Source organism: Juglans microcarpa x Juglans regia, chromosome 5D (assembly GCF_004785595.1).
Source record: "Juglans microcarpa x Juglans regia isolate MS1-56 chromosome 5D, Jm3101_v1.0, whole genome shotgun sequence".
Classification (NCBI taxonomy): domain Eukaryota; kingdom Viridiplantae; phylum Streptophyta; class Magnoliopsida; order Fagales; family Juglandaceae; genus Juglans; species Juglans microcarpa x Juglans regia.
Genome location: NC_054602.1, coordinates 31762936 through 31835024, shown reverse-complemented (window position 1 = coordinate 31835024; position 72089 = coordinate 31762936). Strand labels below are relative to the sequence as shown.

The window sequence follows — 72089 nt, the reverse complement described above, 5'->3', positions numbered from 1 at the left end:
ATTTTTTAATAATATTGTATTTTTTTAAAATGTTGAAGAGTATAAAAAATATATATAAAAAATATATATAAAAAATCAAAATAAAAGAAAAAAGCCAAATGGCCTTGTCGGTAGCATCCATCAGTGGATTCCACCGATGGTTGTAGTATCACTCATTAATTATTTAATAGTGGATTTCACCATATTTTAAAACGATTGCACGACGTTAGAGCTGTATGTAGTATTACTCTAACAAGAATTTGGAATAATAGCTAGCGCTAGTACTACTTAATTTGGTGAGGGTGGAGGAGGGGTGGCGCGTGGAACTTGACTATGGTTGGCAATGAAGAAGTATGAAGAGATCAGAAAATAAAGAGAAAAAAAAAAAAAATCAGATCTCCTACATGCAGCATGTAAGGAGGAAAACTAGCTGGAAAAGAGGAGAAATCAGGAGATGATCTACTACAATTCCCCATCCCCAGAGCGCTGGGTTTGATGTCAAATTAACTCTAAGAAACGGATTAGCACTACAATTTAAAAGCTCATGCTGAATTGAGTTTCACATTGAAATCGCGAGCGAGGACTCATCAATTGCACCGCCAGAGAACAAAATTCCGTGTAATTAGAGTGAGAGAAGGTTCCATGCAGGCATGTTTTCGGGGATTCCGACTTTCTTCTGTCGTGTGGTTGATCGATGAATTAAGGATATATAAATGAGACCAAAGAAGTTCTCTTCATATAAGGCCAATGTTTTAGGCTCTTTCTTCAATGGCCTAATTAATTAGAGTAAAATTTTTTGCAAAAAAATTTACCTGAACATGAACAATGTGGAGCTAGCTAGCAAAATGCATAAATATCCGCGCCCATTCCACATTGATTTCTGCCTCGTATGCAAAGCAGAACTCAAGAGGAATTTGTCCCAATGAATGCCCCGTGTACTATTAATTCGACGTGTTGTGGTTCATGTGACTAGCTACGTACCTAGGGTACTGTAAATTGTCCAAAAGTAAGTACTCCTAGCATTATGAGTAATCTTTCTGGGGTCAAAGACAAGATCAAGTGAGTTAATATGTATAGCGGGAAGACATGTTTTGTAGTACCAAATGCTTTATTAATCTCTGAATACGTACAGTAATGTCGAACTCATGGATTAACTTATTATATCCTTCAAAATAAACTTTGTTTAATTATTTGCATAGATAAGTTATGATAGTACCATATATATATATATATTAACTCTTACAACGTCGTGACATGTGATCATGCAAAATGGTAATTCCATCTATATATGCTTTCTGCATGCCACTTATTTTGCAGGATTTGCCCGGGGCCGAGCAGATTTCAGTCAGATTAGTTTGTCTTTAATCACTCCTAATCACACAAGTTGACAGACTCGCCAGGACCCACTCCAGCGATTTTCTAAACCGTTTGCTGCCCCGTCTCAAAGAAAATTTCTAGAAAAAAAATAAAAATAAAGAAGAATTTGAACTACCCAATTCAGTGACTGATTGACTGCGTTGGAAGCCAACCACAAAATCCCAAAAGGTAGCTACACTGAGACAGCCAAAAGGAAGAGTACCCACCACTTCACCTTCCAAACAACTCCCTAAGCAACCCATCTAAGTCCTAGTCCTCTTCCTCCTAGACTACTTCATGTAGCTTTCAATCTCCAATTTACTTCAATATAGACTGACTTCCTTAGGTCTGTATTCATCTTTTCCTCCTGCTCATCGATCTCTACGGGCTGGTACATACCACCGTTGTCATATTCCTTGAAGCTTGGCTGCAGATTATAGAAAAATGGATCAAGCGCAATATCGGATGTGGGCGGCGAAGAGGAAGCACTGTTGGAATTCTCACATTCAGGCATCGACGAGCCCTTTTTACAATAATAATTCATGGGAAGAGCAAGCTTTTGCGGAAGATGCAGCGGGTCCTTTAGGAGGTTGCATATGGCCTCCGCGTTCTTATTCTTGCAGTTTTTGCAGAAGAGAATTTCGGTCAGCTCAAGCTTTAGGGGGTCACATGAATGTTCACAGGAGGGACAGAGCTAGACTAAAGCAGTCTCCAAGTTCTTACAATGAAACTCTCAATCAAAACCATCATCACAATTCCATCCAGAATTCCATTACATACCCATCCCAAGTTTGTACCCTGGTTTATAACCCTAACCCTAATTTTGCTGATCCTGGTATTATGGTACCCCCATCTTCACCTTCTCGGGTTTCAGCTCCACCAACTCACGAAAATTGTAGTGCACAAGCCTTCATCCGCCCTCATGCTTCTGCTGCTGTCCAGGAACACCAAAAGAGGCCCCGTATTTCTTCCCCTCCTTCATGGTCAAATTTGGTTGCTGACAAATATAGCTATTGTATTTCCGATCTGAAAACTGAAGAAGATAAAAGTTCAAGATTTCTAGAATCAGGGTATAGGCCGGCTAAGGGGGATTATGTCCCAACTGATTTGTCTGTGAGCATGAATTTGTTTGTCTGTCGAGCTCACCCGACAGTGCCTGGGGGTCTGGAGGAGATCAGTACTGTCGGTTGTAAGAGAAAGAGAACTGATCAGGCGTCGATGTTGCCTTTCTTCCTAAAGCCAAGATCAGTTGATAGACAATATCTACACTCGAAGGAGCTCGGAGTAAGCCCTAACTCCATAGAAGACTTAGATCTTGAGCTCAGGCTTGGTGACCCGCCTCAGGTAAAGTAGAATTTCTGAACCCGAGTGCTAAGAGGGACGAGTTTCTGTTGTTTGATTGCCTCCCCATTTTCTTTTCTGTTCTCCCTTTGATCTAAAGGCCAAGGCCAGCCACTATGCTTGGAGTTTGATCAACGGACTCTCTTTATATTTTATGAATTTGCAGGGTGTAAAAATAACAAGATGTATATCTCATAAAGCGTGAAAACTTCATCAAGAGATCAAGGATGATAACCATTATACCTATATATCAGCTTGTGCTTAATCATACAAATGATAACATCATGCATGTTGTTTATTCGATCTTTGAAAGGTATTTTGGAAAGTCTGAAGTATGGATCCATAATCTTTACGCAATATTCTCACACTTAATTCAGTACCGTACTCGTTTACGATTTTGTTGATAGTATTATACTTGGGAAGGTTTTAATTATATTTTCATGAATTGGCAAGCAAGCGCTACTATGCGATCTTATTTTTAGGGTTTCACATGTAATATATGATCTCTCCGTTCCAATCAATTAATGGTTCTTTCTGTTGTTAAGTTCTATTAATCCGATTGAGAACTAATTCGTAGAAAAGTTATACTTTCACTGTGAAACGAGAATCTTGGGTTTAAAAAGGATCGTATGACTCCTTTCTGAGCAAATCTACCGTGTTGTGTGCAGTGGTACAACTGTCGCAGATGCGAGCATGTCCAAAAATTAGGTTAAAATGGAATGTCTGAGCGGTGTCTGCGTGCTTGCTGTATGCAAGAGAAGAGGAGAGACAGGGATTGAGGCAGAGCTAGCTAGTTAATTAGTTAATTTGGAAGTTTAGGTAGGGTAAGATTAGGCTGTGTGCATGTGGTGTTGAAGGGGTGAGGAACTGACTAAAAACTGCATGGAATCTCGTGAGCTCCTTTTCCCATTCACTACCTCACTGACATTCCATCAGACACACAAAATTAATACTAAACCCACCCAGCCACAATTCACAGATTATGATTTTCAAAGTCGCATAGAGCCAGATATATGCCAACATCGATTCCCTTTTCTCTTGTATTATTATCATCACCATATGACCCTGTTAATTACAGTTTCAGTATCCAGCTCCCTCCATATAAATCCACTTGCTAGTGTTGTCTCTCTAACTTTTCTTTGTCAATCTCTTCTCAATCCCCCCAAAATTGCCACCAACTCCGGGAATCAATCCAATTAAAGTATTGGTATATGATATTATAACCCAACTTTTTTAATCATACACAGAATATTATCGCGTCACGACTGTTTAGCGCTATCTACGCACCTTTTGTTTCTCTCTGTATGCATAATTAAATTCTGCTTTCCCTCGATGGCAAATCCTATAGTACTGCTAAAATTAAAGAAGAAAGTAGCAAGTTCCAAATATCCTCCCTATAAATCCTAACCCTAGGTCCTCTACCTAAAATTATGCAGGACGCAAGGTAGGCGATCATTCAGGTCGTTTTTCCCCTTTCTTTTAATAGAAATTTGATGGAATATCTCCTAGGCGCATTTAATGGGTTATCTGCAGGGAAACTGAGAAAAGGGCTTGTAAAATGATACGTGGGAGGATTTATGCCATACCCACGAAATATTAATTTCCATCGAAATCTACGATCGAGCTGCTAGCTAGACTACATGCATTAAATGATTTGAGGGATTTTTCGATGTGGCTATGTGTTTTCTACGATGCATGTGAAAGTGTGAGAAAATAGAATGGTATATATTAGGGAAGGTGAGGTTTTTTGCATTGGTTTCTACGAAGTGCTAAATCCGTGTAAGAGGATGTAATGGTGATTGGTTGAGCTTTGTCTTGTATAAGGTTGTGAGTTGGATAGGTCTGTTGCATACAGAGGTTTAAATGTAGTTTTTTTGGGAGGCAGTGGTAGAGGCGCACATGGCCATCAGATGTCGCTTCCTTTATTTCTTTTTGAGAGAGTTTATATATATATAGAATTGAGAGAGGGAATGGATATTATTCTGATCAGCTTGGTATATGGAGTTTCCCTGTTTAGAGCATTTTGTTAATTCCAAATTATTGTTTAAAGAATAAGAATTTTGAACGAGTCCAAGAGACATAAGATTGGCTGTTTCGGGTGTAATTGTTTATGATTGTTTTGACAACTAAGGGTATATTTGCATGGGGGCCAGTGTCCTCGATCCCTCACGAGCTCACTTCAACCTGTTTAGTTAATATTATAACACTACTCTCTCTCTCTCTCTCTCTCTCTCTCTCAGAGTGTGTGTATGTGGGTTTACATATATATATATATATGTGTGTGTATATATATATCCCCATTGGAGCATCAAATCAGACTGCAACTTGATTAAAGCTAATACATGGATATATGTGACATCATTAATTAATTATTCTCGAGCGATCTATATAGTTAATACGGGCAACAAAAAAAAAGAACAAGGCATTGTCCTTTTTTAACACAACTAATACGTACCTATCAATCCATTTTCAAATTTTGAATTTTGATGTTCCACGTCCGACCAGCTAGCTTAAATTAGACCAAATATGCGTACTTTATATGCACACTAGTTTAAGCCATTTGAATTGATGAAACCGAAATGTTTAATTAATCATAAGTACTTCTAGTTACAATTTGATGTGTAAATACATCGCTTGTTGTGAAACCCATTAAAATTATATTAATATTTATAATCTTTTTAATGCTGTTTTAATGTGTCAAGTTACTACATTAGTGGTGTAGATTGCAAATACTCTCTCTCTCATAGCTAGGCTTCATGTACACACTGTGTTTCTTAAAACAGACAATAACAATGAAGTGTACGTTTCTGGTATGCCACAAACGCACCTACGTACGTAAACAGAACCTAGAGTACTACACGTCCTCATTCTTAGCAACTTTTGCTTAAGAACAAGTTTGGTTGCTACTGAATATATGTAATGGTCAACAGATTTCTCAAATTATAATTTCCTAGATCTTTGTTGGTTAATCTACTTCTAGAATTACATACGTATATAATACGCGCGCGCACACATACATATATATATATATATATATATATGTAAATCTCGAGTGTCGATTTTGTTACCATGGTATAATTCCTCCACTATAAGTTAGGACTATTAATAAAATTGGGACGGGGTCACTATTAGACATGTGGCTTCCGACTCTTCTATAAAAAAAAAATATATAGAATAGAAATTGAGCAGAAAATAGAAAGAAAGATATAATCAGAGTGACAAAGAGTGATGCAGGGGATTTGGGTCTGATGATTTTGTGTTTACAAATTCTACGTTGATAGTGCTAGACTACCTCAAGTAGGAAGATCAATGTAAATATGGCAGGAAAATGTGAAGATTGCTTGGATTGGGGCGATATTGCGCACATGTCAGTATTTTGGCACTTCTCTCTCAATTTTGCATCATTTATCAATCTGAATCTCTCATTTCTGTTTATTAACTGACCGTAAGAATAATTTTTATTTTGTCCAGTGTTAGAGAGAGAGAACTTTCAGGATTAATCTTTATAGTACTTTTGAATTGAATGTTCCGTATGCATGCTATTCCCATTCATAGGAGATCAACTGGGAATTATAATTTAAAGATGGAGATAATTTATAGTTAGTCTAAGAGATATATAATAATTTGATGTAATTAAATCATTTCTAATGAAAAGGATAATAACAAATTAATTCTAATATTTAAAAATATTAATATCTCTTTAATTAGTATAACATTCCCCATCAAATTCAAGATAAAACTTGAGTAAAAAATGATGGTCCATAAATAGCTCTAGGTAAAAAAAGGGGAAATAACAAGCCAAAAATTAGGCTAACAATGGCCGGTTGATGAAATGGGCCTTAGTCAACAAAAAAGATCAATTAAACTTCAGGTTATTTAGACTCGATCGGGTAGAAGATAAAATTAGTCATCAACGTGTGGAGATAGCGCGCTCGGTGCAGGAGCGCGCTGTCATGTGGCAACTGGTGGAGGTGCGTTCAGGCATACTGACAGAGACTTTCTGCAGTGCTTGTGGAGCAATTATTGGATTGTTTTGCCTTTTAGGTCAATGAATGAGCTTTTGATTGCTATTATAAGTAAGAAGAACTGTGATACGATGCTCGACATGGACTTGAGACAAAATATAATTGAGCAACCGTAAGGATTCCATGCATGCATGAGGGAAATGATATCAAAGGATCAGGAAATTAGAATTCGAAGAAAAATATTTCAAAGAACTAATTGGGATATATAGATTAATCTGATGTTAGTTATGGGTTCTGATAACATATAAATATAATTTACATTAATGAAATATAAATTGAAAGCGAAAATGGGAGGAGAGAGATCAGAGAATGGGAGTGGGAAGAACTTTAAATTTTACATAGCATGCATTTAACTCAGTAAAAGAAAGGATTGATAATAACTTAAAGAGAAAGGATTGATAATATTAACATGAGTGTTCCATCATAAAATACGACCTCCAACTACTAAAAGCTGCAGATGTCATTTTGCCTGAAAGCCAACGATCGAGTGCATGATGCTAATTTACCACCTACCTGGCTACCTCTTAATTAAGTGCCGAACACATCGATCCAACGCATTATTAAACAGAGTACTGAACGATATATATATATAGAGAGAGAGAGAGAGAGAGAGAGAGAGAGAGAGAGAGAGAGAGAATTATGACGCTATGACATGCACAAGTAGTTTGGGCTTGACTTGGAGAAACTTTGTAGAGAGAGACAAAGTAGTAACGCCTATATGGCTCGCGTGTACTCCAAGTAAAGTCACGTGTACTCTCGACCAAAGTCAAGCCCTCGTGTACTCCAAGTTTACCATATAGCTAGCATGTCGCGCGCATAGGTGGTACAGCTTGTCTCTCTCTACAAAGTTTCTTCAAGTTTCTCCAAGTTGAAGAAAAGCTGTTACTTCTCCAAAAATAACGCAATCAAGCACAGTAGATCAAACCTCTAAATCTCAAAAATTTGATTCAATATTTTCAAATTCTTGATGTGTAATCTGTACAGCTCATATGTGTTAATGTATACTTATCAAGTAGTTATAGGATAGCCTTATTTCAGGCTTAACTCAAGCCTCTCAACCTGCATTGTAAATGAGATTAGTGTGAGTCATTACATTCAAAAACACTTCCTCTGATTCTCTATATGGTATCAGAAAGCCCTCTCTCCAACGAGTAAAATTCTGATCTTTTTTCTCCACCTTCCGCACATGGCAAACTCTACTACCTCTCTCGTGACCATCAACGCCAATCAACAGATTATGACTAGACTCACCCCAACAAATTATCCCTCTTGGTATGTGCAATTTGAGTCCCTTCTTTTTGGCTATAATCTATATGGCTATGTTGATGGAATAATCCCATGCCCACCACGACCCTTAATGTAGCAATCACTACTGCGTATAATCAGTGGTTTAGACAAGATAAACTAATCCTGAATGCTATTTTCACTTCAGTGACAGATGCTATGATACCCTTCATAGCAACCTTAAAAACATCCTCTCAAGCCTGGAGGAAACTGACCAAGCTATATGCAGTCGATCCAGAACACGAGTCATGCAACTTAAGGAGGATCTCACTCTCATTTAGCGTGGTTCATGCAAGTTACAAAATTCCTACATTCTGTCAAAACTATTGCAGATGAATTGGCTCTCATTGATGCCTCTCTCTCTACCGATGATATCACATTATATGTTCTCAATGGTCTAGGCCATGAGTACAAAGAAATTGTAGCACCAATACGTGCCCGAGAATCATGGTTATCCTTGACGAACTCCATGATCTTCTCATAGGACATGAGTTCTATCTCAAGAGGCTTGACAACAATAATCAATCCATAGTGATTACTATTAACAACACTCAACATAAGGATTTCATGTCCTCAAGAAAACAACAGTCATTCTCCTCTTCAAACCAAAAAAATGATCCTATGTCAAAGCCCTGCAACTCCAAACAACAGAGATACACACCAAAGTGCCGATACTGTGAGCAACTTGGCCATGTTGCAAAATACTATCCACAACTGCAACCTCATAAAGCCTCAGCTAATTGCACAACTACAAATTCCAGTCCAGATCAAAGGTGGCTAATCGACTCTGCAGTTTCTCATAACATCACCTCTCAAGTTTCCAATTTGCAGTTGCACTCGGAGTATGATGGAACATATGAGGTGCTTATCGAAGATGGTTCAGGTTTGAAAATCACTCATTCAGGTTCTCTCACTTTGCCTTTTCCCAAACGAAATTTTCAAGTTCAAGACATACTTTGTGTTCTGAGTATTAACAAAAATCTAATCTCAGTTAATCATTTTACAAAACACAATAACGTGTTTCTTGAGTTTCATCCTACTATTTTTTTTGTCAAGGACTAGAGGACGAAGGAGACTCTTCTTCAAGGCAAGTGTGAAAATGGCATCTACCCCCTACCACAAACCAGTGCTTTCAAACCAATTGCTATGGTCCATCTCCAACGTAGTTAGAAGACTAATCAAGTCTTTTTCACTTCCCGTTGACAGAAATTCTTCTACTTCTCATGCTTGTATTTCCTGTTCAATGAATAAATCTCATAGATTACCTTTTCATAAACATGGACTCACAAGCTCGTCTCCTTTTGATTTAGTATACACGGATGTTTGGGGTCCATCCCCACAAACATGCATACAAGGTCACAAATACTATGCAATCCTCATTGATCACTTCACCAAATATGCTTGGTTTTTCCCCCTAAAAACTAAATTTGATGTTAGAATCATTTTCTCACAATTTCATAAAATAATTTAAACTCGATTCAATACAAAAATCGAGAGCTTATACTCTGATAATGGAGGAGAATTCATTGCCCTTCAACCCTTTCTCACACTTCACGGCATCAGCCATTATACTATAGTGCCACACACTCCACAACAAAATGGAGTTTTAGAGCGCGGCCATAGACACATTGTCGAAATAGGAAAAACACTCCTTACTCAAGTAGGTCTTCCTTCAAAATTTTGGTCCTATGCGTTTGCTACTGCAACGTATCTAACAAAGAGGCTGCCATCACCCATTCTTGAACAGAAATCCCCTTTTCAAAGCTTGCTTAATGAAGCATCAAATTTTCTTAAACTTAAATCCTTTGATCGCTTATGTATCCCTTGGCTTAAGCCTTACAACAACAACAACAATCTTCAACCAAAGTTTGTCCCCTGTGTGTTTTTAGGCTAATCAACAACCCAAAGTCCATACCTTTCCTATCACATACCTACTCAGTGCCTATATGTGTCTTGGCATGTCACGTTTGATGAGACCATATATCCTGAAACTCATACATAGTAAGCTCAAGAGCCCAAAGCACTCGAGACACCTCCCTGCTTCTCTGGAACTCTATTGCAAATTCCACCTACAGACAACCAGCTTCCACTTGTGCCAAGCATCACACAAGCACAAGAAGAGAGTCCTCTCCATCCTTTGGTTCGAGACAACACAACAATCACCTCAACAACTCAGGTAAACTCTCCACCTCCAATTGTTTCTCAAAGGACTCATAGTATGACTACCAGGTCCATGAACAACATTTTCTGTCCAAAGCAATTTCATACTACCACCAAACACCCTTTACCTGTATCGGCTGAACCCACATGTGTTGGTTAATCTACTAAAGGACGCATTGTGGTGCAAAGTAATGTCTGAGGAAATTACAACCTTGATTAATCATGGAACTTGGGAACTTGTTCCACCTGCTTCTGGACAAAACCTCATTGGCTGCAAGTTTGTTTTTAGATTCAAAAGAAATCCTGATGGAACCATCATTAATAGGCACAAAGCACGCCTAGTTGCTAAAGGGTTTCACCAAAGACCAGGAATCAATTACTCCCAGACATTCAGTCCAGTTGTAAAACCAGTAACAATAAGGCTAATTATCTCTATTACTGTCATGAATGGGTGGTTACTAAGGCAACTTGACATCAATAATGCTTTTCGTCACTTTTTGTTTGCAAATTGAAGATAAGCATCTATTGGTTGAAACAAACCCCACGACAATGGTACAAGGCACCACGAGATGCATTAATTAGCCTTGGTTTTGTGCACTCAGCTGCGGATACATCCCTCTTCATTTATTCATCTAACAATGTCCTATGGTATTGTCTTGTATATGTCGATGACATAATTATAACAGGGAATACATCGAGTTTTGTTACAGGCATCATTAAACAAGTCAGCAACAAACTCTCTATAAAAGACATGGGAGATCTACATTTTTTCCTGGGTATTGAAGTTGTCCTTATACCCAAAGGTGTCTTTATCTTGCAACACAAATACATCTGAGACCTGCAAAAAAAAAACTTCAATGGATGGAGCAAAAGAAATACTAACACCCATGTCGACAAGCAAGCATCTCACTTTGAATGATGGATCCGAACCTTCAGACAACATTGAATATCGAAGAATAATTGGAGCCATGCAATATCTATGCCTCACAAGACCTGACATTGCCTTCACAGTTAATAGGCTCTCACAATTCATGCACAAACTGACATCTTCTTATTGGACTGCAGTCAAAAGACTATTAAGATATCTCAAGAACACAATGTTTCACGGCCGGCATACTCATCCAGAAGAATAGTCCACTAAAATTAGTCACATATGTCGATGTAGACTGGGCTGCCAATACTGATACAAGAGTCTCAAAAATGATATCCATCAAATTCCTTGGATCAAACCCAATTTCATGGTCTGCTCGCAAACAAAAAGCTGTCTCAAGGTCGTCCACAGAAGCTAAATTTCGTGCCTTAGCTGTAGCAACCTCATAAATAGTTTGGCTTCATTCCCTCCTCAATGAACTTAGAATAAAACTCATGCAAACACCACAAGTCTTCTACAACAATATTGGAGCCACTCAATTCAGCCTAAATCCAGTTCAACATACACGAATGAAGCATACTGAAATTGATCTCTTATTTGTTCGTGTTCTTGTGAAGAAGGGATGTATAAGTGTCAATCATGTTCACATATTAGACCAACAGGCAGATCTACTCACAAAGCCTCTATCACGACAAAAATTCTAAAATGACATATAAGGAAAGCTGTTACTTTTCCAAAAATAACACAATCAAGCACAACAGATCAAGTCTCTAAAGCTCAAAAATCTAATTCTGCATTTTTAAATTCTTGATGTGTAATCTATACAGCTCATAGGTGTTAATATATACTTATTAGGCAGTTATAAGATAGTCTTATTTCGATCTTAACTCAAGCCTCTTATATATACATGCATTGTAAATGAAATTAGTGTGAGTCATTACATTAAAAAATAGTTCATTTGCTTCTTTATAATCAGCAACAAACTCAACATCTTACTCTGACAGGCCACTCATAAAAATCAATCACAAAACTCATAGGGAATACAGTAGTACGGTATCAAGCCAACCAAATGATCTGTATATGATAAGAAGTGTTACAGTTACAAAAATATTTCATAAAAATAAATCTACACTTTGACATGATTTCATATAATACGTTAGATATCATATAAATGTAGTTTTACAATCTAACATACTACATGACGCCACCTTACTTTGTGAGTTTACTATCATAAAATCTTTAATTAATTGTGACTAAACCATTTCTCCTTTCATATATATATATATAATATATATATTTATATATATATATATAGACCTAGACTGCATGCATTACTCCATAACAACCATCCCACCAACCAATATCTGCCACAACCAATGCATCAAGACAACATGAACCTATACATTTGATCAAACGTGCACTAATCATCATAGATACCCAAATGCAAGTATGCCAACCAGAGGGGCTCGGTCTCGAGTGTGATATCACACATATATGCATCCTCAAAAGTCTCAAACTCAGTTTTCATTTTTTTCATTCCAAAATATACAATTTCATGCTTAATATTAAGCATGATTAATACATTACTAATGAATCATAATATATAATGATTGCATTTTCAAGTTGGACTGATTAAATTCCTTCCTAGTGTCAGATTTTGAATATAAAGAAGTGCTATAGCTACAAAAGGATATTACAAAAGTAAATTTACAAATTGACATATCATTATTTGATTTGTTAGATTTACTTTACAAGATAAATAGTTTTATAATCTAACATACCACATTAAATTCTGTCAATTTGTACGTTTATTTTGCTAAAGCATTTCATATATATATATATATGTATATATATATATAATATGCACACGGACTCTTGGGACATGGATGGTTATAATGTAATGGACTTCAATAGAAAAAATCCAGTACATGAATATGCATTTAGTAACGACACATCTATACTATGTATTCATTGTTCAGCATTGGTAATGAACAGAACTCGTCTTCAGCCTGTTTAAAATTAGAAGGCAATGCTCCACAAAGAGCAAGCAATGGCTTATGCCCGTGCTTTAATTGCTGGATTTGATCTGAATTATGTCCTTTTGTTGATGCTTTTGGAACATGTCAATCTTTAACTTGTTTCAATTTTTCCTTTTTCTTTTCTTTGTAGGGAGTTGGTCTTTAAAATCTTGGTAAAAGAATATAATGTATTTTTTTTTCATTCAGGGAAGCATGCATCAATTTCACTGATCTATGCAAGAGAAAAAAATCAAGATAGGCTTTGGGTAGATGAAATTACTACAATGCAGACTAGCTCTCATTTAGAGTTGCCATATTTAGGAACATCTGGGATCACACTTGCCGTGATGAGAGATGATAGTCAGAATCTTATGATTAATGTTCACCAAATAGTCTCTTCGGTTGGAAACATAATGGCTCTGTAGATGCATTAGTGTCTAATTCAAAAGGAAGTCATGGAAGTTTGGACGTTAGCCAAGGTATTGTCCTATTTTTCATTACATCTTAAAACATGTATTGACTTGTGACACAATCATTAGAAGCTTCTTGACAAATGAGAAGTTTATATGTAAATGGAATATGGAGGGTTGATTATGGCAATCCACACTAATCCTCAAATTCATAGAGTTTTGGCTCTTCCAAATATATGTATATATTATTTGTAATTTCTTCGTGTATTAGATACTAATTATGCTGGTTTGTCTTCTATATTCCTCACATATATATACATACAGACATGTGTGTATATTCCAGACATGCTAAATATAATACTGAAAGAAGTTCCAAATTGCATGTTAATCCAAACTTGTTTGAACTTTGACTATAGACAAACTTGATGTCGGAAAAAATATTTCAAAATCGCTATGTTATTTCTAGATTAATTTAGGGAAGAGCTGAACTAGAATTTATGGTTTGTGGAACATGGAAGTATGAATTGCACTTTTGATGACATGAAATTTTGCACAAAAAAATTTTCATTTTAACCAAGTGCATGGCAAAATTCAAAACTTTAGATTTCCCAAGGCCAAGCAATTGTAAATTTATGTACACTTTATTTAATATTTTAGGATTTTAAGTGGATGATAGGGCTACTAAAAATTTTATTTTCTACGTAAGAATTTTATATTCTAGTAGAACTTTTATATTCTTCCAATTGGGCGTAAGTGCCTTACACGTAACATTTTTACTAGTTTATATATGTACACACACTTCTAGTTGGATAATTATATAGATCGTTTGAGCTACACTGCTTCATTTACAAAAGCAATGTCAAACTACTTGGTGAAAAACCTCACGCACCAAAATCATAAAATGTTCAGACTTCATAATTTTAATTTATAAAAGAGAGTGATATGTGGTGGGATTGTATTCTAGACTTTTTTTTCTCAAGTTATTTGGCTTGATAAATGTCTTTTTTTATCAATGAAAGTATGTTTTCTTATAAAAAAAAATTGTAAAAAGACATTGAAGACAACTTCTAATATCTGTAGCGTTTCGATTAACGAATTGAAGCTTATCATAGAGGGATTGCCATTGATCATGCATGGATATATAATATAAGCTAGACTAGACTATTGAAAGAATAATTTGCACAAGTCGTGTTTGATGAAAGTTCACTACTGGAATTGTAGGAAACAGAGTCGATTCGACTTGCCACTACCTTTCATGCCTTTTACATTGCACAATACAGAGTATATATAGAAAAGTAAATCATAATAGAATTGTGCCACATCATTGTTTCTGTTTATAGACCGAATAGTTCTGAATATTCTCATTTATTCTAGAAGGTTGTTGTGAGTGGTATTTCGATAAGGTAGAGGGTATGGTTGTCTTAACATGCCCCCGCGATCCATGCATCACTGGAACAATGGTGAGGCTTGATCGAAGCTGTGTGAACCAAGGAGAAGAAAGTGGTTTAGTCATGATATCAGCAATCTGATCTTTGCTTGAAATGAAAGACGCTTGTAAGGATTTGGTCGCGACTCTTTCCTGAACAAAATGATAGTCTAACTCCACATGCTTTGACCTTGAATGCAGAATCGGATTGAGAGAAAGATAGGTGGCACCAAGATTGTCACACCAAAGTGTTGGTGGATTAAAGGGCTGAATTCCAAGTTCTTTTAATAATGACTGCAACCAAATAACTTCACATGCAGTATTAGTAATAGATTTATACTCAGTTTCAGTAGGAGACCGAGCAACAGTAGGTTATTTCTTAGAACCCTAAGAAATTAAATGAGTGCCAAAGTAAATACAAAAACCTCCTATGGAGCGACGATCATCAGGACAACCGGCTTAGTCGGCATTAGATAAGGCAACAATAGTATAAGTAGAAGATGGCGAAAAGCATAAACCAAAATTGCGAGTGTTATTAAGATACCTGAGAATATGTTTAACAGACATCCAGTGGGGAAGGCATTGACTATGCATAAATTGACAAACACGATTTACAGTAAAGGAGATGTCAGGTCTAGTGAGGGCAAGGTATTGAAGACTTCCTACAACACTACGATACCAATGAGGATCCTTAAAGGTTTATCCATTTAAGGCAGTTAACTTTTTAGAAACTGACATAGGTGTGGCCATCACATTGGAGTTTATCATACCAGTACGTAGTAACAAACCAATAACATACTTAGTTTGCCTGATTTCGGCAAACCTCTATACCAAGGAAATAATGAAGCAACCCTAAATCTTTAACAGGAAAGTATTGCTTTAAGGAAGTGATAAAATCTGAAATAAGTATAGAGTTTAAACCAATGACCAAAATGTCATCTACATATATCAAAATGTATACACAACCAAAGGCAGTACACATAATGAAAAGAGAGGAATCAGGGATGGAACAAGTAAAACCAAGATGTAATAGTCTATCACTAAGCTTAGCAAACCAGGCTCTAGGAGCCTGTTTCAAATTGTAAATAGACTTTCTTAACTTACAGACATGAGCTGGGAAGTCTGGATTCACGAAACTGGAAGGTTGCTTCATGTAAATCTCCTCCTCAAGATCACCGTGTAAAAATACATTTTGTACGTCGAGTTGATGCAAAAGCCAATTAGAAGTGACAAAAAGTGAGAGCAAAAGGCGAATGGTAACAGGTTTAACAACCAGACTGAAAGTTTCATGGTAGTCCAAACTGGGTTGCTAATGAAACCCTTGAGCAACTAGACGCGTCTTGTGACGCTCAAGTGATCCATTAGATTTTGGTTTGGTTTTCAGAAGCCATTTGGAACCAAGAAGATTATAAGTAGGAGAGGAAGAGACAAGATCCCAAGTTTTGCTGCTGAGAAGAGCATCAATCTCAGTTGCCATGACAGTATTCCATTCAACAAATTTAGAGGCCTTTGTAAATGAAGTGGGCTCTTCAGGAATGATGGGGGAGGAAGAAATATAGGAGGTGGTTTGAGAAGTAGTCGACTTCTGTGATGTCCTGACTCCCACATATGGAAAAGTGAGAATCGTGACGTCGGGATGATGACAACACGGGTCATGCATCCCAACGAAATGTGATCAAGTGTGTGCAACATGTAAAAGTGCACAACAAAAGTCGCAGCAGATAATATAAATAAGTCAACTAAGTACCAAAAATTTAAATACAAATATTCAAAATAAATTACCTTTAAAAAGATCCCAAAATATATTACAAAAGGTAAATACATAAACAAGTGATAAAACGAATTTCGACACACGAGAGCAACCCCAGGTTACTCCTCCAACAGAACCAAAGCCTAAGGGTCGTCATCCTCTTCTGCATCAAAATATGCGATACCATAAAATGGTACCGCAGGTAAGTAATAATCCAAACAACTCTCGAGATAAAAAGCATTAATGCAACCAACAAACAGATTCCAAAACCTTATTTTTTCCGAAAATGATTATTTTCTAATATACGCCAAAAATCTCATTTGACCATAAACACGCCATGAATAATATCTATCATTTTTCCAGAAAATGTGCTCGTAACCATTAAATCATAAACCGACAACAAAATCATTTATCGGACATTGTAGGCAGGAATCATAGGCGGGAATCGCAGGCTGGACTATACCACCATCCCTACTTACTACCATTCCTACAGTCTCTTTTCCTTTCTCTCAAACCAGTCAATCCAATCATTTCAAACATACTAAAAATTATTTCTCATATGAAAACTCAGTTTTCAAATAAATACATGAACATGTATGCAATCATGAGAAAAACCAGTTTTCAGTTGCAAACATGAACATGTGTGCAAATGCAATGAACAAGACACGACACCAATATCCAACAACCAACAAATGTCAACACAATGCAATCACACAAGCAACTTCGTTCTCCAATTCATCCGACCCCTATTCCTTGAATTCAGTCCGGCATAACAAACAAGATTGCTAGGGAAGGGATTAGGGATGTCAGTGAAGCTAATGGTGGTGGTGGTTGGCCGTGGGTGGCGGCGTAGAGGGCGGTTGAAGTCCAAAAGCCCAAAACGAAAATGGAGTTGGATGGACTTCACCGGTGGTGGATCAGAGCTAAGGATGGATGGGTTAGGTTGTTGGGAGGTCAAGGAAGATGTGGTGAAGAGATGGTGGCCGGAGGTGGCTCGACGGCCGCGCAAAGACTCAAGGAATGCCACGGCTTGAGGCCGTGCCGGGGAGCTAATGGCAGCGCGAGAGGAGTTGGGAATAGAAGGGGTGATCGCTGGCTGGTGGGGAAGGGAAGGAGAGGGGTGGTGTCAGTCACGGGGGCGCGCGACGGTGGGCTGGGTGGAAGAAGAAAAATGCACGGGGAGAGAGGGGAGGGGTGCAGCACGCGTGAGAGGAGAGAAAGAGGAGAAAAGAAATGGGGGAAAGAAAAGAGAAAGAAAAGAAAAAGAGGAAAAGAAAAATAGAGGGAAATAAATGAGGTCCAATCCTCACATCTTGGGTCACAAAAATGATCCAATGAAAAAAAATTTCAAAACAGCAAGTCAATTAAAATAATTTAAACGTAGTGCTTAAATGAAAATAAAATAATTAAATTCAACAATAAACTAATGTAAAATAAAAAGCAATTTAAATAATGAACAATTTTTAATAACAAGAAAACACATTGAATTTACAATTAAAAAATCTTAAAATAATATAACATAAATCATCTAAAATTTAAAATAAGAAAGCTCATAATCTTAATAAATGCAATAATTTACTTAGTTAAAATACACGTAAATACGGGGTATCACAACTTGCAAGGAGGCCAAGATATAGTGCCATCATTTCGACAACGAGGACAAAAGGTATTCCTTTTTTTATCTAGTAAGCATCGGGTGAGTCAAAGAAGGCAAGATTTGATTTTGAGGTGAAGAGATGCATTCGGTGGAAGGAACCGAATCAGAGTCGTGAGGAGGAAATGTAGAGGAAACGATGGATGATGAGCCTAAAGAGAAGGCAGAAGTGATAGAATTAGAAGGAACCCTAAGAGATGAAAGTGGGTTGGATCGTAGGCACCTGAGTGAGTGGGCTGAGAGAAGTTGTGGGGCTGGTTTGAGGAAAAATGATAGGAAGTTGTAACATGGGCTGAGAAGAAATAATGGTCCTAAAATTAGAGTCATGCATTGAGGAAGAAGGATTGGGCTGAGAGGCAAAAGGAAAGTAGGTCTCATCAAAGATTACATCCCTGGAGATGTAAGTTTGGCCCATAGGTAAATGAAGACAAATGTACCCCTTATGATCAGGGTTATAGCCAATGAACACAAGGCTTGGATCGATAGTCCAATTTATGTTGATTAAAGGGCCTAAGGTTGGGCCAACAGGAAGACCCAAACACTTTAAAAATTTTCTAATCGGGGGTTTGCCCCATTAATACTTCAAATGGAGATTTATTTTGTGGTAGAGAAGTTGGCATGTAATTTATTAAGAAAGTAGAAGTTGGAAATGCTTGAGCCCAATAAATATGAGGAATAGATGCATGAGACAAAAAAGATAAACCAGTCTCAACAATATGACGGTGTCGACGTTCCACACTCCCATTTTATTGATGAGAGTGGGGACATGTGACCCAATGAGTTATACTGCAAGTTTGAAAAATATTTTTAAGGGGACGAATTTCCCCTCCCCAATTAGTTTGAACCGAAATAACTGTTGTATTAAAAGTATTACTCACATAACCAAGAAAGGCCACGACTATGGCAGTTACATTAGATTTAACTTGCATCGGAAAATACCAGACAAACTTAAAAAAATCATCAGCTAAAGAAAGATAATAACGCATGCCATGCATAGAAGGCACTGGAGTAGGGCCCCAAACTTCTAAAAAAAAGCTGGAAAGGTCGAGTTGAACGTTAGGGAGAAGACGGATGTGGCAGAGCAACAAGTAGGACAGTGACTTATTGAAGTAGTAGTAGAGAGAGGAAGATTAAACCGATGCAATATAAGTGAGGTGGTGTGTAGAGAGGGATGACCTAGCCTCAAATGCCACAATTGAGCAGAAGTCTGAACACCTAAGAAAGCTTGAGGGGAGGAAGTGGAAGTTTTAGCAGTTCGTGGCAAGACGTACAGACCATCTTCAACGTGACCCTGAAGGAGTACTTCTCAAGAGCGTGAATCCTTCACAAAAAACAAATTAGAGTGAAATTAAAAAAATACACTACTATCACTACAAAACTGATGCACATACAGAAGATTGCTTGAAATGGAGGGGACATGAAGAGGATTATTTAAGAGAAATTTTCCAAAATAGGTCAGCAATTGAACAGTGCCAAGATGTTGGATGGGCAGTGTTGAGCCATCCCTAATACAAACTTGGTCAGGTCTCTGATACGATGTTGACTCCAAGTTGAGGTTATTGAACTCAGATGTAAAGTGATGTGAAACAGTAGTATCTAGGAACCAGGTAGTGGCAGGTGAAGGGGAATGAGAAAGAGAGGTATAGTTGGTTGTGTGAGATGGTGATGGAGAAGCTGGGAAAGGAGTTGTGAGCCGAAGATAGTAAGACAAATCTGTGTGACCAAATTTTTGGCACACTTGACACTGAGGACGAGTGTTAGTTTGAGGAGAAGACATATTATTCTGAGAGAAAGGAGGTCTAGAATATGTCTTGGTCCCGAGTGGAAACCACGAGGTAAAAAACGACCTCGTCTTCCTCCACGAGACTGGAATCGACCACGAGTGGGTGTTTGAGTTTGAGAAACCGAGTGGTATTATGCGTAGCAATTGTGGTATTAGAAAGAAGATTTTGAGTTGGGTGAGACACATGAGATTCATGATTCAGAAGATAACTATAGAGTTGATGAGGGGAAATGTCATCGGGATAGATGGTAAGTGAGGTTACCAACGATTCAAATTCAGAACCCAGTCCCACAAGAAGAGAAATAGAAAACTCAGAATCACTCAACAGATGTCCGGTAGCACTCAACGAGGCAGCAAGATTTTTTGCTCGATTATAGTAATCGAACGCTGATTTAGGGCCTTTCTTTAAAGATGCTAACTGAAATTTAGTGTGGACGACATGGGCAGAAGACTTAGTAGCAAAAAGACTTTGAAGTGTGTTCCAAATTGCAAAGGATGTAGTGCAATCAAGAACTTGTGCTAAAACTGACTCAGAAAGGGAAGCATTAAGAGTGGACATAATCAATTTATCTTGAAGAACCCACTTAATATGCTCTGGATTGGAAGTATCAGTGGAAGATGGGGTAGGCATAGGAAACAAGTCATCAACATGCCTGAATAATTGATGACCCTATAAAAATGATAAAATCTAAGCTTTCCATATAAGATAGTTATCTATGGTAAGCTTGATTGTGATGAAATGAGAGGCTGTGTTGAGGATGTTTGTGGGGGTTGATTTATTAGATGATGCCATGTGAGGGAAGAAAGGAAGCAAATGGAAGAAAGAAAAAAAAGAAAAAGAAAATTGGACGCGAGTCCTATTTAGGCTCATGATATCATGTTGAAAGAATAATTTGCACAATACGTGTTTGATGAAAGTTCACTACTGGAATTGTAGGAAAACAGAGTCTATTCAACTAGCCACTACCTTTCATGCCTTTTACATTGCACAGTACATAGTATATATAGAAAACTAAATCATAACATAATTGTGCCACATCATTGTTTCTGTTTACAGATCGAATCTTCTTGAATATTCTCATCTATTCTAGAAGGTTGTTGTGAGTGGTATTTCGGTAAGGCAAAGGGTAAAGTTGTCTCAACATAGACTAGTTATAATTTTCTCATCCAAAAACTTTTTACAATTCGAAGATTTATAGATATAACATGCAGGTGGATTCTACTATATATATATATATATATATATATATATATATTGGTGGAACTAAACCGGGGAAGGATATATTAATATTGCTTAGTAGTAGCGATGGTTGATTTTCAATAGCAAGTGCATGGGATAGGATTCGTATTTTGGTTCCTAAGCATCAATGGAAGGCTATGGATTTGGCACTTAGCTTTGCCAAATAAATTATTAGTTGTTCTATGAAAGGCTATGACCAATAGCCTGAGTGTGGATGAGCGGATTAGGTACATTGGAATCCTAGTAGTATCTAAATGTAAATGTTGTCCTCAGGGCAGTTTTGAAGATCCGAATCATGTTCTATACAGTGGAAAGGTTGCTGATAGACTTTGGCAAATGTGCTCTAGTTTTCTTGGGAGTTCCCTATGTGGCGAATCGGTCTTGGTTGGCAACTGTTGAAGCTTGGTTTCAAAGAACAAAGAAGTCTTCAAAGGTTGGTAATTTGATTGGTGTGGTTCCATGTATTTTAATATGGAATATTTGGATGTGGAGGTGTTCGGCACGTATGGAGGAACACAAAGATTATTTTAATGTTTTGTAGAGAAAGGTTAAATACTGGCTCCATTGGGTTGGTTTGAGGCTTAGGCAGCCAGGTAATATGACCATGCAATTTTAGAGGATTTAAATTTCCAAACAGTAATTCATTTGAAAAGAAATTTTATTGCAGTATCTTGGGAGAAGCCGGAGTTGGGTTGGTTCAAATTAAATACGGATGGTAGTAGCTTGGAGAATCTGGGAGAGTCAAGTGCTAAGGGCTGCTTCGAAATCATGAGGGAAATCTTGTCTTTGCCTATTCTGAATATATTGGCCTTGGCTCAAATAATAAAGCTGAGTTGTTGGGGGTTCTAATTGGATTGCGTAGATGCAAGGCTATGGGATTGGTGAATATTGTTGTTGAATTAGATTCATCTTTGGTTGTGAATTGGCTGGAGAAAGGGAGATGTTAGGTTTGGTACCTGGAGGACTTTTGGGAGGAGATACTCTTGCTTATCAGAGGCCTTAATATTCGGTTTAAACATGTGTTTAGAGAGGGAAATAAAGCTGCAGACTGACTTGCTAAGGGTGGTAATACTGGGATTACGCAGGAGTATACGTCGGCTAACATTCCAAGGGATCTCAAAGGGATTTTATGCTTGGATAAATGTGGATTGCCATGCTTAAGAAGGAGGTAAATTGTGGTCATCTAGGTTGGAGGCATTTACGTAAAAGGCAAGGTTCCATTTTGGAGGCAGTAAGCATATTTAGTTTACGTTTACGTTGGAGTCATCTGGATTTTTTACATTTACGTTAGAGCGGGCAGCGTATACTGTTTTCGTTTTGGCTTGGTCATTTGTTATTCTTTGTATAGACCTCTTTAATAATTGTCCTGGTTGACTAGTGTTGGGTTTCAGTTTTCAGTTTTCCTTTAAGTTCTGGTCATTGACACTTGGGATGGTTTTCTTTGCATATATGTAAATTCTGTGGATCTAGAATGTTGTCACACTGCAAGAAATGAGGCCTTTTGCGATGATTTTATGTCCGTTGGAAATAAAATCGCCGCATAAAGCTTTTAATTGCGGCGATTTTTACATCGCCGTAATTTTTTTACATAAAATTTTGAAACTGGTTTTTTGCGGCAATTTTTTTTACTTTTTGCAACAAATATATTCGCCACAAATACTAAATTGATCTTTTGCAGCGATTTTTCATTTTTTGCGACGAAAAAATTTGTTGGCGTATTAAAAAAACTTGTTTGGACAGTTTGTTAATTGCTGCAACTGCAAAAGTGACATTTTGCAGTGATTTTTTAACTTTAAAAATCGTCAAAAATAAGAATCAGACCTTTTGCAGCGATTTAAAAATCGTTACAAAAAAGTAGACCTTATTTCTGGCAAATTCCAAGTCACCGCTTAGTATTCAGCGCGAAGTGGGAAATCACGTGGGAGCTGATTAATGTACATTTTTTTTTGCGGCGACTTTTTGTTTTTTTGCGGCAATATTTGTCGTTGTAATAAAGTCTTCAACTGTACCAGCACTAATCTAATCGAACATTGTCGCCGTAATAAGATATGCTGCCATTTAAACATTATTAGCGGCGAATAAAAAGCGCCGAAAAAGACAATAAAATTTAAACCCCGCGCCTAACGTTATCCCCTCATTTCTTTCCCTCCAGCGCCGTCCCCCCCCCCCCCTCTCTCCCTAATCCATCTTCTCCCTCAAGCCTCCGCCGCGCCCCTCGCTAGCGACCCCACCGACACCTCATCTCGACGGCCACCCCCTCCTTCTCCCCCAGCCCCCACGGCGGAAATATTAGGTTTTCCCGAATCTGGCCTCACCTCTCTCTCTCTCTCTCTTAGATTTCTCCATGATCGTTGCCGCTAGGGTTGCCGTTCGCCACCAATCACACCTCGACGCCATCGCTAGTCCGCCATCGGAGCCCCTTCTCCTCCATGCCTAGCCCAGCAGCCCGAGGCCCTCCCTCTCTCCCTTGCTCTATTCGCAACCCACGGCCCCCACGTGGTTTACTTCTCTGCCACTCCCTTGTGAGTTTCGATTCTTCCCTTTGTCAATCTTTGTACTCAGGTTTTGGTTTGGGGGTTCTTGCATTTGACTGTTGTTTTTGGTATGACATAATTCTATATATGCATCTGATTATGTAGCCTCAGACTCAGTTATCTCCTAGGAAACCAAAGGCTCAAGCACTACACAGTGGTGCTTCTTAAGATGCAGAGTTGTAGGCCGAGTTTCAACAAGTCTTTTTCTTGGTTCTCTGCAGTAATGTAAGAACATTTTTGTGTGTTTTACTTGATAGAAGTGTCATGAACTCAGAGCTTGTCTTCCTTGAGATAATTTTACTGTTTTTTTGGCATTTTGATGTGAAAACCATTTTAACTTTGCCATGCGTCATGCATTTAACATTCTTACTCAAAACTGCTTTTGGTTACTACCATGTCAAAAGTGGGACAATTTTAGTTTGCTTGCTTGCAATTTTAGTTTGCTGCCTCTGTTTCTTTGCTGCCTCTTGTATCCACGTTGATTGAAGACAATTTTAGTAAATTTAAGCTTGATGTTGAGTGAAACTTCCCTTTCTCTTGCACATTGATTGAAGACAATTCTAGAGATTAAACATCTTTTATACATTTCTAGCGACAAAGTCTTAAGTGAACTGTAATTTCTGAATTCTAGAGTACTAATTCAGAAATTACTTATGAAAAAAATATTGATTTACTTATGCTGGTTCTGAGATTTACTTATGAAAAAAATATTGATTCATAGAATAAGGTTATGTAGAAAATATTAATGAATACGTTAATCAATGATAGAATCAGTGAAATTTAGAATTTGTTTCTATCCTGCTTCCTGCTATATATGATAATTACTCAATGTTTTTTCTTTCATATTCTTTCCAGATATATTCCATCGTTGCTGGCAACATTTATGTTCCCACAGAGCCTTGGCGTCATAGGTGGGAAGCCTGGGGCTTCAACTTACATTGTTGGTGTGCAAGATGAAAAAGCTTTCTTCCTTGATCCACATGACGTTCAGCTGGTATATAGCCTGACTTGAATAAATTGCTTCCTGTTTAAATACTTGTAATTGCATATATTAGATGGATAGAACTATATTTGTAGAAATTGATGAATCTGAAAATATTTTTTTTAAAAAAAGAGTAGATTTATTTTAACTTTTGAGAGACTAGAGGAATGAGAGGAAGGGAGATGGTGGAAGCATGGCCTGTGATTTTGTGGAGAATATAGTCCTGGAAAGAGCTCAAAGGAGAAAACTGATCGTGTTTTATCTAGTAGTCAGGATTTACTGTTTCCTTGGATTGGAAATTCCACATATATGCATGACCTGCAACTTTGTTGGGACTCGTTGAATTTCCCCACGAAATAAATCCTGACTACTTGTTTCTCCAGTGAGAAGCTGCAAAATAAGAAATGTGAATCGACCAAAAAGCGAAGGTGGATGATTGAAATTATCTCCAGCATCCCGGCATCTTGCTTTGCCATTGGTGCATTCCTTTTTTTATCATTGTAAACATCATTTCATCTCAACTTCTTCTTGTCTACAGGTCTTAAAGATGCTTATCATTTGATTGGTCTTATGTTCTAGGCTGTATATTGAGCATAATTCAGACGTCTTTCCTAATCACAGCTTGATCATTATATGATTTTTTTTATTTAATTTTATTTTAGATTAATATGATTAGAAGTTGAATTGGAAGATGGAAGTGATCCTGGTTTCTTTGTTGGGTGACACTTCAGATCAGAAGCTAGCTAGTGGGTCGATGCTGATTACTGCAGTTCATGCTGCAAACAGCCGTGGTAAAAAGTCAACAAATTAATTAACCAACTTTGGGGGGATTATATAATAATAAAATCTGTTTGATGTTAGACCTAATTAACTAGTAGTAATCATGTCTACATTATATATTTGTATTAATCTCGGATGACTATATTAATTAATGAAATTATGGTTTCACTCTTGGATGACTATAATACTTTAATGCTATTTGTTGTCAGGTGGTTAGTGTCAGTAGGGACAATCAAGAGCCTGATACTTCATCTTACCACTGCAAGTAAGCGTATTGCTGAGACTGAATCACTTTCAGTATTTACAGTTTTTGGTTTCTTTTTTCTACTTAAGCATATACTATAGTCCTTTCATTTGAGTTAAGGAGATCATAATATGGTCATATTAGGGGCAGGGATCTTTTTTGAGAATGTCAAACGAGTTTTACCTTACAGATCTGTAAGGTAAAATTCTGCTGCGTGCATTTTTTTTTTATTTATTTTTTAAAACATCATTTCTGGTAAGTAAATTTCGCAATAAATAATTTTTTCGTCATATAAGACTATTTGCGGCGATATATAACTTTTGTAGCGATGCTCACTCACTACAAAAGAGACACTCTTATTTGCGGCGATTTTAACCGCTACATAAAATATTATTCACGGCGATTTTTGAACACGTTGCAAATAATATGAAGATATTTGCGGCGATATTTTGTGTATTCGCGACGATATAAAACTTTGCAAAAACTTTTTCACAGCGATAAAGAGCTGAAATATGAACGTTATTTGCGGCATAATTTGCAATATTAGCTGTGAAAAAAATCGTTGCAAATAAAAAATATTTGCGACGATTTTTGGATTTCGCTAGCTAAAATTTTAAGGGAGTCAACAATTGCGACGAAGCTCCGGCACGGCATAAATCGCTACAAAAGGTTATATGTAGCGATTTATGGGATTATTTGCGGCGAATTTAAGCGCTGCAAAAGACCGTTTTTCTTGTAGTGTCATGGTATTCCTCTGCCATAAGTGAGGTTTGTTTTTGTTTTTTTTAGTCTCATTATAATATATATATATATATATATATATATATGTCTTTAATGTATAGGTTCATACTATTAACGGACATGCAGTACTATATAGCATTTAATGTTGTAGGCCATCTATAAACCTTGTTTATCTCTCTCAAAATTATAAAATATGTTTGGGTTATATTAATATTGATCGAGGATTAGTATAAAGAGGCTTCCAAGACTTTAATTTTTTATGCATGGGTACAGTGTTGATGATCTGATATATTTAGTTACGAGATCAAATAAAAATTTTTGTGGAAAATTAAACAGGCGAGCTGCCAAGTTTGAACATAGTATAATGTTAAACATAGACAAAATTCAGAAACATTGAACTCTATGCATGAAAGTGCTTGATCAGTTGGTCCATATGCATGCATATTCTTTCTATCCCACCTGCTGCCCTGCCTCTCTCGATCTTCTCTTTCTTTGATATAATGACCTTCCAATCTAAGTTATCTGACTATCATTATCAGTTAAATATTGATGATGACGAAATAGTCGGTTAATTAAACCTCCATTTCGTCATATTGTCTAGCTGATCAAGATCAAAAGTTATATATATGGTCAAAGCCTCACACACACGATAATTTACCTAATTCTTATAATTATGGACGGCGGTGCTATAGATGCATGCATTTGGCAGAAAGTAGCTAGCTATGCTCTTGAGTCTTAATTATATATATATATATATATATATATATATATATATCAGTGCCACCAAAACACTAAGAAGTACACACCACTCTTACCATTATTGTCGCGCGTCATACATCATCCGAAACGATTAAGTACTTCATTTTTAATCTGCGCCCTGTATTATTAATTATTTATAATTAGTTCATCATTTTCTTTTAAACCAAATATTCATATTCAGTTTTGCTATTTACAAGTTAACTAATATGTAAATTGACAGATCGATTACCGTGCGTGCAAATTAGTGCACGTTAGCAGGCTTTCCATACACATATCAATGATGTTTTTCGAGTCTCAAAAAGCGGATCGGAGTTGCAAGTAATGTTTTTCATTGATATAATTTGCAGGCACCGTCTCTAGGGGTGACAATATGTGATACGACTCATTAACCTAACACAAACACGACACGATAAAAACGGATTAATATTTAGTCTTAACGAGTTCGGGTCAAAATGGATTGACCCGTTAAGACACAATAGCTTAATGAGTTGATAATGGGTCAAAACGGTTTGACTCATTAAGAAAGTTAAAATTACAATTATACTCTTATACTTAAAAAAGAAAATTGTTGAGATTTTAATTTCGATATTTTTATTGTTTGGATTGTAATTTTGGAATTGTAGTTAGTTTTATATTTTTTTTTATAGATATTTTGATTTTAATATTTATATAAAACTATGATAAACTTAATTAAATCAAATGGGTTAATTTTAGGTCTGTTCAATCTATTGACATAAACGGGTCAAAACCGGTTGACACGACACAACCCGTTATGTTAATGGGTCATATTAGGGTTTGAGATTTTGACACGAGAAGTTTAACGGGTCGGATTATGGTTGATCTATATAGTATAATATATATGTCTTGACATAATATGAACACGACCCGTTAATACGATTTGATACCCATAACCATCCCCACGGTCCAAGTGCAAACTGATCAAGAGCTTTCTGGCAACGTCTGGTCAAGCTAGAGAAATAAATGTCAAACACAATTTCGATGCATCTCAAATCCATGATATGTGTCATTATTAATAATTCAATTTAGTGGAGACATCACCGATACAACTCGACACAATGAATTATATATATGTGTGTCGGTCCACGGTCCATGTACAGTATTATTAACATAATTCACTTAATAATTACATGCTACTGTACTACTATATGTGTAGAGTGCTAATATTATGCCATCGATCTGCTTTGTCACAAAAAAAATAAAGAAAAGAAATGTTAGTAGTTGGATTTCAAAGGTAATGTGCCTCATGTACTATCATCTCGGAAAAAATCAAGTTCATAAATATTCACGTAGTTGACTCAAAGTGAGAGTCATAGCATTATTTAATTATCAACACATAAACAATTTGCGCAAACGTTTAGGTTGGTACGTATATAGGAAGATCTCGCATGCCTTCTTTTTTTCTATGATAATATTGTTGCGAAAAACGATGATAATAAAATAAAAGTAAACAAGAAATAATTAATAATTAATCACATGATACAAATTTACATGGTTCGGAAAAATGATTACGTCCACAAAACTGCATATGATTTTATTATGTTGAGGTATCACAAGATACATTTTGGGTTGCTTTTTCACTGTTTAGAACAACCATACTATTCAAAATAAGCATATTTATAGGGTTACATAACGGAAATCCTAACTTTTACTTTTCTGCGATATTCACTCGAGCAGAGTGTCGAGTGCGCTCCAACGAGCTCTCTATCTGGTTTTTGCTAGAGCTCCGAGTCGAGTGACTATCAAGCGAACTCTCAACCTAGGCTTCAATCGAGGTCACTGTCAAGCGAGATTTGAGCGAACTTTCTGTTTGATCTTTGCTCAAGCTGAAAGTCGAGCGAACGTCAAATGAACTTTCTATCTTGGCGATTCTTGAGTAAAAAACAGTGCTAAAATTTTTCCTTAGCTACCAAAAGGTGCCACTATCAATTTATTTTTCTTAAAAAATTAAAGAAATGACTATTAAGAAAATAATTATTTTTTCCTAGAAAAAATTAAATTAACTAAATGTTTGTTTCTATCTATAGGGCGATGCGCTATACATATTGTTGAGTTTGGCTTGATTTCCTACTAAAAATGCATTTTTGGAGGCTTGGCTTGAATGTTGCTTGATCATGGCTCGACCCTGGCTCGAGCAACCTTAGCTCGTCACTTCGGTTGAGCGAAGCTTCATATAGAGAGTTCGCTTGACAGTCAGCTTGAGCGGTATGCAACCCGAGAGTTCTCTCTACACCCACTTGACAGTTAGCTAAAGCGGATTTCCAAATCCTAGCGTTTGCTCGAGCACTGCTCGACACTCTTTCAAGCGAATATTCAAAATCTAGGGTCTGCTGTTTAAGTATAAATAAAAAATAGCGTTTTATTTCATAATAGAGTTTTGCATTTTGTGAGGCAGTAGCATACGAGAGAAAGGGAAGAGAGAGAGGGAAATTCTTTTGTAAAGAATTGTTTGTAATTAATCTCTTGTACTCCATTTTTGTTAATAGTGAATTCATTGAGACCGACCTAACCAGTGAACATAGGCTCACATTGAGCCGAACCACTTAAATCTTGGTATTATGTGTGTGATTGTCGTTATTTTTCTTTTATTTATTTCCACTACGAGACTTCAAATTAGCCTTTGATAAATGATTTATCCCAAGAAATTGGTATCAGAGCATGGTTTTGTGGGAAATCTGGACAGATGGCTATGGCAAAGCTTGAAGTGGAGAAATTCGATGGTTAGAACAATTTTAGTTTGTGGCGCATCAAGATGAAGGCTTTACTCCGAAAATAAGGTTTGTCAAAGGTATTAGATGGGAAGGTGACTGATGATTCTCCTGCACTGTCAAAAGAAGAAGATGAGAAAGCACATAGTGCTATCTTGTTGTCACTATTAGACAGAGTTTTGAGAGAGGTTGCTGATGAGGAGACCACTGCTGGTCTTTGGAAGAAACTTGAGAGCTTGTATATGAAGAATTCGCTCACCAACCATTTTTATTTGGAGCAATGATTTTACACTCTCAAGATGAGGGAATGTACTCCTATTCCTATCATCTAGATCAATTTAATAAAATCATTTTGGATTTAAGGAATATTGATATTAAGCTTGATAATGAGGATCAAGCCTTAATTGTGTTGTGTTCATTGCCAGTCTCATTTGATAATTTTGTGAACTCGATGTTGTATGGTAGAGATACTATCTCCTTAGTAGATGTAAAATCTGCTTTGAATTCTAAAAAGTTGAGAACAAAGTTGGGTGTACAAAACCAGGATAATCAAGCAAATGGCTTGTTTATGAAATGTTCTTTTGGTGATAGATCTAGGGAAAGAAGTTCAGAAAAGAGTAGGGGTAATTTCAGGGGTAGCTCTAAATTTAATAAGAAAAATGTCAAATGACACTGCTGTCATATGTTTGGTCATTACAAGAATAAGTGCTCCTGATTGAAAAATAATGAGGAAGGTAAAAGTTCATCTAATGTTGTTAGCGTCAAAGAATACTTTAACAACTTTGATATTGTCCTTGCAGTCAGTGACTCTAGTGGTCGTTTTGGTGACAAGGGGGTCATGGATTCAGCTTGTATGTTCCATATGTGTTCCAGGCCAGATTGGTTCACTACATATGAATCAGTCAACGGTGATTTCTTTTTGGTTGGGAATGATATGGCTTGTGATATTGTTGGGATCGATTCAGTTGAGATTGAGATGTATGATGAAATCGTCAGAATCTTGTCTAACGTTCGGCATATTCCGTCTTTGAGGAAAAATCTTATATCTTTGGACATTCTTGATTCCTTTGGTTACCAGTATTCAACTGCAAGTGGAGTCATTTGAGTCTACAAGGGATCTTCGGTGGTAATGAAAGGGAAGAAGACAGATGATCTTTATTTTCTTTAGGACAGTACGTTGATTGGTGGAGCTGCATCTTCAGATGTTCCAGATTCATGTATTACTCGTTCATGGTACATGTAATTGTGCCATATGGGTGAATGAGTGTGGTCATTTGTGAGTAGGCAATTTCTTGCTTTGTGTGATTAGAAGATAGAAAAGCTTGATTATTATTATTATTATTTTTTTTGCATTGTATTCTTGTGAAGCAATGCAAAATCACGTTTACTACAATTTATTTCTTTCTAATTTTTTGGGGTACATCTAGTGTGATGTGGTGCCCTGTTTGTACTCATATTTGTTTATGACCATTTGAGAAAAATTCTGGATTTGTTTATTTTTTAAACTATTCAGTTTGTGATGTGTTTAATATGTTCAAGCACTTGAGAAGGCTAATGATCTATAGATAAAGAAGGTAGAGCATCCTTTAGACCAAACAGTTGGGTCCATTCCACAGAGATGGGGTAGCTGAATGGAATGAATCGGACTCTTATGTGAGAGTCTATAGTATGCTTTTGGGTTTGCTAGGCTTGTCTACAGATTTGGGTGAAATGGTCAACACAACTTGCTATTGGGTGAACCTTCTCCTTTTTATAATTTTTTTTTCATTTGTTATTTTCACAGGAAAGGAGAGCAGGGGTTATAACAAGAAGGTGGAGTTGCTGAGAGAGCTTCACAATAAAGTGCAGGTGGTACTCTAGATCATGCTATTGAAATTAAGCATGATTCTGATTTTGGCATTGGCGCACAGTGAGAGCAGTCTATAGTTTCATCTAATAGATAGAGGAGGCATTTTGGCCACCTTTGTGTTATGCTCATGTAGTTTTGTTGGTGTTCTTACTTTGGTAGAGAATATTTGTTATTTGCATTTGTGTGTATTCAAAAGTTGTTGTTCAAGTAAGCAGTTTGTTTAGTAGTGTGTTGTCTTGGTGTGAGAGGTTGAATAGTTTCATTTGGACCAAGCTTGTGATTTGGTCAAGTCATCTATGGAATTGAGGACTTTTGGGTGGAACTTGAGTTCTTCAAAGAAAAATGTTGTGTTCAGGATTTGTAATTCCCTTTGGAGATTTGTTGGAGGGGGTCGGTTCTATGGTTAATAGATTTTATTCAGGGTTGATGGAATTCAAGCCAAGGTGGAGATATGTTGAGTTTGGCTCGATTTCCTACTAAAAATGTTTTTTTTGAGACTTGGCTTGATTGTTGCTTCATTCTGGCTTGACCTTCGCTCGACCTTGGTTCAAGCAATCTTAGCTTAATAGTCTGCTCGAGAGAAGTTTCATACAAAGAGTTCGCTCGACATTCGCTCAATAGTCAGTTCGAGCGGGTGACCAACCCGAGAGTTCGCTCGATATTTGCTCGACAATCTAACGTTCGCTCGAGCATTGCTCAACACTCACCCGAGAGAATGTTCAAAATCTTGGATCCACTGTTTCAATATAAATAGAAAACGATGTTTCATTTCATAACAGAGTTTTTCATTTTGTGAGGCAGCAACATACGAGAGAGAGAAGAGAGAGAGAAATTTTTTGTAAAGAATTGTTTGAAATTAATCTCCTATACTTCATTTTTATTGATAGTGAATTTATTGAGACTGATCCCACCAGTAGACATAAGCTCACATTGAGGCGAATCACTTAAATCTTGATATTTTATGTGTGATTGTTGTTATTTTTCTTTTATTTATTCCGTTGTGATACTTTAAATTAGCCTTTGATAATCGATTTATCCCAGTACATACATATATACATATATATATATGATGGATGAAAATTATAATACAAGAGACTTTTACTAAAAATTACAAATCATAAGAGAGCTATTGCTAAAAAAAAATGAACAGAGCGGTCGACCTCCGTCCAAATATATAAATATATATATATATATATATATATATATATTTGATATGACAACATGGCTGATCAGATATATCCCATCAAATTTTCTTTAATTTTAATTTAAAATAAACTACTCTGTAGATGGAAATTAAAGTAGCATGCACAACACAAACATATGCACGCATAACGTTTTACAATACAGACGATAATTATGCTGTTGTTGAAGATAACTCCTCTCGTTTTTCTTGATAAAATTTGAAAGTTGAATTAAATATTATTAAAATATAATTTTTAATTTTTAAATTTAAAGAAATAAATTATTTATTAAATTTTATATAAAAGTTTTAAAAAAAATAATTATATGAGATGGTTTGGTCCGTAACCAAACCAGGCACTACGTACGGTTCATCGTTGACAATTAATATATTAAATATATATATATAAACCGACCACTGCTAGCCGACCACATCTGATGATCTTATTATGTACTGTAATCCTTGCCCAACCAACTTTCAATCGTTTTTCGCTGTGAATTACTCTCTCTCGGAGCCGGGGAAATGGCGATTAATCCCCTAAAGTTCGAAAAACCTGATCACCAGAAGATGAAATGGAGCTCAGATCATGACCAGAACTCCATGGAAGCGAGGTCGTATGTATGTGGTTTCTGCGAGAAAGGCTTCTCAAATGCACAGGCTCTTGGGGGGCACATGAATATCCATCGAAAGTATAGGGCCAGACTCAAACAAGCCGAGGATGAAAACTTGCTGCCTATGGACATAACAACGTCTGGTCCCACTGTCGATCCAGCTTTGGAGGAGAAAATTCTATTTCAACTCGGATCTGGGGATCAGGATAAAAAAAGTTGCAGTCCTAAAAAGCCATGCTCTCGCTCTGTGGATTATATGGGAAAAGCCATTAACAAAAAATCTCATCAGCTTCCCAGTTTGTTTGGAGGCGGGAATTATGAAGAGAAGGAGATGATGCAGTACAACTTGAGCACTCATGCTTCGCAGCATAGTAATATTGCAGAAGTGGACCTTGAACTTCGGTTAGGGCCTGAGCCTCATGCAGAGATATCCATAGCGAGTACAAAAGAATTCTTTTAAGTTGGAAATGAGCATGAATATACGCACGCCGCCAGTTGAGGTTTTTTTTTTTTTTTTTTTTTTTTTTTTTTTTTTTTTTTTTTCTTCCCTCTCTCTCCACCTCTTCACGATCATCTCCAGTATTCTTATCAATCAATTAGTAATTCAGAAAAATAAATTTTTGTGACCATTTAATTGCAGTTAAAATATTATTTGTGATCAAAACAAATTTATTTTAACTGTAAATAATCATTTTACTGAAATTAACAGGTCATAAATAAATAATTTTCTTGCGGTGATTAGAAAAAACAGCTATATATATATATATATATATATTGAAGTACTGCCTTGGTCTTGATATTTGCTCCCAAAATTAATACTTATATTCGCACCCAAAATCTGTTAAAGAAGAAAAGAGAAACAAATTCTACGTGTTCTATTAGCATTGTGTTAATAATGGTCCAAGAAAAATATGTCAGTGTTGCATCATGTCTACCTTCGTTATTTGCAGTTGGCTTTGATGTTTTTATTATTGCATGTTCATGTAAAATTACTTATATTGCGTACAGAGTTTTAATCTTTTGGTGTACCCTGTGTATGAATTCGAATAAAGGGTGTATTTTGTTGCGTCGACTACTATTAATTTCATTCAAGAGATCATTCACAGATGCATTTATATATCTCTTTTCTCTTTATATATATAAAGAGGCTATAAAACGGAATTTTCTTGTTTTAACGGAATTTTCTTATTCCATTAACTCTCCAAAAATACAAACCGACGCAAACAACTCTCCAAAAACCAAAATCCTATCCTTCTTTGTCTCTTCATCTTCCCTTTTTCTCTTCATCTTCGTGAATCGTATCTGCAATCCCCTGATCTGCTGAACGGTCCATGAACCTCACAAAAAACGCAATCTTGATTATAAGGTCTTACAGCACGATAAGGCATGATAGTAGCAGAAGAAACCTCTTTTCAAGAATTAGTCCTTTGGGCGACCCTTCACTCAGCGTAGCGCCAATTCTTGATCAGTGGGTGGAAGAAGGCAACAAGGTCAAGGAGCTCGAGTTCCAGCGCATCGTCCGTGATCTCCGAGCTCGCAGGCGGTACAAGCAAGCTCTCGAGGTGAGTTCTTTTGTTTTTTTCAATGCTCTGTTTGGTTGAGAGAAAATGTAAGAAATAGATTCTGGGTCTGTGCCATTTCCCGATGGTAAATTCTCAGGATTTTCTCTGGCCGATGAGAAATTGTTGCAAAAGGAAAGAGAATCTGGGTGTTCTGTGATATGCTGGGTTGATTTCATTAAATGATGAAATGCTATTTTAATTAAGGCAAAGACTTGCATTACTCACAGTTGAGAAGGCTCTCTATTTGGTTGTTGAGCAAAGGTGGGAAAAGAAAGGAATAGAAAAGGAACAAATGGGTTTCATATATTATGTGGGTTGGGTTTTGGCCTTTTGGGGCAACTGGGGAACTCCCCTATTGAGCTAATCAGTGGGTCTAGGTCAGACTAATTGACAAATATTGTTTTCTATGATATTTCTTTAAGCCAGCGGACTGCTTTTTGGATGATGGGTTCATGAGTTGTAGTTGGGTTTTTAACTTGATAATTTGTGTTTGGGATTTAGAGAAGCAAGTGTTCATGAGCTTGTTAAAAGGCAAGGCATAAAAAAATTGCATGGTGTTGGCTTGAACATCATTGAAAAGCCATTCTTGTGATTGGCATATCAGAATATAGTTCCTTCTGAAGTGAAATTAAGGCAAGAAATAACTTTCGCCCTTTCTAAGGTCTATTAGGGAAAGCTCATTTCTCTTTTTTTATCCCCATTCATGTCTGATTAGGAAATTCACTCACGACAGTATGATTTGCTATATAAACATCTTTATTTAAGCTTGATATTGGTTTGTCAGAATTTATAAATTAAAATTAAAATAATATAGTTTAAACACTCATAGTAAAAAGAACTGTAGTTGATGATATTGTACAATTTTTGTGATGAAATTAGAAAAGTAGGAAAAAAAACCAACAAAATAGATGTTTTTCAAATTCCCCGAGTACCCGCATACGACAGCTCTGCAGAGCTTTACGAGTCGATAACCTGTTCGACGTCAGTGTGTGCAAGGCGCTGTAAGCAATGTTGCTTCAGGGGAAAAAGAGACAGTATAAAAATAAACACCTATCATCAAATAAATCAGAAAATGTTACGAGATTTAGATTAACCGCATTTAGTATAAGCTCAAGATGCAAAAGTGCTCTAGCATCATTTACCAAACATCTCTCTTGCAGTTCGAAAGTTTCCTTAAAGTCACTGTAATTCTCCCACAGTTGCTCTATCATTGGTATGTTTGAAAATTTAACGTTCTTTTTATATCTTTGGATGTCCATTATCATTGGAGATTCAAATGGAAGGTGACTGCCTTAAGTCTTTTAAAGCCTCTGTGGTGGTTGAAGGTTATAATCCCCCAGCATTTCAGCTTGGTGGAAGCCTTGAAAGTAGATGTAGGGATACTTTTTCTTGTGATGAATTCAATGATGTTGAATACACAATGGTACATTACAGTAAGCTACAGAAGAACACATTATGTAGGACTTATCTCTCTGCTTGAGATGCTCTTTTCAGAAACTTCCATTTTATGCAGTGAGTGATTATCATACAAATGTTGCTGAATTTTAGTTTTGTGTGTTTGCTGGAACTTATACGAAAAGAACTGAAAAAAGCTCTTAAAAAAAGCAGCTATAGACTTGCCATTACCAGGAAGTTAACAGTTAATGGTCTACATCACAGACTTCTATTAGATTCTAAAGCCTATAATTACTGTAGATTACCGTATGTATAATATACACCCCATAAATATATATAACATATTTCTTTTTTATTCTCAAGGTCATATGCACCAGCTGCGGAGTTTTGAAAGGTATCCTAACTTACACAGCATCATTCAAACTGCCAAATGGAAAAATGAAACCTTATAATGAAAGCTTACAGTGTTTTATGCAGCATAAGTATGTCAAAAGCAACGGCTCAAAAAATACAAGTATCTCAAAGCGTATGCTTCAAAGATACAAACCATTCGCACCCAGGCCTCTTCATTTATTTACCATTTCTCACTGCCAACAATGAGCATTACCAAACAGTTTCATACAAGGCCAGCTTCATAATCAGTACCCTTAAATTTCACCATCTATGAGTCCTATCGTAATCTAGACTTGTATATATGATCTGATAACAATTATCTACAAAACTATTTATTCCTCAGTACTATTTTTTGATAAGTTATTCCCCAATACTATCTAGGGGCAACTAAGCCAGAAGAAGGTGGCCATTGGCTTGGTTTCATTTGATTTTCAAGTAAAAACAAGCAAAAGTAAAACATTAGAAGGATGTGCAAACAATCAAAACTCTCTAATTGGCCCAGATGAATAGCACTTTTGAATAAGCAAGGACGGGAGAAAAATTAAAAATAAAGACGGCAAAAAAAAAATCTGCCACATAAAAATTATTCAAAAGAATACAAAAGAGGAAATTACTCAACCCAAGTCTCCAAACCCCACCCCCCCCCCCCCCCCCCCCAACAACAAGGGATGTATTTACTAAAATGGCCTCTTCATTACCACCATTGGTTTTTTATGATCGCAGAGTCCAAGATTCAAATAATCTTGACTTAGTTGTATATCTCACAACCTAATCTCCATATACACTCATTGTTTTTGATCTTTTATTTATTTTATTTTTTCCCTTTACAATTCAGTCATGCTATATCAGACCTGAACATTAAACCGCAATAGCCGAAGGCCCAAAAGAACTACATAAATTTCTTCAAGCAACCAAAATAATTTTATCAGTGAAAGCTAGCTAGCTCAAGGTACGCCTGGTGTTGTGTGAGCAGTGCGAGTTTGAGACAGCGGCAAAGAAATAGTTTGTTTCAGACTATGGGGCTCGGTTGTCGAACCTGAGGTACGATCATGAGCAGTTTCATTTTGCTCCAGACCTTTGATTATCTCTCTCGGACTTGTTCCTGAACCTCAGTTTGTGTTTGGTTCTCTTACACTTCCAAATCTGTCGGAGAGACTTTGGAATGAACAACATAATTTGATAGCTCCACTTGGGGCTAATTGGCCATTTGCAAGATTAGAAACTTGGTAACTGCAGCAACAGATTATTCTATGGCACCTTTGTGGTCAATGATTTGTAATTGGCAGAAGAGAATCAATTAAACTTTAGTCATTGGAAATTTGAGGGAACTGCATTTATCATTCCTTTTCATGGATCTTTGTTTTTCTTTTCTATAATGCTTTCAAATAACACTTCTAATTTGTTTAGAAGTGTGCACCCATAAATGTAGGACCCTGACAACTCCGGTGGAACTTAGTGATTGCCTGAAATCCATTAGAGAGCATGCATTTTCTTCATCACCATACCCTGTCATAATAACTCTTGAGGACCACCTTACAGCAGATCTTCAGGCTAAAGTAGCCCAGGTATTTTTCAGTTCCTTCTTTTAGTTAGGACCACCTTTCTTTTTTGGAGTTATAGTCTAACGGTTGCATTGTTATTTCTTAGTTGATCACTCAAACATTTGAAGATATGTTGTTTTATCTCGAATCTGAATGTTTAAAAGAGCTCCCTTCACCAGAAGAATTGAAGTATTGGTTTATTATCTCAAACAAACCTCCAAAGGAGTTTCTTCAAGCTAAGAGTAGCAAGGAAAAGATGGAGAAGTCACTCAAGGGAAAGGATTCTGATGAACAAGATGATGATACGGTGTGCCGAGAAAGAAAATTCACCACATAAGAACTTCATTCCTATCTGGTTTCCTGCCTATTAGGTTTTTAGTTATATAAATCTTGCTCAATTCAATTGCAGAGTGATAGTGATTCAAGTCAGCACAATCAGGATGATGAGGATCATAAATATCTCTGATCATGAGTCACGTTCACCAGGTCCATGTTCATACAACTGTCTAATTGCTATTAACGCTGGAAAACCAAAGGGTGGTCCAAAGGAGGCATTAAAAGTTGAACTCAACATGTATTGGATTGAATGATATTTTATTTTAAATTAATGTTCTTATATTCTGCACTATGCCTTAAATTACTATGTGAAATCAATCATTTTTATAAAATATATATTATTTTCTACAAATAACCATTTCATAAAACTAGGCAAACGTGCTTTGCACGTTGCTCCCGCCTAATATATATATATATATATATATATATATATATATATTCATGATCTTTCATCCTTGATCTTCTCTATCGATCATTTTCGAATAATCAGTAATGGATAATTGATCACCAGTATTACTAATTTTGCTGTAAGAAGCTGCCTAATTAATTAGTAGTTTGGGAGAAGCTAATTCAAACTAGAAACATATATATGTTCACCTGTAAGCTTATAACTCATTGTGCCTGGTGGGAAAGAATATGTATACACTACAAAACAATTACTTTTTAGTGATGGTTGGAAAATTGTAACAGTCCCCAAACCGTCACTAAAAACCTTTTTCTATGACGATTTCTAGAAACCGTCACTAAAGACAGATGAGATTTTATTTTACATTCCAACGTATGAAAATTTTACGTTCGAACGTCACATATACGTTCGAACATTGTGGCTACTTACGTGCGAACGTGAAATGTTTTGGCGCCAATATTCGAACGTTAGTAATTAACATTCGAATGTAAAATGTTTTGCGCCAATATGTGAACATTAATTACTAACGTTCGAACGTTGGCGCCAATTTTAATTAAATATTACTCTAATTTAAAAATTATATAGTTTTTATAGTGCATAATTTGTGAACAAGTCTATATAATTGACTTGTATATATTTATATATACACAATTTGTAATATATTTATTTATGTTTATACATATTTGAAGTGCAGTGATTTAGAATTAAAGATGGAAAATATAACATTATATAAGATTGAGAATTGAATGGTGAAAAACCATAGAAATATTAAATAATATTTTTCTTTACAAATAATAAAAGTAAAATACAAAATATGATCGAATTTCTTAAACAACACTCAGATGATAGTGTTGTTCGCGAAATTTGAACTTTGTACATCATCAGTCAAGGTATCAACCTTGTCGTTGATGATACCTACACGATGGGCGATCTCAGATACAGATGCCTCTATAGTCGCGAGCGATTGATCGATCTTATGATCGATATGCGCAGTCAACTGTGAGATCACTGCATCAATCCAAGCAGGCTGCGCATCTCCTGCAGATGTACTCGACGGCTGTTGACTACTACTCCCCACATGACCTGACTTAGGCTGTGTCGGAAGAACTAGATCCTCTACAGGGGTGACTAACGTCACCTAGCCTGTCCAATGCTACATCGATGTGTGGTCATGTCGAGGGGGCTCATCTGATCTTTCACCCTCTCCTCTGGCGGAGTTGGCACTCCTCGTGCAAGTAATAGCCGGCTGATCAAGACACCGTATCAGAGATTATCTGTGGAGACGATGCTCGCCTCATAACGGATCCTCTCAAAGATGTGAAGTGGCAAATCTATGGGATCTCCACGTGCCACTCGTATCAAAAACTGTGTCCGAAGTCGACTAAATGTGGTTTTATGTGCCACAGGATCTACGTTTGTTGCAACAATAAGGTGCAACATCCAGAAGAAAGGTAACAGATGGTTCTCGTTGAATGCATTCTTCCTCTCGATCTGCATGCGGTCCCTCCCGGTGAGGATGTAGAAATCCTCGTCTCGGTCATCATCTCGAGCCTCGAGGCCAGTATCCTCGGCCTCTGATTGGTCTGCATCTCTTGTTGATGCTGGCTCAAATGGGCGGCCAGTAGATGATGCAGAAGTGGCTACATCCTTACGGGATGTAGCGTGTGCAGATGTCTCAACTCCTCAACAAATCCCGAGGTGCTCGGCGATGACATTTTGTGAAATCTCAATAGAAACACCGCATACAGTCACGGTGTGAGAGGATGTGTCCTGAGGCATGGCACACATCCCCATATAGAACTCCTGAACCATTGAGGGGTATACCTTCCCCCTTAATGTGCAGATATTTTCCCGGCCTCTACTGATGAAAACATCTCTCAGAATCGTCTGCTCCCATATGAGTTCGTCGAACTCATTAATCAGGACCTCTCGCTCTACCATAACAGTATGAGCCCCGATACGAGCAGTGTCCTAAGTGGCTCCTTCCCTCCCTCGTTTCCTAGTATGCAGAGGATGAGTCATATCCTGAAAAAAGAAAAGGAAAAAAATTATTTACATTGATGCATTTTTTATGTTAATTTTAAGCTAGTCTGCATTAACGTTCGAACATATCAAAATAACGTTCGAACATTCAGATAAAACCTTCGGACGTGTGTCCTTTACGTTCGCACGTAAAACAGTGTTAATAAATTTACGTTCAGACGTTCATCCTATACATTCGCACGTTAAACACATACGTGCGAAGATATAACATACACGTTTGAATGTAAGCAATATTTAACTAACATACGTTCGGATGTTTATGTTATATGTTCGAACGTATTAGTTTTATGTGCAAACGTAAAGGATGCACGTCCAAACGTTGAGACATAAATAATTTAAAAAATAGTACGTTCAGACGTTATATGTAAAGTCCGTACGTAAATTTTACGAAAAACTAACGTCCGAATGTAAAACAATACACATTCAAACGTAAAAGCCTTAACGGCTATGTAATTGAAAAGTCATATGTTCGAACGCCTTGGTGAAACGTTCGAACGTTACCATGCAGAATGGCTGAGTCAACTCAGCCATTATTGAAATCTCCAAGATCAATCTACAAGGTTCTAAATGCCAAAATGTCACCGTATATACTTCAAGAAACTTTTCTACGGTAACTATTTGGCCAATGGCAAGCCATGGTGGCCGAAAAATTGAATTAAACATTCGGCCAACACTTGACCCGTTTTAAACAAAACCAAACCTAAATCTCAAATAAAATACATATTATTTAATTAAAAGATGAATGCCTACCTTTTAGTGACGGTTGTGGCGGAGTTTGACGGCGGGAGCGACGGAGAAGTGGCGGCGTGCAAACGGGAACGAAGTTAGTAACGATTGAAATGACATTTCGCCGTTCTATTTTGGGCTTATATATACACGTTACGCTCGAATGTAATTCTTAGTACATTCGAACGTTTTTTCGATTTATTTTTCAAAATATTGACTATAATATATTATATTATTAATATATGTTATATATTATAATGTATACTATAACATATAGCATACTATATATTATATTATAGTATAATATATTTATATATAGTATATTATAGTATCTATATATATATACTGTGTATTAATATATATATAATGTAATCTATAGTATATTATATATATACTGTACTATATATATAATATAATATATATCTAATATTATATTATATATTCTAATATAATATATAATATATTTTATATATATATACAATCTATTATAAACTAATGAAAACAACATTAGAACCGTAAGCTCTTATTATAAGCCCAAAACGATTTACTTTATTTATTACAACTATTATCCAAAATTCTAGTGTACAAATTCCTAAATAGATTTATTGGAATCAAATTACTCTCTGTAATGAATGACAATTAGATTAATTGGTTTTTTGAATTTGTAACTAGTTATATTTTTTCAAGTTTAGCAATATGTTTATACATGTTGTTGTGATTTTATGCTTACTCTTGAAATAATTGTGATTATTGTTTGTGAATATTGTGAATAGATTGTGAGTTTATGGTGTTCATTGATGAATTAATACGTGTAAAAATATTGTTGTGGGAATATTGTTGTTGTTGTGATATGGATTTGAAATATTGTGATTGTTGTTTTTGAATTTTTATTGAATATGTTTAACAAGAAAATTTTAAGTTTAGGGTCTTAATTTAAATAATATCCATCTAATATTCTTGTTTTAATATTTAACATAGAGTAAGTATATATAATATATTCATACTAATTTAGTTAGAATATGATTATTATCCAAATTATAAGTATAGTATAAAACTTAATCTTAAAAAAAAGAAAAAAAAATTTAAATAACTTAACTATATATAAAGTATAATACTTTTTTCATATAGATGGAGATAAAAAAGGGACTGGCCATTGGATCAGTAAATAGCAAGGCAGTTTTATTGGGAGGATCGATCCCTTTTGTTTTCAAAGTAATGTTCAAACATCCTCTATCATTGTGTTACAAGTAATAAATATATAGAGGACTAACTAGCTAGCTAGCTTAGTGATCACATTGTAGTTGCGTACTTTTAGCTGTTGCGTTTGTGGCTATGAAGTGGGTCGTACGTATCTTCAGACATCGATATAGGTGTTCATCGATATAGGTTTTAATTGAAAGTCATACAAATTATGACCCTCAGATAATATGATTCCAGAAAATCATTACTATATAGTATATATATAGTGTATATATATAATTATAAGTTTTGGATATATATATAGTGTATTATATATATAGCATAGTATTATATATATATATATACTATACTATATATATAATACTATATACATACTATCATATTATGTTTTCATTTAAAGTATTATGCTATCATAGTATATATATATATATATATATATATATATATATTATGATATATATACTATACATCATAGTATATATATCATAGTATATATACTATTCGTCTAAGCGAACGTTACAATGTTACATTCGAACATTTGTTGATAAGAATAACTGGAAATTTATAAATGTTTGAACGCCAAATTTATTAACGTTCGAACATGAAAATAAAAGTGTGGGAAATTTCTCGCTTGATTTAAGTACCTCTAATATGAACGTTCGGACGATAAATGTTTACGTTCGAACATTAGTGGATGAAAATCATCAGGAATTTACAAACGTTCAAACGTCAAAATTCCAGTCATTCGAACATGAAAATGAAAGTGCGGGAAATTTTCCGCTAGATTTTTGGCGTTGTTATAGTAAGATACGTTCAAACGTTTATAGAAAACGTCCTAACTTTTTTCTAAAAAATTTATCCATGTTTTTTAACGTTCGAACGTCATCTAAAACTTGGGCGGGATAATATAACGTTCGAACGTATAACCTAAACGTTCGAACGTTTCGTCTAAATATTTTCGCTTCCAAATAATACACGCACTAGAGGCAGCAGCCTCATTTCTGCTGCTTCTCCCATGCGCGCAAGAAAGAGACGCAAGAGAGATCAAGGTTAGAGAGAGAAAGGGTTAGAGTGAGAGAGAGATCACGTGGGTTAGAGTGAGAGTAGAGTTGAGTTTTGGTAAGGATTGGTTATTTTAGCAAGTTGGAAGCTTTCGATTTGTAAGAGGATATTGTGAGTGCTAGATATATTTCTAAACTTTAATAATATGTTTATACATTTTATGCTTACTTTTAAAATATTGTGATTATTGTTTGCATAGTTTGTGAATACTTTGTGAGTTTATAGTATTATTGATGAATTAATATGTGTAGAAATATTGTTGTAGAAATATTGTGAATATGTTGTGATATGGATTTGAAATATTGTGATTTTTGTTTGTGAATTTTGCTTGAATATATTTACATGGGTAAAAATATATTGTGTTTAAGTTTAGGAATTATGTGAAAATTTTGATATAAATATTTTTTGGCTTTGAAGAATTTGTGAGTGCTAGTTATCTTTCTCAAGTTGAGGAATATGTTTATACATGTTGTCATTTTATGCTTACTCTTGAAATATTATGATTATTGTTTGTGAATTTTGTTTGAATATGTTTATATGCTTAGATTTATGTAAAGATTGGGAATTTAATATACATTTAATATGAGACTTAATATTTAACATTTAATAAGTATATATAATATATTCACACTAAGTTATCCAGAATATGATTATTATTAAAATTATAACTATAGTATAAAACTTAATTTAAAAAAAAAGGAAAAAAAGTATATAACTTAACTTTAGGAATGATAATAATTAAAATTATATAATAAACTTTCAAATTAAGTATAACAATTAAAATAATACTTTAGGAATGATAATAATAAAAATTATATAATAACCTTTGAAATTAAGTATAACAATTAAGATGATACTTTAGGAATGATAATAATTAAAATAATATAATAACTTTTGAAATTAAGTATAACAATTAAAATGATACTTTAAGAAGATAATAATTAAAATTATATAATAAGCTTTCAAATTAAGTATAACAATTAAAATGATACTTTACGAATGATAATAATTAAAATAATATAATAACCCTTCAAATTAAGTATAACAATTAAAATGATACTTTAAGAATGATAATAATTAAAATAATATGATAACCTTTGAAATTAAGTATAACAATTATAATAACAATTATAATAACAACTAAATTATTTCGTATAGGATAGCCCCAACCAATCTAAAATCACTATAAAAAACTTTATTGGCTGTTGAGAAATCTGAACTTTTGATTCTATAACTATTAATTTTTATTTTTTTTATAAATTAACAATGTCACCTTCGTATTGTATTATACTGTTAAACTAGAGAGATGATGAAAGAATATGTGAACAAGTTTCTTGTCTTGTACACCCCGGGAAAGAATGATCTTGAAGAAATGTCGGTCAAATTGCTTGACTCTCAAAGTCTCTTTGGCCTTGAGAGTTGTCAAGGTCGGACAGTTTGTGACGGTTAAGTAATTAGACTAAAATTTAGACATTTATTCAAGATCATTCTCTCTCGTTGTGTACTAATAAGAAACTGTTTCACATAATCTTTCATCTCTATCTAGTTTAACAATATAACACTACTAGAAAGTGACATTGTTAATTCAAACAACATCGTCATATTGTTTGTAGTGTGAATTTGATAGATATGGTGTGACATTGCATAAATATTGTGATTATTGTTTGTATAGTTTGTGAATAGTTTGTGAGTTTATGCATGACATTCATTGATTAATTAATATGTGTATAAATATTGTTGTGAGAATATTATGAATATGTTGTGATATGGATTTGAAATATTGTGATTATTATTTGTGAATTTTGTTTGAATATGTTTACATGGTTAGAAATATATTGTCTTTAGGTTTTGTTAATACATGTTTATTGCTTACTCAAGTTTAGAAATATGTTAATATTCTTACCATTTAGTTAGACTGTCACATTAGAATAATCATTATTATTCAAATTATAACTATAGTATAAAACTTAATTTTAAAAAATGAAAAAAAATTATTATAACTTAACCATATATAAAGTATAATATATACATACAATAACTATAATTAATAATTACTTATTAAATATAAATAACTCACTCGGTTATGTATAAAAATTAAAATGATACGACTTTAGGAATAATAATAATAATAATTAGTAATTATTAATTATAGTTATTAAGTATAAAAATTAAAATTAATGATACTTTAGGATTAAGATGAGTATAAAACTTAATTTTAAAAAAAATAACAATTAAAAAAGTATATAACTTAACTATATATAAAGTATAATATACATATAATAACTATTATTAATAAACCGTCCATTAAATATCCTTACCATTGTGAGGTTCTAAACCATTATATTATTAAATATATATATATATATATATATAAAGAAAGAAAGTCAAATACTCTTCAATAAAAAAGTCTTGAACGTATCAAATAAGTAGAATTGGAATAAATAAATATATTTATTTAAATAAACTAGAGAGTAAGTAAATAAGGATCAAATAAATGCTTATATAAAAATTATATACTTATTGTCTATATAAAAAAATAACTCATAACAATTAAGTATAACAATTAAAATGATAATTTAGGAATGGTAATAATTAAAATTATATATAACAATTATAATAAAAATTGTTAGGACTGGAGAGTCTATGATAGTTAAGCAATTAGACTAAAATATAGACATTTCTTCAAAATCATTCTCCCTCGTATCTACTCATGATACGAAACTTGTGAATATATTCTTCCATCTCTCTCTAGTTTAACAATATAACATGCAATACTATTTGTTTGACAATCCAGACATAGAACATGAATATATTGTTTGTAGTATTTTTTGATAGATGCATGTGACATTGCATAAATAACCTTAGACCCGTTTGAAAATTAGTGTACATTTATGTGTCCACTAATTCCTGAATTGTCCAGTGTGAACAGTTTAAGATTATATTATCTGTATTGTACATTTTTGTTACTCCTACTTTCCATGTTTAATATGAAGTTGCCAGATGGTTATGCTTCAAATATTGGTAGATGCGTGAGTCCCGATGACTGGAAAATTAGTGGATTGAAAAGTCATGACTATCACGTATTTTTGTAGAAGTTATTGCCTATGGAAATTCGTGGGAAGCTGACATCTATTGTACGTGTCGCCATAGCCGAACTCTATATATTTTTTAAGGATTTGTGCATTCGGGTAGTAAATCGAGATGTGTTGCAGAAATTAGAAGAAGATATTGCTATTATATTATGTAAATTCGAGCAGATCTTTCTACCATCATTTTTTGATGTCAAGGTCCATTTAGTAATACATTTACCGCGAGAGCTACTGTTGGGTGGATCGGTGCAGTTTCGTTGGATGTATCCAATTGAAAGATATTTAAGTCGACTGAAGCGCACTGTTGGGAATAAAGCCAGAGCTGAGGGTTCAATAACAGAGACTTATATACACGATGAATGGTTAACATTTTGCTCTCTATATTTTCATGGTGTTGAGACACGATTTAATCGTCAAGAGCGAAATGCTGATTTTGCTGTTCCACCTCCTCGTGAGCTATCAGTGTTTTCTCAGAATGTGCGACCCTTGGGTGCACAAACGGGTTACGATTTAATCGATAGAGAGTTGGGTAAAGTTTGATGGTATGTGCTAAATAATTGCCTAGAGATTGATGATTATCTCAGGTATGTCATTCCATAGTTCGAATAATTCTAGTTTTTTTCAAGTTTAACTATAATTATTATGCTCAAAATATACATCTTTTGCATTTATTTATAACAATGAGCACATGGACAAATTTAGGACGAAAGACAGAAAATATAGAGGTAAGACACGAGGAAGAATTTATCGGATGGTTTGAAGACGCGTATAAACTAAAATTATATATATGTTATATTTTGAAACTTTTAACTCTGGATAACGTTTAATAAATATATACTATTTTCATTGTTAGATTTCGAAACAACGTACTCATGATCCCGGATTAATTTCTTCTGAATTATATGCACTGGCTCATGATCCCTCAAATAGAGCACTTCGATATACTACATTCACAGTTCGAGGTTATAGATTCCATACTCTAGACCGTGAACGTAATAGAAAGACTCAAAACTCTGGTGTGTTGGTCGAGGGGAGTCATAGAACAGATGATATTGACTATTATGGTATCATACGTGATATTATCAGATTGAAATATCTAAGTGGGTTTGTAACATATGTCTTTAAATGTGATTGGTGGGATCTAGGCGGTGGTCGGGTTTCGATACATAGGGATAATCACTTTACGAGTGTCAATACTGCATCTAAATGGTACGAAGATGATCCCTTCGTATTGGCTTGTCAAGCTACGCAAGTCTATTACTTGATTGATCCAATCAAAAGTGTTGATGAAGATAGTGGAGAGATAACTTGACGAGTCGTACAAAAATTTGTCCCTCAAAATATATATGAGGCAGGAACGAATGCAGAGTACAAGAATAGTGGAGGAGAATATTGGAGATGAAGATGGCACTCCGATTGTGGAGGTATACCAGGAAGATGGAGAGGGTATTAACTTGTTTGTTGACCTTGGTGCACTCGAGTTGCTCCCCTTGTGATGTCTCACCCGTCCATCTCGACCTGTCCGTATTAAATGATCATTCAATTCAAGTAAGTGAGGAGGAAGAAGAAGAAGAAGAAGTGTCCCAAGATGAAGACGAATTAGAATCCGGCCAGGAGGTGGATAAGGAGGATGAAGAAGAGGTGCATGATAATGATGAAGATGTTATTGAGGGAGATTCTGAAACAAGCATGAAAAATATATCTGAAGATGAAGAATAAAAGTACTAAATATTTTATTCATATAGGTGACTATAAAATGTCTAGAATTTTCATAATTTATTCTAATTAATTTTCTTTGATATTGTTAATTATTTTCAAGAATGCCGCTAAAACGACAACGAAGAAATATGCCTCCGCCAAGTCCAAGTTCTAAATCCATTGAGGACTCCCCACTCGAGGAATCTGCTCCTGAAGATCAAGTTAACACGCAAGAGAATAACAGTCAGTCAACACCTACCAGTAAGAAAATATTGTCGTTGATAATTAATTATATAGTTAATATTTTTGTCTCAATAACTATATAACTATAATTATATTATCTATTATCATGTAGTTGATGCATCTACACGTTGTGGTCGTGGCTATACACGTGGCATCTCTCTTGAGAAAAGTATAAGGCACAGAAAACTCAAGATCACCATTCCTGATAATTCTACTGGAGGAGTGGATGATAGTGCAGCAGCGCTTTCCTCCTATTTTGGCACAGTAGTATGAGCTTATGCTCCATTTTATGTGCGCTCATGGCGAGATGTTCTGAATGAGATTAAGGAGCAGATTCGAAGTCGTGTGCTGGTGAGTTTGCTTTAAGAGTACATTTTTTAAACCTATATTAGTATATCATATTTTTGACCTGATTCACTTGTTAGGATGAATTCGACCTCGACTTTGGCAGTAGCGAGGATTTGAGAACCGTGAATGAGTTAATGGCTACACTATTCCAATGTCACAAGGGACGATGACATGGCCACTTCAAGAAGTTTGAGACGTTGGAAGAGGCTGCACAGTCTCCTTTCCAACAGATGAAGTTAAATGATTGGAGAAAGTGTTGTGATCTTTTCGCATCTCCAGATTATCATGTATTTTACATTTATATCTTTTAATTATTTACATTCGTATTCGTTCTATATATTATATGTATATATATTACAATTAACATTCTTAATATATTTTGTAGCACTTGAATTCTACAAATGCATAGAATAGATCCGCTCTGACTGTCCACTATCGTGCCGGTTCAAGGTCATTCCATTGTCTTGCTGAAAAAATGGTAATTAAAAAATTATAGAATTCATTTATTTTACTGATATTCTTTTATTTAAATACTAACATTATCTTTTTAAAATTGCGTATGTCGCTTTGTTAGAAACGTGATGATCCTGAAAACTTTTCTCTCCTTCATGTCTATGCTGCTGCTCACACTAATGAGCATAGTGAGTGGATGGATCATGTTGCTGCAGATAATTATGTAAGCAGTGTTAATTTTGTTAAATAAATGATGTAACATGTGAATAATTTATTTTTTATTTCTATTTCTTTTAATACTTTACTTATTAACGATCATTACCTTTAAAATTGCAGGGAAAAATGATGGAGATGCAGTCGGCTTCTAGGGAATCCTCCCCTAGTGACATAGACATATTCACGCAAGTGCTTGGGCCGCAGTCTAGTATGGCAAGAGGTTTGGGACGATCTATTAAACATAGATGTTCATCCTCCTCAACCTCATCGACTTCACAAATTAATAATCTTACCAAAGATTTAGAAGCTGCACGGCATGAGAATGAGTGTATGAGGTCGAGACAGCAAGAGTAAGAGTCTCTCTTATAACGACAGTCTCATTTAGAGATGCATTTACAGGACCAACAAAGAGACCAGGAGGAAAGAATACGCAGTGAAGTTCAAGAGCAAGTGCAACGAGAGATGATGGTGCAAATGGAGCATATTATGTCATTGCAACAGAATCGCGATGGGCGAGGGAAAAAGAAGAAATAAATTTTATCAGTATTGGCGGCTAGTTTTAATATTTAATTTTATAATTTTATAAGACATTGTTACTTGCTAATTGATGGTATGTAATATGATACAATTGGTATGTTTTTAAATTTTATGAAATTAGTATTTCTGATCTGTATGTTCGAATGTAAATTAAAAAAGTTCAAACGTTGGTTCACATTCAAACCAACGTTCAAACGTGAATACATAAAATTGGATAGTAACATTCAAACGTAGGCCTCTACGTTCGAACAATTAAATGATTAATGCTCGAACAAAGCCCCGAACGTAGCACTTACATTCGAACGCTCATTCGTTTACATTCGAAATAACATCCGAACGTTAAACCCATTACGTTTGAACATTTGTCCGTTAACGTTCGAACTGAATTTTGAACGTTTATTATAATGAACGTTCGGACGCATAAACGTTCGAACGTAAATATGATACATTCGAACTATAATCAACGAACGTTAAATTCTCTCATTCGAATGCCAATCGGTCGAGTTGTCGTTCGAACGTTCAATTTAACGTCCGAACGTTACTTTCTGTGACAGTTCTCAACCGTCACAAAAAAAGTAACGTTTGAACGTTCAACCAAACGGAACACTTTCAACTGTCACTAAAAATATTTTTAGTTATGGTTCAACAGTAAACTGTCACCGATTGTTTTCTGTGATGCACATTAGGTGACAGTCGTGGTGACGGTTTCAAACCGTCACCAAATATTTTTAATGACGTTTTGACAATTTTTGATGACGGTTTCCTCTGTCACAAAAGACAAATTATGTTGTAGTGCTATATAGTAAGAAATCATCTAAAATATAGGAACGTGCGTTAACGAACTTGAAGAGAATCATGATGGTATGTTCTATCGCTTCAGGGAACTGACAACCTAATTATTAGTGAGTTATAAAATCGAAAATGCTTATATTTCTCTTTTCTGTCAATAGCTTGATCATTAAGTTATATAGTAATTTGATATGATGTTAGTCACACTTGCAAATGCTTATAATTCTATTTTATTATATTGTTAAGGTTTTAATTCTATTTAATTTTCAATTTTGCTTATAACTTGATTGTGTGAATTCTGTTGATTTCGATTATTCGTTTTAGACAAAAGAAGACAATATATTATAGACAAAAGAAAAAAACAATAATAAACAAAACAGTAACTTACGATAAGTGCAAGAGACAAGTAATGAAGCAGTATAAAAAAAAAATAGAAGTAATAACGAGCAAAGTGGTAAGAAGTGCAATAGATGAGAAGCAAAAGAGATTTGGTAACAAAATAGTAATAAAGGGATAGTAATGCTAGTAAGAAGCTAAAGAGCTATATTATGGCCTATTAAATTTTTTTCTGACAATTTTTTTTAGTTTAATTTAAACAATAAAAATAAGAAATTTGATGTAATGACCTAGCCATCGGGCACAGGCCCAAACCCTTAGAAAACCATGTATTTTCTTTCTTTCTTTCTTCCGCTCCTTTCCAGAATCGACACCTTTGGGCAACAAACACCCCCCAACCCCAACGTCTCTATTTCCTCCCCCTCGGTCTCTCGCCTCTAATCTCTTTGTTTCTTCTTCTTCTTATTCTTCTCTCTCTCTCTCTCTCTCTCTCTCTCTCTCTCCTGCTAGCTAGTCTCTATCGCTCGTCCTCTTACTACAATGCTGCTACTCCCCTCAGTTCTGCTAGAATGCACCAGAGTCGGTGAGTTCCTCTTCCTCTTCCTCTTCATCCATCGCTCTATCTCTCCTCGTCTCTTTTTGTGCACTTGCAAGTCATGTTGTCTACTCCATCACGCCATCACCCTGCTCCATCGCATCAATAAGCCATCCTCTTCATTCTTAGCTTCACACTTTCACTCTCTGTCTCTAGCTCAGCCTTTCTCGCATATCCATGTTTGTTCGCAGCAGTTGTGCATCGTCGTTGCCAAGGCCTTGCTCTACAAGCTGCGTCTCCATAATCCTTTGCCGGTGTCATTAATTGTCGTTGGTCATGCCAATAAGTTTTACCTTCACCCATGTCTCTCAAGTTACACTCTCTCTCTCAGGTTACACTCTTGGGTTCTCTCTCTTCTATCTCTGTCTCTCTCTCAGTGGCTCTCTTGTTCTCTCTCCCTCCCTCTCTAATCTTTTATGTTTTGCCACTTTCTTTAGCCTAGTGCCTCACTTTTGCTTAGAGTTCACAATATTGTCATGACAGGTAGCAACCCTGTTGAGGATGTCTTTTACTATTACACACTTACGACCTCCTACAACCAAAGAGTAAGAGGGCTTGGGGGGTGCAGGGAAACCCTCCGATGCCTAAGTCAATAACGATATGTGTAATCTCAAAGTCAAAATATTCCAAAGTTTCATTAGCGTACCTGACTTTTTTAAATAGAGGGTTTGTCTCCTTAGAATCACCCGGATTAATGGCCTTGCCCACTTGTTTAAAAGGAGTTTCCCCATAAGATCTTGAGGAGTTTGTCCGCCCACGCCCCCTTTTTTTTGCCTACACTTTTCTTTAATATCCCTATAGTGGTCTTGTTGTTGCTTAACTTGTCTGTTCGCCTGTGGGTGTCTGGGAGATGAGTATTTAACTTTGATACCGTGCAATGAATACCACCTACGATAATGCTCTAAATCAAACTGTTTGCCATTATCGGAGATGATGTTTTGCGGTATTCCAAATCTGCACACAATTGTCTTCATATGAATTTCGTCACACTTCGAGTAGTTACTGTCATGATTGCCTCAGTTTCTGCCCCCTTTGTGACGATGATGATGAATTTGGTTCCCCTTTTGCTCGGGAGCATAGGGTTAACCAAATCTATCCCCCTTGGGCAAACGGCCATGGGGCCATCATTGACTTCAGTTCTTTAGGGGGGATGCTCGGGACTAGTGTATGCAGCTGGCACTCGACACATTTTTTATGAATTCTTTCGAGTCTCACAAGGCATTAGGCCAATAGTAGCGTACTCTCATGACTTTCGTCACCAATGATCTTCCTCCTAAATGGTTTCCACAAATGCCTTCGTGTATCTCTCTCATCACGTACTCAGCCTCTTCCCTTGATATGCGCCTTAGCAATGAGCTTAAAAAACCCTACTTGTACAATGTTCCGTCTATCAGAGTGAACTAAGCTGCCCTATTTCTAACTTTCTTTGCCTTCTCCTGGGAAGCGGGTAGCTCCTCATCCTTCAAGTACCTGGTGATGTCATCTGCCCATCCTGGCAAGGTTTCTTCGATCCCAGAAACTTCTTCCCTTATTGCTATCGTGTCTACTATCCTGAGGGCTACTTCCCATGGCAACATATGCTCCTACCCTGCCAATGTCGCTAGTGCCAATCGATTTGCCTTCCAATTGTCCCCTCTGAGAATTCATTTTATCCAAATATACTGGAACTGATGAGATTTCTTTTAGACATGATGGAGGAACCTTATTAGCTTTGGTCCCTTTGCTGAATATTCTCCAATGATTTGGCCAACCACTGCCTGGGAGTCTGCTTTCATTACTATCAACCTTCCTCCTGATATTTCAGCTATGACTAATCCCATGAGCACCGCCTCGTACTCCGCTTCATTGTTTGTCACCTTGAAGTTCAATCGGACAATGTGAAATGACTCTGCACTGTCATCCGTTATCATGTGACAACATCGCCTCCTCCTACCCGACAGGATGAGCCATCAACATGCACTAGCCAAGGTTCCTTCTCGGGTGTCTTTGGTGTCTCCTTGGGAAAATTCATTAGTTCCGCAACAAAATTTGCCAATACTTGTCCTTGATAGTAATTTTGGGAACATAACTGATGTCATACTCGCTCAACTTGACAGACCATTTCAACTATCTCCCTAAATTGTCAGGCCTTTGGAGCACCTTTTGCAAGGGTTTGGAAGTGATGACCCTTATGGATGCGCTTGAAAATAAAGGCGTAATCATCGTGCCGATGTCACCAAGGCGAATGTGATTAACTCTATCTTTGGGTATTTCTTCTTGGCCCCTCTCAAGGCTTTACTGACATAATAAACATGTCTTTGCTGCTTACCCTTATCTCTAAATAGGGAGGTGGAAACTGCATCTAGGGTGGAGGCCATATACGGTGACAAGGATTCCTCTTGCTTGGCTTCACTAAGCAGCGATGGGTGGGTTAGGTATTCTTTCGGCTACGCAAATGCTTCCTCACATCGTGCATCCCATTTTTTAGCATTCTTTAATACCTAGAGAAAAGGGAAGCACTTGTCTGTTGAGCTGGATACGAACCTGCTGAGGCCATTATTCTCCCTGCCAGTTTTTGGACCTCATTAAGAGTCGTGGGTAGTTTTATTTCAATAATCGCCCTGAGTTTCTCGAGATTCGCTTCGATGCCTCTTTTAGACACCATGAAACCCAAGAATTTGTCCGACTGAACCCTGAACATGCACTTAGTTGGGTTAAGCCTCATTTTGTACTAATGTAGAACATCGAAAGCTTTCTTCAAGGCTTTCAAATGTTGTTCAAACTCCATGCTCTTTACCGAAAGGTCATCCACATAAATCTCCATGTTCCAGCCCATCTGATTCTTGAACATTTTGTTAATTAGCCTTTTGTAAGTTGCTCCTGCATTCTTCAATCTGAAGGGCATAAAGGTGTAACAGTACAGGCCATTTTATCCTGGTTAGCATGGCTCATTTTAGTTTGGTTATACCCGGAGTAGGCATCCATGAAACTCAACACCTTGTGATCTGTCGTGGCGTCAACTATTAGATCTATTCTAGTGAGAAGGAAGTTATCTTTTGGGTAGGCTTTGTTAAGACATATGAAGTCTACGCACATTCGTCACTTGCCATTGGACTTCTTTACCAAGATGACGTTTGAAAACCATTCTGGGTACTGAGTTTCCCTAATAAACCCTGTGGCCAACAACCGATCCACTTCTTCTGTTATCACTTTGTACTTCTTGGTGCTAAAATTCCTCTTCTTCTGTTTAATAAGTCTTGTATCCGAGTTAACATTCAATTGATGCTCTATCACCTCTTTACTGATTCCTGGCATATCTTGATGATTCCATGCAAAGATGTCTTTGTGCTTCAAGAGGAGTTGTATTAGTCGGGTCCTTTCCTCCCTCTTCATTGTAGACTCAATCCTTACGTGGTTATCCGATTGAGTTGGATTGAAAGGCATGAGTTCCAATTGGTCATCAACTTCTCCTTGCCTCAGTGTTTCCTCATCCGTTGTTTTTGTTTTCGTGATGAAAACTTCAGGTGGAGGCGGCGGGTAGGTGCCATTATTAGAAATAAGCTGTCCAATTGTGCAATGGTCTTAAAGCAGAGTGGAATTCAGCTAAGAAGAGAGATAGTTCATCCAATGTTAGAATGAAACTGTGCAGACTTGTAGAGCTCCAATCTACTGAAGAATGGGATCATGTTCAAACTATACACAGCTCCAATTAGATGTGGAAAAATCCTTGGTTGAGGAGGAGTTAAAGTGGAAACAAAGGGTTAAGCAACACTAGTTGCAGCATGGTGATAAAAAACTCGATTCTATCACATGCATGCTAACCAAAGGAGAAAAACAAATGCTATCACTCAGATCAATGATCACAATGCCTTATTGGTTTCTGATAAGGATCAAATTGCTGATGTTTTCTCAGAATCTTATTCTCAGCTTTTCTCTTCATCTAATCCTTTTGATTTCAATGATTGCCTTCAGGGTATGACTTCTGAAGTTTATGCTGAGATAAACTCCAAGTTATTACTCAAATTCACAAAAAAGGAGGTCAAAGATGCTCCTTCCAGATGAACTCACCTAGATCCCTAGGTCTTGATGGAGTCCCTGCTTAGTTCTACCAAACTAATTGGGAGAGTATTGGCAAGGATACCTGTAGATTTGTGCTGAACATCCTTAACCGGGGGTCTTTAAAAAGTGTGAATGACACATTTATTACCCTTATCCCCAAAGTAAAAGATACTAAGAGGGTTTCAGATTTCAGGTCTATAAGCTTATGCAATGTAAGTTACAAAATTGTTGTCAAGGTGACGGCCAATAGACTCAAAACTGTCTTGCTTAATATTATATCTATGAACCAAAGTGCCTTTGTCCTAGGAAGGTTGATTACTGAGAACATCATTGTTGCCTATGAGACTCTCCACTCAATGAACTCTAGGATGAAAGGAAGATCTGGATACATGGAACTCAAGCTCGATATGAGCAAAGCATATGATAGGGTGGAGTGGTCTTTCCTCAAATCTGTCATGGAAAGGCTTGGATTTGATGAAAAGTAGATTTCTCTAGTTTTGTAGTGTATTTCATCTGTGTCTTACTCTCTTTTATTGAATGGTGAGGAAAAATCATCCTTAATTCCCTCTAGAAGCGTTAGACAGAGAGACCCTCTATCTCCCTATCTATTTATCATATGTGCTGAGGCATTATCTAATTTATTGCAGCAAGCCGAGGCAAAATGGGGTGTTTCAAGTTTACCTATGGGCAAAGGTCCAGTTTGCATTAACCACCTCTTTTTTTTGCTGATGACAACCCTTTATTTTACAAAGCTAACTCATTAGAATGGATTAGAATTCTGCATATACTGGAAACCTATGAGAAAGCCTCAGGTCAGATGGTGAATAAAGAAAAGACAATATTTATCTTTAGTAGGAATACTCCTACTGATGTTTAGAGGAATATTTTGAGGATATTTGGGATTAAATCATCTAGATCTTTTGAGAAATACTTGGGACTACCTACTGTGCTTGGTAGATTAAAAGCTGCTGCTTTCCACTCTCTCATTGACAGGATTTGGTCTCGGATTACCAACTAGAAAACTAAGAGCATTTCTGCTGCAGGAAATAAGTTATCCTCAAGGTAGTGCTCCAAGCCATTCCTACATAGACTATGACATCTTTCTCTTGCCTAATTCTATGACTCAAAGGCTCAACAAGTTGCTAAAGAAGTTCTGGTGGGGCTATAATGAGGACCAATCTAAAATTCAATGGTTGAAATGGGATAGATTGAGTCAAGCAAAAGATAGAGAGGGTTAGGCTTCAGAGATTTCAAGAGTTTTAATCTGACCATGCTTGCTAAACAAACTTGGCATATGCTCCACAATCCTAACTCCCTAACTGCTCAGATCATCAAGCAGAAATATGTTCCTAGTAGGAATCTTTCAGAAGCAAAGTTGGGCTATCAACCTTCCTATCTTTGGAGAAGCATCTTGGTTGGTATGCAATTACTGAAAGAATGACTCATGTGGTGGATTGGTAATGGGAAGCAAGTCAGCATTTGGGGTGATAAGTGGATCCCTAACCCTCATTCTTTTATGATCCAATCTAAAAGGCTTGAGTCTGAGGAGTTTAGGTGGGTTGCTAATCTTATTGATCCTGATTTGAGGAAGTGGAATGATCATGTACTGGGAAACTTGTTCACAACTTTAGGAGATTGATCTCATCAAGTCCATTCCAATTAGTATTGGAGGAAAAGAAGACCAGTTGGTGTGGAGGTGTACAAACAATGGACTATTTTCAGTTAGGAGTGCATATCATCTTCATAGAGAAGTTTTATCTAGATCTAAGGATGACCCTACTCGTTACAGATTGTAGGTCAAGATTTGGAAATTAGTTTGGAAATTGTAGCTTCCTAGTGCTATTAGGATGTTTGTATGGAGAGCTTAATGAGGCATTGCCCACATTGGCCAATCTGGAAGGAACAAAAAAAAAAAAAAACTTGTGAAAAATGAAAAAATCCGTCAGCTTGAGATTGAAACCTCAAGCCATGTTTTATGGACTTGTGGAGTAGCTAAAGATGTTTAGGCCCAAAGGTGTAAGAAAATTCAAAAGATGAGTATGGAGTGCCCTATTTTCCAAGATATTTGAAGTTTTTTTATTGATAACTTGGAGCAGACAGAGCTCATGGAGGTGGCCATGATCACTCGACAACTTTGGCCTAAAAGGAATGAATTTATTCATGGTAAAGGATTTCTGCCTCCTAACTTGCTTATCAACAATGCAAGACGAGATTTGGAACATTTTAGTTGCCTACAGGATATAAAACCACCAAGTTCGAGCTGCAAAAGTGATCCACATCCTAGTTGCTGGTTGAAGCCTACTGAAGGGACCTACAAACTAAATTGGGATGCAACTATTAATGGGGTAGATGGCTTAATTGGAGTTGGTGCAATTCTAAGGGACTGTTCAGGCCAAGTTATTGGCACTCTCCGAGCTAAAAGACATCTAAGAGTTAGCCCTTTTAGTGGAGATCGAAGCTTATGCTCTGCTGTTGGGAGTTCTCTTCTGCACAGAAATGGGCATAAACAAGTTCATGCTTGAAGGTGATGCATTGCAGGTGGTTAATATGTTGAAGGAACCTAAGCATGACTGGAGCTATGGAGGTCTATTGGTTGAAGATGCAAGGAAGTTGCTGAATTCATTTGCAGAGTGGTTTGTCACCCACACTAGAAGAGAGGCCAATAAAGCAGCTCATGTTTTACCTAAGAATTCTCTAAGTTGTGTTGATGATCTATATGAACTAGAAGAAATTCTAAGTTGCATTTTTCAGATTGTTATTAATGAGATGCTGTAATTCTTTATAAGCAATAAAAAGATATATTGTATTAAAAAAAAAAAAGTAATCCAACAAGATAATAACTCAACATCAAGCTCAATAATTGCTCAAATCACTACTTGCTATATAATGTCCCAAGGGATGTCCAAGCCACATCTGAGCCTATTTTTCAAAATAGTTAGTCAATGATACAATTAAAGTCTCATTGAAACCATTATAAAGCAACATAAGATCATATACACCACACACCCTTATGACTTAATATTGGATATCATGTGCTGCATTCGAACTTTAAAACCAAAAGCATCAACTTGTAACACGTTATCAGAGATGTAGTAAGAATGTATTGTTTGAAGGGGACAAATGAGATTGGAAATATTCAACCCATTATCTCATGTAGGGTCCAAAAATCAAAGAGCAAAAGATAATGACTAACTTATTTGGGTGAAAAACTTATTTTTTAGATAAAATTATTATCTAGTTTTTTTTAGAACTTTCCATAATGTAAATATGTATATCCGCATTTAATCAAAGAAAACATCAAATACATATATGCATAACGCTATAACCTAATCAAATCCGAAATTGGATAAATGCAATTATGAAATCAACCCACATCTAAGATTTCTAGATCCAAGTATAAAATAGAATAAAAAAATACACTAAATAGGATCGAAATTCATCTGAAAATTTTAAGAAACACAATTAAAAAAATTATCCTATACCATACACTAGACCTTTTCTTTTATACATAGCTTATAAAAATAAATAGTTAGTTATAAGTTAAACATGTTGAAATTTTTAACAATTTATCAATTATAAGAAGATGAGTTTCAATTTTGATGGGGCCAATTTTTTTTCAATTATATATACATTATATACATATAAAAATAATTTTTTTAATTATATATTTAAGTAATGAAAAGAAATATAAACCAGTGGGCATGGTTCTGCCTCCGCACGTGATCCTTTCAAAGAGGACAAAAGGAAAATCCCTTATGTAGATTTGCTAATATATCTTTTCGAATTGTAATCCTTTTGAATTAGAGTGATTAACCTAATATGTGAGTTTTATGATAATTATAAGTTCTATAATATCTATTGCTGATCTTGTAGATATCTTTAACATCATTAAATATTGTTAGCAAATCAAGCATAGCAGACTCTGCTGACCAAGATCAAGGCTCAATTACCAAAGATAAAGGCTTGATCTCAGGCCTGATCTCAGCCATCAATTCAGCCTCAGATGGAGATGGCTCGCATGTAGACCATGCCCAAGACAGCAAGACAGTTGACACTTAGTTTCCTTGTTTAGATTTATTCTCTATTTAGTTTCCTTGTACAGATTTATTCTGATTGAATGTAATCTTGTAATCTCATTATTTCTTCTCATGTCTCAATCCCTACAATTATGGGAACATATGTATATAAGCAGCTCTGATGCATTGTAAAGTTTCATGTGGTGAAATACAGTTTGCCTTTTATTTTCTTCTATATTTTTGCATGGTATCAGAGGGTATTAGTTGGTAAGGTGGTATTAGGAGTCACTGTATGCAAAGCCATGAGAGGGTGTTTGCTGGCTGAAAAGACCTTGTAATCAGGAAATGCTTTAGTTTTCCTAGAACCATCCTTGGACCTGGTAGTCATAGGATGTGTAGAAACATCTATGGTTTCAATTGGGAGTGCAGTCGGGACAACTGTGTCCTCTACTTGATGTGTTTCTGGTATGGAGCGGGCAATAGAAATCATTTGTTCCTCAACTTGAGGTGGTTCTGAAGAAGAACTGAAATTGGGAGACATTTGTGTTTCAACAAAGGGTTCAATAGATTCAGCAGGTGGTGCAACATTGGCAGAGACATCAGAACTTTGTGTTGATGTATTGTGGTAAACAGGTAAGATAACATCATTTGAGTGCAAAGTACTAACCTGTTGAGAGAGATCTCGTGCAGAGGACTTGAGCAGAGATGGTTTCCAATCCTGTGCTGGAAAGGAGTGCTCATTAAAGATGACATTCTTGCTGGTCAGAATTTTACTTGTCATGGGATCAAGACATCTATACTCTCGATAATTGGAGCAATAGCTTATGAATATGCACTTTTTGGATCTGTACATAAGCTTATAGGTGTTGTAAGGTCTGAGAAGAGGATAGCAACAACAACCAAATACTTTGAGAAAGGAATAATCAAGGACTTTGTTTAGCAGTTTGGTATATGGGTAGTTATCTTTCAATACAAGGCTAGGCAATCTGTTTATGAGGTAAACTGAGGTGTTGAAAGCATCTGTCCAGTAGGTATTTGGAAATTTAGACTGAGCTAAGAGAGCAAGACCCATCTCAACTATGTGCTTGTGCTTTCTTTCAGCAAGACCATTTTGCTGGGCAGTATATGGACAAGATATTCGATGGTGGATCCCTAGACAGATTTAAGGCTAGACTTGTAGCCAAAGGGTATGAGCAAAAAGATGGGATTGACTACACTGAAACTTTCAGTCCAGTAGTCAAGGTGTCGACAATCAAAACAATCTTAGCAATTGCTGTTCATTACAATTGGCCCTTGAGATAACTTGATGTCTCAAATGCATTTCTCCATGGGACACTTGAAGAGGAGGTTTATATGGAACAGCCAGCTGGCTTTAAAAATAAAGAATATCCAAATCATGTTTGCAAGCTACACAAATCCATCTATGGCCTTAAACAGGCCCCTCGTGCCTGGTTCAACAAGCTTGCCACCACCTTAATTGCTCTTGGATTTCAAGAATCTAAAGTTGATTACTCTCTCTTTGTTTATCATTGTTTTGACATACACATATTTCTGCTAGTGTATGTAGATGACATAATTGTCAAAGGAAATAACATTGCAGTAATGAGAGATCTCATAAACTGTCTTAAGCAACATTTTGCAATGAAGGATCTTGGCTCCCTCAGCTTCTTTCTTGGGATACATGCTCGATATTTGACCAATGAAATGTTGTTATCACAGTCTAAGTATACACTGGATCTTCTCTCTCGGTTCAAAATGACAGAAGCCAAACTAGTGAAAATCCCTATTCCAGCAGGCTCTTAGTTATCTAAGCATCATGGTGATCCTTTGGAAAATGCCACTGAATATAGACAACTTGTTGGAGCTTTGCAATACCTCACATTAACAAGACCAGCCATAAGCTTCACTGTCAATCAGCTTTGTCAGTTTACACACAATCCCTCCACAATCCACTGGATAGTAGCCAAAAGAGTATTAAGGTATCTCAAAGGATCACTCAATCATGGTCTGTTATTCACTAAGGGATCACTCACTCTTAATGCATATAGTGACTCAGACTGGGCTGGTAACCCAAATGACAGAAGGTCAACAACTGGCTATGCCATATATCTAGGACCATGTCTAATCAGCTGTAGTGCCAAGAAACAAACTGTGGTTTCTAAATCAAGTACAGAAGCTGAGTATCGATCTCTAGCACTTACCACAACTGAAGTTTATTGGCTCAGGATGCTTTTGAAAGAATTGCAAGTGCCTCTTGATACAACTCCTACCCTATGGTGTGATAACTTAGGGGCACTGTCCTTGGCAACAAATCTAGTGTATCATGCAAGGACTAAACATATAGAAGTGGACTACCACTTTATTCGGGAGAAAGTTGTTAACAAAGACATCACAACCAGGTATCTCTCTACCATTGATCAAGTGGCAGACATATTCACTAAGGGACTCACTTCAGCAAGATTTCTACTCCTTAGAGACAAGCTGAGAGTGACCACCTCACCCATCAGCTTGCAGGGGATGTTGGCATATAAAGCATAGCAGACTTTGCTGACCAAGATCAAGGCTCAATTGCCAAAGATAAAGGCTTGATCTCAGGCCTGATCTCAGCCATCAATTCAGCCTCAGATGGAGATGGCTCACATGTAGACCATGCCCAAGACAGCAAGACAGTTGACACTTAGTTTCCTTGTTTAGATTTATTCTCTATTTAGTTTCCTTGTACATATTTATTCTGATTGAATGTAATCTTGTAATCTCATTATTTCTTCCCATGTCTCAATCCCTACAATTATGGGAACATATATATTTAAGCAGCTCTGCTGCATTGTAAAGTTTCATGTGGTGAAATACAGTTTGCCTTTTATTTTCTTCCATACTTTTGCAAATATATCTTTCCAAATTGTAATCATTTTGAATTAGAGTGATTAACCTGTTATGTGAGCTTTACGATAATTATAAGTTCTATAATATCTACTGTTGATCTTGTAGATATCTTTAACATCATTAAATACATGACATTTTGTTTCTTTCTTCCTCTATTTAGAAAATTGTACTTAATAAAATTTAAATATTCAATTTGTATTGACAATGTACATGGATGACCTATACAAAATATTCTTACCTAGAATATTTACAGAATATTACCATAATATTCTTAGAATCTTAAACAAGATACTAATCTAATTAAGGTAGGTAAATATATGCTAATATCTCCCCTCAAACTCAAGATGGTGGAGCCAACTGGAGTTTGAATGCAAGAGTACTATCCAGCCAACCAAGTGGATGAGATTTTGTAAAAATGTCTACAAGATTATTTTCAGAGGATACAGAGAGAAGATGCAAAGTACCTTGCTGAAGATGATGACTAACAAAATGATAATCTATCTCAATATGTTTGATATGTTCATGAAAGACATCATTAAAAGAAAGGCCCACGTTAGATTCAAAGTCCTCATGAAGAGATATCATGAACTGAAAAACTTTCGAGGATCACGATAGGCCGCACATAGATCAATATCTTCATAACATTTCAACTAAGAATCTGCAGCAGATAGTTGTTACCATAGATTATTAACATGAAAATAGAAATTAGAAATAGACTAACTTGATTCTTGTCACATCTGATAAAGCTTTGTCTCTAGCTAAAACTGCAACGAAGCATCGTGAGTACAATTATATTGCTTCGAAATAAAAGGAGCGGAAGTGTTGATAGACCAAGAGGGGGTCGTTTTGTGCACACTATGCTAATCCTCAAGGCAGCTTACATAGACTTCAATACTTTTATCCTCTTGTTGCTTAGGGGCAACAATTACTCCAGAGACATAGCGACACAATTTACTGCCACATAGAAAAACTTTAATGTTTTAAGCCAACATATATCTAGAATATTGTCAATGTGATGAAAGATATTATCAAGGTTGGAAAGGATGACATTTTGAGAGTTTTTTTTTTATCAACAATCAAAGTCAACAATCAATGGTTAATAGTCAACTATAAATGGCATGGCAGTGACTATGGGTTATGGGCTGAGAGATTGAATTATGGGCTAAGAGAGGGCTTAATGAATAAAGATGAGCTACAAATTTAAAAGGAACTTACTTGAAGTGGATTGCGTTTTAATGGGTTGAATTGGGCTGAAATATGGACCAAGTTGTTGTAAACAAAGTGGGGTGCATGCAACACATGTATGTATGTGCCGAAGGAGCGATTGGCGCATTGAAGCAAGTGAAGTGCTTGGTTAAGAAAGTAGAAGCCTCGAGAGCTGCATGTGGGCACAAGAAAGGTTGAAATCATACAATTCTGGCACAGAATTACCAGCGACAACTCGATGAGTCATATGGCCGCCTAAGTTTATAAAAAAAATATAGGCCTACACAGAATGGAAAGTGTCAGAAAGTGGTAGTTGTCAAGTGTAATAGAACCAATGTAAATTGTGGTAGACGGTAAAAACAAATAGCAATGGAACAATAATGGCTACTACAAAATGGTGTGAGGTGACCAGTAGTGACTAGAGGCACCAGAAAGGTGCCTCTCTGATTACATGTAGAAAATTGTATATGAGAAAACTTTAAATATTCCATCTGTATTGATCGTGCAACTGATGGTTTATTTATAGTTTAATAAGGATAGTGTAATAAAGGAAATACAATCAATATCTAAATACAAAATATTCTTACCTAGAATACTTACATAATATTCTAAGAATTTCATATTGAAATTTGGAGAATTTGAATATGCCAAGATCACTTGTCAAATTGATGTAGAAATTTTGTAAAGAGGGCGTACCTGTAGCCAATGGAGAGAAGAGCACAACGGTATGGATTCAACGTCCAATATTCACTCTGAAAAAATTCACAGCGATGAGATGCATAGAGTTGAGAATGAATATGGAGTGGGGACCATAATTGATAAATAATACATGAATTCCAATTTTGCTAATCATAAAATAATGAAATTACATTGGTTTTTAATGGGTCTCTACTCATGAATTTAACTAGTACTACTTTAATGCTCATGATCTGACCAAAATCATGGGTTTTTAAAGATGTGTCAATGACCAAGTTATGTCACTTATTGATCACACTTATTGGGCCTTACAGACATTATCGAAATATGATATTTGACAATTATACAAAGTATGATTTACAATCTATGTAGGTCTATTAATTTGAAATATTTCTAACAATCTTCCACTTGGACCACGTAGGTCTCTAAAAAAATCACATTATAAATTTTATGAGATCAAATTGTAATTGTCAAAGTAAACTTTATGAGTTCAAAGTGTAATTGCCAAACATTATGGATATCATCTCAAAACAATCTAATTCATTGAATAATATTATTATAGGATCATGACAGTCGTTGTCACATTTATCATGATAGAACCCATCCATGGCCATAAACACTAATATCATCAACAACATAGATCAACTATGGATGTGTAGCATGAGAATTTCATGCAATGTGATGCTTTATCATGCCTATTTCCAACAGGTCCAACTTTATGACTCAAAAATGAGTCCATGCATCAATCTTTCAAGCCTTATGTATTACCACAGTCTGAAAGAAATGCTGTTTTATTTTAGAATCATCAATGAACCAAAACACAATCGTAACAAGTGCCAAATAAAGTAAATACATAATAGATAAACTTCCACTAGTAAAATATAACACTAAGACTAACCACTCATATATGAGTTGCATGCTCCTTAAACACTTTAGGTGGTAAACCCTTAGTAAGCGTTTCCACAACTATGAAATTTGTACTAATGTAGTCAATTAATAGATGATGATTCTGAACTCTTTCCTTCAGAACAAGAAACTTTATATGAATGTACTCAGATTTTGATGAACTCTTATCATTCTTAGAATATAACTAGCAGCCTTATTATCACAATAAACTTTTAGTGGATTCTCCATAATCCACTACTCGAAGTCCGATGATAAGATTCCGTAACCATATTGCTTGATTGGATACCTCAGAGAAAGCAATAAATTCTGCTTCCAAGGTAGAAGAAGCTGTAAACATTTGTTTAACGCTTTTCGACGACATTGCTGCCCCATTTAACATGAAAACATAACTTGAATTGGGTCTCCCACTATCGAGGCAACCAGCAAAATAGAAGTCCGAGAACCCAATAATCTCTAGATGTTCTGACCTTTGATATGTGAACATGTAGTCTTTTATTCTTTACACGTACCAGATTACACTTTTAGCAGTTTTCCAATGATCCATGCCTGGATTGCTCAAATATCTGCCAAGCATTCCAACTGCATATGCAATATTTGGGCATGTGTAGATCTGAGCATAGATAAGGCTCCCTATAGCTAATGCATAATGGATGTCCTCCATTTGTTTCGTTTCAATATTGTTCTTTGGACAATGAAGCAAACTTAATTTTTCACCTTTTGCAATAGATGCATCTCCAAATGTACAATTTTACATGCCAAACCTACTTAGTATTTTCTCAACATATACCTTATGTGATAAACCAACTATACCAAGTGATCTACCATGACGAATCTGTTTGTTTATCACAAAATATGCCACAAAAAGATCTTTCCTTTCAAAGTGTTTCAAAAGAAATTTCTTGGTTTCATGTAATGGACCTATGTCACTACTTACCAGTAGGATGCGCCATCGACATATAGCAGAAAAACTATATAGATTCTCCCATTGATCTTATGACAAATAATTAATCTACAAGATTTTCCTTAAACCCAAAAGAGCAAATTACTCGATCAAACTGTCGATACAATTGGTGAGATGCATGCTTGAAACCATAAATGGATTTCTTCAGTTTGCAAACCAAATAACTTGATTCATCATTCTCAAAGCCCTCTGATGGGATCATATATATTCTCCTCAATGTCACCATTGAGAAAAGCAATCTTTACATCCATCCAATGAAGCTCTAAATCATAATGAGCTACAAGTGTCTAATGATTCCAAAAGAGTCTTTCGATGAAACTAGAGAGAAAGTCTCTTTATAGTGAATGCCTCCCTTTTGAGTAAAGTATTTTGCAACTAGATGTGCTTTATACCTCTCGACATTACCTTTAGAGTCTCGCTTGGTTTTGATAACTCATTTACAACCAGTTGGTTTAAAGTTGTTAAGGTAATTTGAAAAGGTCCTGAATGTCATTGTCCTTCATAGACTTTATTCATCTAGCATTGCACCCATCCACTTTTAGGATTTAACACTTTGTTTGGCTTGATTGAAAGAGATTGGATTATCTTCCAACCCTATATCAAGCTCATGTTCTTGGAGATAAGCACTATAATCATCTGGAATTGTTTATCTCATCTCCTTATTTGATCTCCTTATTGACACTTCACGTTAAGGCTATTCAAGTTCTTCCATATTAGTAAGAGGCAACCCAAGAATGGTTTGATGATTTGCATCTGAATCTTGTACTATGACAAATATGACCACCTCACCACCCTCAGTATTTGTCAGAGGAATATATTTGTTCATCTTCAAATATAATATCTTTTGGTTACGTACTCCCACTATCCCGAATATCCTCAATGAATTTGGCATTATCAGTCTCAATAATGGTATTAGATGAAGGGCAATAAAAACTTGAAACCCCTCGATTTCTCAATGTATCCAATAAAGTAGTAGCTAACTGTTTTTTAGTCCCTATTCCTTTAGGCCTCTAGCCTCAACTAGACAACCCAAACATGAAAACGCGTAATGTAGATGTAAAAGTTTGGCTAGGACTAAGTGGCTAAGTTGATAAGTTTGTATAGGATTAAGTGACTAAAATGATAGAATTTATTCTATCATTAAGTTGTTAATTTTGGATGAACGTAAATTATTTATTGACTTTATCTATAAAAATATTAAGTTTATCTAAGAGGTATTAGAAATTGTTTAGATAAGTCATAAGTGAAAAAATCGAGTCCTAATGAATCTGCACCTATCCAGAGAAGAGGCTGATTTAAAGTCTGTTATTGTAGTGAAGAGTTATCGTAGGTGTCAACATTTCGTCAAGAGAGGTCTTCTAGACAGATTGGTTTTAGGAATTACCCACCAAATTATAAAAGTTTCAATGAGTCTGAAATTATCCAGTTAAATGAAATATATATCTTATAATAAGACTCAGCGTGTAAATGGAATTGTTTTCCAGCAGAATTCTCCTTTCAACAGATTCCTACTGCACATGAAAGTCCTAACAGATTGAGCCCATCAACAAAATTCTATTACAGATCGAACTCCTATTAGATTTGTTCTGTCAACAGAATCCTACTGCAATTAGAATTGATTTTTAGATTGTTTATTTAAGGGATCCTATTGGTTAGGATCTATAGAGATTTAAATCCAGATATTTTCTAAAGTACTTTCAAGTGCATATTTTAGTGAGAAAATTTCTTAGAAAATTTTCATATTGTTTCTCTCAAAGACTGTGATCGTGCTCCATGTTGGAGATGATTAGTCGAGTTTCAACAACTGGAGTTTTAGGAGAAAAGTCAATGTTTGAAGATCGTCAGAGGTTCTGGTTGCTACTGCGATAGAAGACAAATGGGTCATTTGTCTGGTCAAGAGTGTCAATTGACAAAAGTTTTATAATTGAGCTTTACTTGTAATTGATTTTCAAATAATAAAATTAACTTTTTTGGGTTTGGTTGCTCCGTAAGGTTTTTCGTTTAAAGAGTTTTTTAAAGGGTTTCCCTTCGATACTAATTGTTGTCTCATGTAATTTATTTACTTTTTATATGTTCATTTGATTAAATAATTGCAAGATTGAGATCAAACAAATTTGTTGAGTGAATTGATAAATATTTCTACTGCGTAAATACACAAGGGTACTTAGGTATTTCACATAATATTAGGCCTCTTTCCAATCCATAGCTCATAAAGGATTTTAGCTACTACTTTACTAGGTACTCTATTGAGAATGTAAACTGCAGTTTTTATGGCCTCTCCTCACAGTGACTCTGGTAAAGAAGAATGAGTCATCATACTCTTAACCATATATTTTAGTGTTTAATTTCATCTTTCAGCTACACAATTGTGGCGTGGAGTCCCTATCATAGTTTATTAAGGAATGATGCCACATTCTTCTAAGTACCTCGTAAAAGGCCTAGGAAGTTGTTCACCTCATTTTTCATATCTAGCATAGTATTCACCACTACGGTCAGATCTAACGACCTTAATTTTCTTATCCAGTTGATATTCAGCTTCAATGTTATAAGCTTTAAACGTTCAGTGCTTTTGATTTTTCATGTATAAAAAATAGACACCCGTAACTAGAATAACCATCTATAAAACTGATAAAATATCGTTGATCACTCCAAGATGCATTAGGGAATGGACCACAAATATCAGTGGTCTATTCCTTATATTTGTTTGTTTCCTTCTATACATTCAACATAGATTTTAAAATTTAAAAAATCAAAAGGACCAAGAATTCCAATTTCTATTAGCCTTTCAATTCTCTCTTTCGAGATATGTCACAAAGCTTATGGCACAATACAGAGGAATTCTCATTGGTTAATCTTCACTTTGTATCACAATTGTTTACATGCAAGGTTTCGTTTGTCTTTACGTGGGAGGCATGCAAGTCTAACAAATAAATATTATCAATTAAAGAAACAGTACCAATAATATTTGAATCTTGGAAAAGACTGAATTTCTTGTTTCTAAATAAACAAGAATAATTGGATTTGTCCAAACAAGAAACAAAAATTAAATTCTATCTAAATGACGGTACATAAAAAGTCTCATCCAGATCCAAATAACAATCAAGCTCTAATTTTAATTTATAGACTCCAATTGCCTCCGCAATAACTTTATTGTCATCTCTCAAGTAAATGAAATTTTCAACATCACTGGATTTTTGAAATTTCATCTAAATGAACAAGAATAATCGAATTTGTCCAAATAAGAAACAAAAATTAAATTTTGTCTAAATGACGGTACATAAAAAGTTTCATCCAGATCCAAATAACAACCAGGCTCTAATTTTAATTTATAGACTCCAATTACCTCCACACTAACTTTATTATCATCTCCCAAGTAAATGAAATTTTCAATATCACTAGGTTTTCGACATTTCAGGTAATCCTACATAGTAACATTTATGTGAATATATACTAGCTCCGGGATCTATCCACCAAGTGTTAGGTGGCAAAATAACCAAATTAATTTCAATACAAACAAATATAGAATAATCACCTTTCTTTACAGACCACTTCTGATACTAGAAACAATTATTCTTCACATGACTAGCCTTCTTGCAAAAGTAACAGGTAGAAATTTTATCATGTTCTTGTTGCACAATTGTCTATGAAGTCCTAGCATCCGCAGTTGCCTAAGTTTTATCATTCCTCTTTCTTTTCTTGATGTCTGAATTTCTATGAGAAAAAGTTGCTAGGTGAGCACTTTTTATCCTTTTTTGTTTCAACCTTTCTTCCCTTTGTATGAGCAAGTTGTTGTATTATAATTAATCATAAAAGGACCAAATTGTTTAGGAAGAGAAATCAGAATGAAATGCACTAGAGTTTTATCAGAAAACTCTAGCTTTAGTGCTTTCAATCTAGTAGATTTGAGATTTCCATAATATACTCCCTTATAATCCCTTTGCCATTATACTACTTTGAGATAAGTTAGCTAGGAAGCTTACTTGTTTCTACATTTTCCGATACAACAAATTGGAATGCTATTTGGTTTAGGTACTTCTCGGCATTTTCCTTTTCAGGTATTGCACCTCGAATAGAATCAGGAATAGAATGATCCATTATCATAAGACTCATGAGATTAGAGCACTCCCATTCTCATATGCAAAACTCTTATTAGTAGGCTTGGGAGGCTCATCAACCCGAAGTGCATAGTTTCGATCCATATACCCAAGAACAATAGTAACATGCTCTTTCTATTTTATAAAATTTGATCCATTAAGACTGGAAAATATTGAAAATGTATTCAGACCATGTATTGACAAAAGAAACTCACAATAAATAATTATCCCATCAATTTTAAAGTATTGAAAATGATAAACACCATAATTATCGTCATGCAAGCTTTAATCCAATTGAACAACAAATCAATCTGACAACATGAAAAAAAGTTAAAAGAAAATTTATGGTTTTATGAAAATGGGCCCTTATGAGATACTTAGTGCATCATTGCAATGAAGTCTTTTGACTATAATCACAACATGCAATGGTCCTCCCCCAATAAGGCTAAGTAACTAAATAATATAAAGTCTGGGGTGACCAAACAATAGCCTTCTTTTAGGTCAACTATTGAATGCATATGTTAATCCCAAAATTATACAATTTATATTTAACTACCATATACCATCTATAACTTGGCTAAATAACAATCTTTCTTTGGGCCAATTTGTTATTGACAT

The 72089-nt window shown here is 35.7% G+C and overlaps 2 protein-coding genes and 1 long non-coding RNA gene across 3 annotated transcripts; all 3 read left to right on the top strand.

The window, feature by feature from the left end:
• The first annotated feature begins 1522 nt into the window (after positions 1–1522).
• LOC121266601 (zinc finger protein 10-like) lies at positions 1523–2924 on the top strand. Its single transcript, XM_041170476.1, has one exon. The coding sequence runs from the start codon at positions 1780–1782 to the stop codon at positions 2686–2688; it is 909 nt and encodes a 302-aa protein (XP_041026410.1). The 5' UTR covers positions 1523–1779; the 3' UTR covers positions 2689–2924.
• Positions 2925–33614: 30690 nt separating this feature from the next.
• LOC121265909 (transcriptional regulator TAC1-like) lies at positions 33615–34163 on the top strand. The gene has a single exon (XM_041169573.1). It carries the CDS (start codon positions 33615–33617, stop codon positions 34161–34163), a length of 549 nt encoding a protein of 182 aa, XP_041025507.1.
• A 4292-nt stretch (positions 34164–38455) lies between these two features.
• Positions 38456–39048, top strand: LOC121266600. The gene is made up of 3 exons (XR_005940839.1): positions 38456–38618; positions 38701–38901; positions 39004–39048. It is a non-coding gene; the product is annotated as an uncharacterized LOC121266600 (long non-coding RNA).
• The last annotated feature ends 33041 nt before the right edge of the window (positions 39049–72089 follow it).

Excerpts from the sequence above, each read along its gene's own strand:
- LOC121266601 (XM_041170476.1), top strand. The coding sequence starts at position 1,780 with ATGGATCAAGCGCAATATCGGATGTGGGCGGCGAAGAGGAAGCACTGT.
- LOC121265909 (XM_041169573.1), top strand. The coding sequence starts at position 33,615 with ATGGCGATTAATCCCCTAAAGTTCGAAAAACCTGATCACCAGAAGATG.